Source organism: Chenopodium album, chromosome 10 (genome assembly GCF_948465745.1).
Source record: "Chenopodium album chromosome 10, dcCheAlbu1.1, whole genome shotgun sequence".
Classification (NCBI taxonomy): domain Eukaryota; kingdom Viridiplantae; phylum Streptophyta; class Magnoliopsida; order Caryophyllales; family Amaranthaceae; genus Chenopodium; species Chenopodium album.
In genome coordinates, this window is record NC_137843.1 from 47,529,755 (window position 1) to 47,601,843 (window position 72,089).

Sequence of the window (72,089 nt, forward strand, 5' to 3'; positions counted from 1 at the left end):
TGATTCAGTCTTGGAAATTCCTGTAAAAAAAATAAAAGATTAACTTTAGTTTACATAAATTACCAGATAAGTATAGAGTTCTAGGACTTCAAAAATAAGTATGTAACTTACCTCTTTTATTGTTCCTAATCCTATCCCATTTGCACCATCATAAACCTTCATATACATCAGTAGATAGCTTGCTGAGAAATTATCTTCTTTTTCTTTTTGGAATGGAAGTTCAATTATTCTCAGCTTGTAGGACAGCATATCATTTGCTTGTGGATGCTTTCTTTTTTTAAACAACTTTTGTACTTGTATCACCTGCAATGCAATGAATATTAATATAATATCAGACATTGAAAAATGAATTTAAAGACATTTTTTTAATCTATTGATTCTTTACCGTTTCTAAGATAAAACTCTGTACAAGCTCATATTCTTCATTGGTCTCGTACAAAGTGTTGTCCAGATGATCAATTGTTTCATCTTTGAAGTTTATCACAGCAAGAAAATAATGATCTTCCATCTTCAAAGGTATAAATACCTGCACATAGGTTTGTTTTACACATATTTACTTTAAACCTGTTTTTTATTACTTTAAACATATATTGTTCTACTTTAAATATTAATTCTGTCTTACACATTAAGCTGCATCCAAGTCCAATGATTGTGAACTGTTCCAATCAATCCATAGTTTTTGCAGGCTTGTTACTCCTTTTTTCCCATGAGCATTTAAACACATTGTTAAAGCATCCTGCAAAAAAAAAAAAAAAAAAAAAAAAAATTTCCAAAGATTATTTCTAATATTTTTTTAATGCATAATTTTAAATTATAAAATTAAATCGGAAAAACTTACCATGAACTCAAATCCAAAGAAGAATCTGATCAAGTCATTTTCAGACCTGTCTTTTTGCATTTCAATATTATTGAGGTGGTTTGACCAAGCAGTGATTATATTACTTGAAACTTTCCATTCATTGAGCAAAGCATTACAATCTTGCCTTACTATTTCAATTGAATCTATAAACCAGCCAACTACTTCGCTATAATGTTGAATTAAAATTAAAGTTATACTTATGGCAAACAATTTTATATATAATTCAATATGAGTATTTGTTTTTTAGCAAGTATAAAACATACCTCTTGTTTGGAAAGTTTTCATCATCATTGATTGCTAAGTAGTCAATCACTTGGTTACATGTCAAACTCATGTTATCCATTACTTCCTTGTGTTTCTTCAAGAAATCAGAAACACATATCATATCTTCCACCCCTTTCTCCTTCTCTAGTTTCCTAACTACCCTGAACCTTGAAATTTTTCCCATAAGTTGTTTTCTTTTGGTGTTTATGTATGCCAAAGCAAGAGTAGCACATATTTCTGCACGATACACCTTTCTCCTATTTGCTAAATCAAGGTCAGAATCAAAAGTGTCTCCAGAAAAACACAGCATATGGATCATTGCAAAAACACCACAATCAAGAGTATATCTCGGTGTCTTCCACTTGAAGTTAACTTCATCAAACTCATATTATAGTATTTCATCAGCTTTTTCATGATTAATTCTCTTCAAAAAGTTTGACATTTCCTCCACCTATAACATTTGTAAAGCAATATATAAGTAATACAAATTTATAGTATAAATTACTTTAATAAACATATGATTTACTTTAATCTGAACATCTTTAACTTTATATTTTATATTATTTTTTTACAAGTAATATAATGTATACTTTTAATAGATATTCTTTTACTTTAATAAAAATATTATTTACATTAATCAGAACATCTTTTACTTTATATTTTTATCTTATTTTTTTACAGACATTATAATGTATACTTTAATACATATTCATATACTTTAATAGTAGTCTTATTTACTTTAATAATTTACTTTTTATAAAGAAAAAAAATCTTACCACAATAGATCCAAGAATTCTGTAGAAAGGCTTTTGCCTGTCATCATACTCCCTGTTATCCAAGTATTGAATGGTCTGATTCATAAAGTTAACCACTATCAAACTATAGGGGTTACTCAGACAGATTGGAACAAAAATCTGTCATTAAAATTACAGTTATTAGTCTACAAATTCAAAATCATAATGACCTACAATGTAGTTTAATATACATGAATAATAAGACATACCAACTGAGCTGTCATAATTTTCTCCTTTGCATCACATAGGCACATCCAATCATCCCATGCCTGATTCAATTCTTGTGAGTGTACTGAAGGAGACTTCACATGTGTTGTTTTATCTATTTGCTGGGAAGGATCTTGTGACATGAGAGACAACTCTAGAGGTCTCTGTGCATTAATGAGCACATAAAACATATTACTTAATGAGATCATAGATGTTTAATTATGATTTAGCTTAACATTTTATTTAACTCTTACATTGTGGTCAATGCCAAAGAAAAAGCATGAAGGATCTTCTTTCAATCGAGAATCATTCATAAGGAATGACCAACATTGAACTATATTAGATTTTATCATTTGAGCAGGGGCTGTTGGAGCTAGGGATGTTGTGTCATCTCTTGTTATCATGAGAAGACCTTCAAATTTCACAATCTCTTCACTGTGCAAAATTAAATATTTATAGTAAATAAAATATTATTTAAAGTAAACTAAATATTATCTAAAGTAGATATAATATGTTTGAAATTAAATAATACATTACTTATTGTTTGAATGGGCTATACTTCACAAAGTAGTAATCAACCACTACTTGATAAGCTCTGGCATTTCATGCATTCTTGATTTGTTTCCTTTCATTGTCTTTGAAATAAAATCAATTTCAACATCTTTTTCTCCACAATCTAAATTGATTTTAACTTTTGAAACTATCTCCTGGTGAATGTCTTTAAGTTCAATGGTTGTTTCTGCCTGAAGTTGTTTTTCAGCATCACCTGAAATAAAATAGTAGATATAGTTTCAAAACAATCATCCACTATTGACTATGGATTGATTAAATATTTACCAAAGTTAACAAATTACTTTCAATTGTTTTGTTTGTTGTTTTCTTTGTAAGTGTTGGCTGATTTAGGATACTCTTAGTGACTGAGTGTACTATACTACTAATATCAGCATCAACTTCCTGGTTATCAGCATCCTTTTCTCCTTTCTCTTCATTCTTCTCTTCTTTCTTTTCAGTGTTCTCTTTCTGCTTCTCATCTTCCTTTTTCTCTTGTTCCTTCTCTTGTTCATTCACTTGTTCCTCCTCTTTGTTGTCTTCCTTGTTTTCCTTATTTTCTTCCTCCTCCTTATCAACATCCTCCTCCTTTTGTTCCTTTTCTTCCTCATCCTTCTTTTTCTCCTTTTCTTCCTCCTCTTTTTTCTCCTTTTCTTCCTCCTCCTCCTCTTCCTCCTCCTCCTCTTTTTTGACATCCTCCTCTTTTTTTTCATCATCCAGATCCTCTATTTTCATATCTTCATCATCATCATTCAAATTGACAGTTTTAGGATCAACTGCACTTTCTTGATTAGGTTTAGGATCTGTTTTAGAATTTTTATGTTGCTCCTCCCATGTTGGTAGAATCACACTAGTTACATCTCTTAAATCATCATAAAGCCTGACTATTTCATCCATAGCCCTTTGTACTTTAGGATCTTCCATTAGCTTTTGTGTTTCAGAAACCTGTTGAGAATTTGATGTAGACACATTCATTTGTTGTTGTAGACACCCATTTGTGTCTCCCTGAAATCAAACCCAGTGATGAATACCTTTTGCGTCGAATGATTATCGAACGAAGTGAAAGTGTGAAAGGTTAGGTGTTGCGGTTGGTTTTTATTAAAAATTCTTTCTTTCTGTTTTCGAAAAACAACTCTATTTTATGAAAATAGCTAATCCAGTTTAGTTTGGTCCATGACAAGGGTCCAATAATAGTGTAGTTGGATGGGGCTTGCAAAGAGCTTTCCAACGATATATTATAAGCCCAATTCCGATGAATAATGAGGAAGTTATGGCCAAAACACTAAACTAGGCCCGGTTTGATCTTTACATGCGGCCCAATGATCTAGGGGTTGGCCCAATGTTAATTGTTATTCCTAAAGTTATTAGAATTAAATGTAGTCTTCTAGAATTCTCTAGAAGGTTCTTTTAAATCCTAATAGAATTAGAATTAATAATTAGTTTTTGATAAAGTTTTATTTGGAATAAAATATTATTTTATGAAAAATACGATTTCGGTTTTCATACGGACTTTATAAATCGATTTTGATCCTATGAAGATTTCGTATTTGAAAGCACGTAGGAATCCAGGCTGTCGCCAGACGACAGGCCTGACGCCAAGCGACAAAGTCGGTTTTGCAGCTACAGAGTGGAGTTTTATTCCTTATCAAATTCTACCTATTTCCAGACTGTTTTCTTATAAATAGGGTCTTGAACCTCTGTTTTTAACAATCAACAATGATCTTCTCTTTCTTTCTCTCTCTAAAGCTCGAAGCTTTCTCTCTCTATTCTTTTTCTAAACCTTCCCTCTTACAAAATTCCGCATTCAAGAAATCTAGACACACCTATCCAAGTTCGAAGTTGCCTTCGCCCTGGACGTGAAAGGTTATAATTTCTGAGGGTTTGGTCCCTAATCTCTATTTCAATTATTTAATTTGATTGTTTGATTTTATATTTTCCTTGAAGTTACTAACGCGTGTATTTTGTTATTAGAAAGAGGTACGAGGCATCAAAGTATGTAATCTTATTGCTCTATTCTTGTAGAAAACATTTTTATTATTTATTAATTCCTAGCATCATGCTTAGGATGTTATTATTGCTTTCTAGTATCATGTTTAGGGTGCTTCCTATGCTTTGTAATATCATATCAATATCATGTTAGTACCATGCTAGGGCTAAAGCTTTGATTTTAATTGCTTAGTGACATGCTAGGATTTGTTATTAATCTTGTTAGTATCATGCCTAGGATCTTGCTATTAATATTATGCTTTAACATGATTATGATTGTTATTATGGTTATTATTATGATGATTATTATGTTGCTTGATATATATTATTGTTATTGCTTGATCACGCCTTTTATGCATGTTTAAAGGGAATTTGTACTTGTAATCACTCTTAATAAGATAATTAATAATCTTGTTTAGGCTAATTTGATTATAATTCAAGTGATTGCCAATAATAGTTTTATTTGTGCATTAAATTCAACCAACATAGATAAACAGGTTTAGGGTTAACCTATTGATTGCATGTTAGTCAGAAAGCGCACATGAATTCGAGAAGAATGAAGTAGAGGCCTATTTTATTAGGGCAGGTTCAATCTCTTTTAGGTTGGATTTGTACCTTCATCCCCAAACCCTATTTGGTTCAAGACCTTTTGGAGTTGACGATCTCATGGACCGTTAAGGGGTGTAACCTTCACCTTGTGAACGGTTTACAAGTTCCTAAAACTTGTTGGCGACTCTTTTGCTCTAGCTTCCTTCCCTTTGGACGCCACCATGCTTAAGTGTATGATCACAGTGGGGTTCAAGTTTGGGGTAATGCTTGAAATATTCCCTACACCATCCGTAATCAGGATGTCCTGATTCTCAGTGAATACTAAACCAAGATATCTATGTGGTTGAGATCTCGGTCTCCGAGACCTACGTAGTGTAATGGATTGAGCATTTGCATTGTCGGTTTGACTTTGCACATTTTGATCATTTTGACCTGCGTCAATAAATGCTGTTTGAGAACTTTGACTGTCATTTTGTTTTTGTTGCTTATCCTCACGAACTTCGTCGAGTTCGATTTTCCTCACACTTGTCATTTTGGAAAGGTGCTCCTTCTCCAAAAAGAAACCATCACGAGAAATAAACACTTTGTTCTCCGATTTGTTGTAGAAGTAACCCTTTGGTTTCTTTTGGGTAGCCCACAAAGTAAACCTTGTCAGATTTGGGATGAAGTTTGTTAGAAATCAATTTCTTGACATATGCTTCGCATCCCCATATCTTTAGAAAAGAAAACCTAGGAGGTTTCTTCGTCCATAACTCGTATGGAGTCTTTTCTACAGCTTTTGATGGAGCACGGTTCATTGTTAGTGCCACAGTTAGAAGTACGTGTCTCCAAAAAGAGATAGGAAGATCACTAAGACCCATTGTTGATCATACCATGTCAAACAAGGTTCGATTTCTCCTTTCGGATACTCCGTTCCATTATGGAGTTCCTGGAGGTGTCAATTCTGAAAGTATACCCTTTTCTTTCAGATGGTCATCGAATTCTTGGCTCAAGTATTCACCACCTCGATTCGATTGAAGGGCTTTGATTTTCTTGCCAAGCTGATTCTCAACTTCACTTTGAAATTATTTGAACTTTTCAAAGGTTAAGATTTGTGTGACATGAGGTAGACATAACCATATCTACTATAGTTGTGTGTGAAGGTGATAAAATATCGATGTCCGTTCCTTGTGGCGGAGCTCATTGGTCCACCTACATCGGTATGTATTAGACCCAATAAGTCTCCTGCCCTTTCTCCCAACTTGGAGAATGGCTGTTTAATCATCTTGCCTAATAAACATCCTTCGCAATTCTCAAACGATTCTAAATCGAAAGAGTTAAGGACACCTTCTTGTAGAAGTTTCTTGATGTGTTTGATTTTAATGTGGCCAAGACGACAATGACACAAGTATGTTTGATTTGACTCCATGGTCTTAGCCCTTTTGGCGGTATTATTCACATTATAAACTTGTTTGTCTAAAGAAAGCACATAAAGACCATTTTTCAGAATGTGCAATACCATATAAAACATCATCGAGATAAAACGAACATTCATTTTTCTTTACTCGAAATTCAAAACCCTTGGCGTCCAACGCCGAAATTAAAATAATGTTTTTGGTAATGTTGGGAACATAAAAGCAGTTTTCAAGTTCCAAAACAAGCCTAGAAGGAAAAGACAAACTGAGAGTTCCTATGGATACGGCTGCAATTCTGGCTCCATTGCCGACCCGGAGTTCAACCTCTCCCTTCGCTATCTTCCTAATGTTTTTTAGACCCTAATAATCGGAACAAAGGTGTGAGCCACATCCGGTATCTAATACCCATGATGTTAAGCTAGTGAAGTTTAAGTCTATAACGAATATACCTAATTCAGAAGCAACGGTTCCGTTCTTCTTATCTTCCTTGAACTTGAGGCAATCTCTCTTCCAGTGTCCTTTCTTCTTACAGTAGAAGCATTCGGAATCAAATTTAAAAGACGCTACCTTTTTCTCCTTGTTGTCCTTGGTAGCTTTAGACTTAGGCAGAAAGGTCTTTTTCTTACCCTTCCTCTTAAAGCCTTTCTTCTTCTTGCCTGAGAATTTAAACGGCTTGCCCCTTTTAATCATGAGCATGTCATGCTTCCCCTCATCCTTGAGAGTTTGCTCGGCTTGCTTTAATATACCATGAAGCTCGGTGAGGGTTTTCTCCATGCTGTGCATGTTATAGTTCATCTTGAACTGATCATAACCTTTGTGCAGCGAGTGGAGAATGATGGCAATTGCCATCTCGGTTGAATACCCTGGATCAAGCCTTTCCATGTTCTAAAAAAATTCTATCATTTTGAGTACATGTGGGCTGACTGGCTATCCTTTCTTGAGGTTACTCTCAAGGATCAGCCTGTGGGTTTCAAACCTTTCAGTTCGGGCTTGCTCCTGGAACATGTTCTGCTGCTCTAGAAAAAATCTCAAAAGCTATCTCCTTTTCAAAGAAAGTCTTTTGAAGCTCGGGAGACATTGTGGCCAACTTGATGCATTTGACATTCCGATTGGCACTTTGCCATCTGTTTAGGGCATCTGGGGTCACCTCCTCATTGGGAGTCTTGGGCATGTCCTCATCAAGGACATATTCCTTTTGTTCTTGCATGAGAACTATACACAAGTTCCTTTGCCAATTAAGAAAGTTTGGCCCACTCAACTTCTCCTTGTCGAGAACTGAGCGCAACGAGAATTGGTTGTTTGAGTTATTTAAAGACATGATTCTACAATTGAAAGAATTTGAAATGAAAAACCATTCATAATACTTTAAATAAGATTGAATCATGAATTTTAATCAAACTTATTTAAACATCTTATTCACACATTAAAATTGTCCCTGTTTTGGTGAGAATCAGTCGATTCCAAGATCCAAAGAAACAAAGATTAGTTAAGCATGCTTTGGCTTGTCTTAACACTCAATCTCCTAAGGTAAGCAACGCTTTTCTAATGGCTCCAAGCCACTCTTGGTTGAATAAATCGTCGCATCTAATGCTCTCTCAACAATTTATCCACTTTGCCATGACATGTTAGTACTCCATCACTCATATCATTGAGTACAACCAAAACCAACTTTCATACACGGTATGCCTTACGCATCCTAGGGAGTAATAGTGATGCCTCGCTTTGGCGTAGCCCATCACTACTCTCAATAGGTCAATAAGTGTTGTTTTGGAATGGCAATTTCACTCAATATTTTAGGGACCTAGGGTTTCTGTGTTGGTTGATTTAAGTGAACTTAATTAATCATCACAACATTCAAAATCCTAAACATGCATCTAACATATAATTCATATATAAATACTCATAAATATATATCTAAAACATAAATAAAGATGCATTTGGAAACTAGCATGACCCCTTGAATCTTCAAGTCTTCAAGGGACGACTTTTACAACTTTACGGCTTCGTCTTCCAAGAACCTCCGTCTTCAAGACACGACCATAATTATGCAAATACTAGTATCTATGATTAGGACTAATCTAAATATTAAGGTACAAAAATACTCAACGGTTCGCAGACCGGATTTAGATTTACAAAAATACATCACGGATCGCAGTCCGTATTTTCTATCCTAATCGGGCCCCACTAGTTGCCATTTTATAAAACCTGTGAGAGAATATACATTCCATTCATCCATTCACTATTTCTGAATGGCCCATGCATTTTACAACAAAAAACAAGTAACAATGCATAAAACACGCGTAAACTAGTAACTAATTTAGGACGTTAATCCAATTAACATGCCTAATTAAAACTAGTCAAAGTAGTTTAATTGATTATGTAATTTAGCGCAATTAATAATTGAAGCTCCCACTAAATTTCGCATCCATCTTAATTAATCCAATTAATTAAGCCGGTAAACCCAAATATTTGCCAAAATTAAATTTTGCAAACGCCGCTCAAAATCGAGGCCTAGCCTCCAACATTTATTAAAATAATTAAAACCAAATTAAATTAATAAAAACAATTAAAACGACAAAATTAAACAAAACTTACGTAGTCCAAAATGTCAAAGTGCCTAACACCAAGACTTGGAGTGCTCACTACTCGCACAACCGATTGATGCTCAATGAACGTGGGAGTGGTCCGATGTCGCTAAGCGTTACACCGTCCACATCAGCGAACTTTCACGCACCAAGTCGTGGCCCTTGATGGCCATGTTGTATGAACTCATTGCACCACATTAATTCACAAGCAATGCTTACGCATACTACCCCTATTAAGTACCAAGCAATGCACATAACACTAGCTCGAAGCATGCCCCGGCCACGGCTAGCCACGGCCAGCCACGAGGCTACAAGCATGGTGCGCGCGCACAGCAGCTAGCTGTTGTCGCACCACGCTGCGGCCTTGGTTGCCATGGTGCTACGCAAGCTGCCGCGCTAATCACAACTACACCAATGCCTCGGCCAGCCCACTTGGCAGCCACATATGGGCTGCTATGCAGCCCGGCTAGCCAAGTGAGGCATTTGCCTCGGCTTGCGTGTCTTAGCTTTGGTTTTCCAACCCGATTTTTGCGTGACTTGAAATTAATTCTAAATTAATTTTAGAACTAATTTAATGAGAAAAAATGAAAAATTAAACAAGTCCAACTTTAATTACAGATTCATAAAAGTGCACAAAACCAAAATTTTTGTTCCGCGTGATGTCGGACATCACGAAACCCAACAGCGGTATCGGAGACGCGCTCATTTAATTATTGTAACTAATAATTAATTAAGGGGATTTATATTTCTGGTTTTGCATTCTAATTAGATTAGAAGCTCGTTTTAATTGTTTTAATCTTGTATTTAAGCTAATTTTGGCTCAAGAACCCAGATTTTGACCCAAAACTAGTGAATTTTGGGTAGAATCGACGTTCTAAATCATTCTCTACCCGTGTAGTGATTAAAAATTACCTTCCAGAAGCCAAAATCCACCAGGGAAGTGGTTTTTCGAGGAGTTTTTCGTTTTTAACGAAAAATTTTAAATCTTTAAACCTTGATTAATTATGGCATGTTAATGGTAGATTTTGTGTATGGTTACATTATTAATCTACTGAAATTATAAGCCCTTTTAAGCATGATTATAAAGTTATAATAGGTATTTAATATGGTTGGCTCATTTTTACATAAACTTGGAATTTCACATTCTTGCAAATAAATTGCTTAAAGTGTGAATATTTATGGTGAATTTGTAATTTTTAAGCCCCTAAAATGTTAAATATCTAATCTATAATTGTTTATTTGGTTGGATCTTAACTTTCTAGATTCCATGTTGAACTAATTTTGATTTAATCATTTTTCAAGTTGATTAAAGTCTTAAAGGTTCAAACTTGTGATTGAAATTTGATTACTCTTCATATTGGAAGATGTAATTTTTCAAGTTAACACAAGTTAGTGTTGGAAAATTTTCGTTGGATGATTGTGTTTATTTTTCCAATTTCTTGTAATTTTGTCAAAGGTCATTATTAATTTATGCTTGGTTAAATTAATAATGAGATTAGCTCTTTAATTTTTGTAGCATCAAGTTGAGCTAAATATAATAAAGAATGGTTCTTGAATTAATTTTGGTTTGTGCACTAAAAATTGATTTTATTTAAGTTGGACTTGTTTTATTTTCATATTGCTCAAATGTTGGTTCTAAATATAATTTAGAATTAATTTTAAAATCACACAAAAATTGGGATAAAATCCCGAACTCGTGTGTGAGAGCATAGTGCATTCCTTGGTGCGGCATAGTAAGTTGCTTGATGCAACATGTGCGGGGCATGGGCTACGATGTGTGGCAATGGCCAACACTAAGCTCACACAACTAAGGCCTTTGAGGCCGTGACTTGTGCACGCGCAAGTGCGCTGATGTGGGCGGTGTAACGAGCAAGCGACATCGTGTCCCATTCCCACATGCTTGGGCACCAAGTGGTTGTGCGGGTAGTCACCATGCAAGGCACACCAAGCCTTGGTGCTAGGAAGTTGGTGACGCGAGGAAAACCTAGGTCTTTGATTTCTAAGTATCCCTGATCAAAACCAAACCCAACCCTAATTATAGGGGTAAGTCCAGGTCAAACCCAAGGGAATGCGGTACAAGCTAAAGTCTAAAGTTAAGCTATCCCGAAGTCTAGGTAAGGGTTGGTCTAAGCAAACTAAACAACGTTATTAAATGAATACAAGAACAATATTAAGGATCCACATGCACTCATGACAATAATACTAATAGGGCAAGAATTCAATTAATCGAACAATGTGAGGGAAGGTAACAGATGCAATCAAAATCACTTAAAGAGCTATTTCCTAGGGTCAAGCTAGATGTCTCTACAAATGACTTCAAAGGAAAATCGCAAAACAAGATCAATCGATAACGATAGCTTCCAAATCAATTTTTCGTATCAATGAAAACTATTATGTAATCTAGCTTGATAGTTAAGGTTGATCACTCCTCAAGATATCAAACACATGCACAAATTTCACCAACCAATTTAAACACAATGTTGATCAATCAAAATCTCCCAATTAGCCATGAATTATCACTTTTACATGCTTCACCATATCCCTAACAAGTAATCTACTCACTACACATTGCAAAATTGAATAGAAAAACTAAACTAATCATCAATTTCATCATCAATATTATAATCAAAATATACTCAAGCTATCAAAAATAAAATTAAACAAACAACAAGTACTTCAACCAAATATCAAGAATCAAACATAAAATTGCGTTAAAGAGTAAAGAATTCTTACAAAACTTTGATCAAAATCCAAGAGGAAGAAGATTGAAAGTAGCATTCATCAAAATCACCAAGTTTCTCTAAAATCTAAGAACAAAAGTTTCCCCAATTTGAGCTTCTCTCTCTAAAAATCCAATCTATTACAAATTCTAATCTAATTCTCCATTTTTTTTCTCTAGAAATGAAGAAATTCTATATATAGTAAAACTACCAAAGGAGAAGTTAGTTAGACGTCTAAAAAGAACCCCAAAAGGCGCGCCCTCTCCTCTTAATGCGCGGCCGCAAAGAAATGGGTATGGAATAGGGGGAGAGGACGTGCACGGCCGCACCTCCCACCTGTGTGGCCAAGCATAGGGCCTGCGCGCCTACGCCAGTGTCGTGCGCGCCCGCGCCTGGGAACTAGGGAGAGCTTCCTCGTGCTGTCGTTGATGCTCCCGTGCGCTCCACTTGATACATGTTAGGAGTGGCAGTTTCCAAGGGTTTTTAGAGTGTGTTCAACGCCGATTTTGATGCCCACGCAGCATGAGAGCGCAGCCTTGAAGACTTTGTTTTTGCACTCCTTCAGTTTTGAAGTTCAAGGGGAGAGATCGGCTTGCATCTTGAGCTTTATATACCCCGAGTAAACACCATTGAGTTCCTTGAAAAGGAAAAATAAACTAAGAAGAGAAGCAAACAAATAAAGGAGAAAAGGAAAAATAAACTAAGAAATACAAGAAAATGGGAAAACAACTAAGGAAAACACAAAATAAAGAATTAACAAGTAAAACTAAAGACAAAGAGATAAAAAAGATATAAAAGCAATCAAAATTCATCCTAAAAGAGGCTAAATGAGTGCCATAAATGACACTCATCAAACTCCCCTAAGTTAGACTTTTTCTCTTCGTCGAGAAAAACAAAAGCAAGAATAAATAGGATGAAAAATTTATTCAAACAAAGAAAAAGGAAAGAAGAAGATAAGAATGTACACTGAAACTCACTTTCGTAGGAATCACGGTTGTTTTTAGCTACAACAAGCCCTTTAAACCCCAAAGTCGCCAATGAGGACGAGTGAGGTCTCGTAAGGGTATCTAAAGAGTTTGACCCATAACTCTTGAAGGTAAAAATGAGGCAAATCATTAAAAAGAAAGTAAAATCAAACAGGAAAAATTCAAACAAATAGCTTTTGAAATGGACTTTTACAAATGATCAAATGCAAGTGAATAAACAACTTTCTATATAATAAAGGTATGCACGTTCCAAGATATCTAAGGTTGATTGAAACATAAGATATGCTAAGCACAGAGAACTAATGAGACACAATTCACCTTCATCCCAAACAATCTTATCACGTACTCTCCCAACTAGTTTCAAATCCACCTCTAGTGAGCATCTCAATGATTCCTCGAAGGAACCGGAAAAGAAGAGAATTTTAGGGCTACTCAACATCTTGACTATTGCACACCGCTCCATAGGCTTGACTCACATCTCCCTCCACTAACTTGTGACTCAACCACAAAGGTCAAAAGGTCTTGAAAAGGGTTGTAATGTAAGGGCGAAAAGGGTGAAGGTAGGCTAAAATTTGAAATTTGGTGGTATACCTAAATTGTGAAGCAAAGATTGGCCAAATCTCAACACCAAAACCAAGTAATCACCAAACAAAAACACCAACTCCCCCACCCCCAAGCTTATTCAAAGCCAAAATCACAATCATATATACAAAAAGCCTAAGAACGCTTTCCCCTAAGCCAAAATGAAGCATTGTCCTCAATGCTTAAAATAGGGAGAAAACACTTACATCAAAATATTTTTGAACTTTTTTTTTCACAATTTATTCACTTTTGCCAAAGAGTTTGAATTTGCTTTTCTTTTACTCAATTTTTCATTTTTTTTTTCAAATTTTCACTTTATTGCATTGTCCTCGCCTCTTTTAACTATGGAAGGCTTTTTCAACTTGACATTTGCCTTTATTCATACAAGATATTGACAACACAAACTTGCTTACATTAAAAGAACCAAACAATCAATCTCATCCACCAAATACTCCAACAATAAAGACCAAATGTTTCACAAAAACCAAAGATGGGAATAAGAATGAAACAAAAGGCTCAAAAGCTAAAGATGTGGCTTGAAAAGAAAGGTATATGGCTCAAATGGTTAGTAAGAAGGCAAATGTAAACCCAAAACAAAGAAAAGAAAACTATCCTAGAAAAATAAAAATTACCACCTTGAAAAGATACCTTTGTCCTTCCTAAATGGCTCGGTCGCGATCTCGGGAGATAAGAGTCAAATTCTAGATAAGGCAAGCAATAGTCAAGGATCCATGTCCCACTCAATCAAGAAATGTTGAAAGCAAGAAGAATTAAAACCTCACACGGTTGTAGCAAAAATTCACTATTAGCTTCATATCCACTAAAGAGAGAAACTCCTTCTTACCACAAACCAATGGAATCCGGCTAAAAGGTCCCAAAAGGTCTAAACCGCTACCTTAGCATACTCTATCCTAGAATCAATCAAAGATACTCTCAAAACATGCATACTGATACGATATAGGAAATTATTCATTCAAAAGCAAAAGCTCGGATGGTATTATGTCCAAATGCAAAAGCAAAACAACTAAAAAGATGAAAACAAAGCCTCAAAATCTTTTTGTCTTTTTCATATTTAATTGAAAAATAGAAAACAAAAGGGAAAAAACTAAGAGAAAGAAAAGGAAAGGAAAAGAGAAAGAAATGCGAAAGAATGCATGCAAGACATGTAAAACCCAATCGACATACAAGCAGTCATTCGGCAACATCGCCAATGACCCCAAACACTCTATGGTGTTACAAGGCAAGCATCCTCGAACAATCAACTCTTTCTAGACTAATCCTAAACTAAGAAAACAGGAAAGAAAAAGGGAAGAGAAGAAATAGAAAGATCTCACCGGGTACTCCAAGCAATGCTAATGCGAGAAATAAGGAGAAGCATAAACCGTCACGATGCTCCAAAAGCAAAAGAAAAAGCAAGGATAATACGCTAAATGAGAAATAAAATACTATATACAAAGAGAAATTGTTAGTAACTTCTACGCAAAACACGATATATCTAAGCTGAGTTAGAAATGGTCATAGAATCAGAGAAACAGAATGAAATGGCAGAGAAAAACTCATCCAGCCAGAAAATCAATCAATCAGCAGAAAAACAATGATCAACAACAGACCAATATCATATCATTATCATCAGAAAACATCATCATCAGACATAAATCATCATCATAAATCATCAAAAAAAATGGGACAGAAACTTAAAGACAGAACCGCAGTGAACCATAGAAGCAAAGGGGAGACCAAAGCATCACAACAAATCATAAGAATACTCCCCCAAGCCTAGAGGGAGCTACCCTCCCCCCTCCAAGATAAAACCTAGCAACAAGCAGGCAAAAGAACAACACCAATGCAAATCAAGCATAAAAGGGAGGGTAGCTAATATGGTATCACTCGGCGCTATGGTAAGGGGTAGAATGGGTACTCCCCTCACCGACCACAGAAAAGACTTGGCTAACAACATCATCTACCACCATCGGGCCTTTACTTCTCAACCTACTCTCCCTCTAAGCCTTATCCCTACCAAAATAGTGAGACCAATCATCAAGAGTCGGCTCACCCGGTAACCCTCATCGACCAAAGGTTTCGGGATTAGGGAAAGGGTTAGGGTTAGCCGGGTCATAGGTAAAATCACAACCTCCGGGCCTCTTATAATCATAGGAGGCCGGAGTGGTCCCTCTAATTGCATTGGGGGGCACATGGGGCCACTCCTAATAAGGGTAACACAAAGAAGGCCCTTGGTCTGGATTGTATGGGACCCATTGGGATACAGGTCCTTGTTGGACCGGGAGGTTGGGGTAATTCAAATATGGCTCAATCTCTCCTCTCCTCACATGCAAGTCATAGATTTGTCTAGCATGATAGTCATATCCAAGCACAAAGTCATTTCCCAAAGGGGAAGCATTCAACACATTGGCAATGGAATTAGTTTTTGCATGCAAACTAGACAAATCATATTGAGAAGTAGAAGAAGAAGAAGAGATCATAGGAGTACCTCCCTAAGACACCGGGGGCAAATCATGAGAGAGAGCAAGATAGTTGATGCAAAGGTTGGGCGGAGGAGTCCTCTTGAGAGAAGGATCGATAGGCCATTTTTTGGGCCGCCAAGGGAGAGGGATGCCCAAGCACCGAGCAGTGGCCTTCGGATGAGGGGTCGGGCACTAATCGGTAGTCCTTGAAACTTTCCAAATGAACAAATCCTCTTTAGAAGTCCTCTCCAAGAACTTTTTATTAATCAAAGCATAAGTGTTGAGGAGATAGGACGGAGACTTCTCTCGGCGGTCCCGGATGGGCTCAAGAGACAAGATCATCTTCTCATACTTCTTGTTGAGAAAAAGAGAAATGATGGTGATCAAACCTCCCAATTGGATGCTTCCGGAAAGAAAGACAACATCACAAATATCTTTCACAACTAGGACCGAAATAATGCTGCAAAAACTGGAAAATTCAATGAAAAGAAAGCTGCTGAGGCATGTAGGAACTAGCGCTGAGAAAACGAGGCCCGTTGCGGTGCGATGACTCTGTCCCTGTGCAATTTTGTGTGGCAACAGAGTCAGCGTCTGGCGACAGACTCTGATGTCATGCGCTACGTTCTTCCAATACTGAGCCAGAAATCTACCTTCTTGTTTCGCGCAGTTCTAGTACTGTTTGCTCGATTCTACTTCCTGATTGAGTTTTTCTCACTTTTCTGAACCCATATGTGTTCTACATATGGCCATAACCCTCTAGGAATTCAAGCTCCATCTACCCAATCAAACGCTCATGGAAACTTAGGGTACATCCGAGTTTGTGAATTCACCAAACCGTGGATGCAAGTTTAACTTGAGGGTCCCATCCACATGCGCCAACCCTTCCTAAGGTATGGCTTCCGCGCGGTGCATCCAGACTCATAACTATGGACCCTCTTTTGCTAACCCTTATCATTTAAATTTAGAGAACTAGAGCCATGGTTAGGTTGCAAACTCATTGCATCATATTGTGCTTACTTGACTATTTGTGCATTCTTGCTTGCGCATACTTATATGTGATTAAACTAACCGTTTGGTTTGACTTGTGATTATAAATATTCTTAAATAAACTAACCAATGACTAAAGGACTTTTATTAATTAATTGATTAATTAATTTGAACCAATAAATATGTCTAAAGTCGAGTCATAGTTCCTTTGAGTCAACTCGGATTTTTATTCCCATATACTACACAAGCGTCAACTTATTTTGGTCATAACCGGAGTTCTAGAAAAAGTTACGAGTTGTACAACTTTATGGATCTGTAGCCCCGAGTTTTATCTTTCATTTGGCGTTGGTTTCGTCCAATTCGAAGTCACAGATCAAAAGTTATGACTAAAATACTACAGCATGTCCAGTTTAGTGCACATACGTGAAGTCTTAACTTAGTCTTTGTTTGAGTCTAGTCACATAGTCTAGTCCCATGGTCATGACACGAGTCTTGAACATATCACTTACACTCACAGGTATTCTCACACTTTGTACATACTCTTTTCACACCATGACCATGTTTTAAGTTCATGCATGAGTCGTCCTTTCCGTCATTTGAGTTGGGGGTCCAATCTATTCCTAATTTTTCCATATCTTTGCATCTTTCCACTCTCTACATGCTTTCTCCATGCATACCACTCCCACATTCTTCCATGATATTTTTCCCATCTATTGCATGTTGAATTGAGTTTGAGTCAATAATTAATAATAAACATCCATGACTTCCCTTTCCAAAACACTTGGTCAAGGAGAGTAGGGCGACTAATCAAAGACAACACTTTCGTCCAAGTTTTACTATTTGATAAACCGATTCGACAAAGAAGGAAAACTAAGAGAATGGCATTCCAGAAGAAGTCAATGAACTTAGGCAAAACCTTGCTAGCTTAACTAAGATGATGAAGACCATTGCTCTTCAAGTCAATGACCCTGCAAAACAACGACAGATGGAGCGAATGGAAGAAAGCTTGAGTAAACTCTCCAATGAGCACAAGGTTAAGGGGATTAGCTCAAAAGGGGTCTCGGTTGAAAAGGAACTTATTCCACAGAAATTCAATGCCAATGACATCCTTAAATTCAAGCCAACAGATAACTCTTACTTCTATTTGAGAACTTTCGAAACTATAATAAATATTAAGGGAATTGATAGGAAAGCTTTCCACTTGTTGTTTTCACTATCTTTAGAAACCGTTTGTCAACAATGGTTCTTTTCCCTTGAAAATAAAGAGACTTTTCTTGGGATGCCATAATAAACGCTTTCATTGATAGATACAAGTGCAACATTCAAGTTGAGACTGACCATAGAGAACTCGAGATGTTGAGACAAAAAGAAAACGAAGGATTTACTTCTTTCTTCAACAAGTGGAGGGAAATTTCCGCTAATATGGTTAAGGTCCCTATTGAAATGGAGTCTGTAAGGATGTCCATCAAGAACCTCCAAGAGAATTATTCAAAGCACTTAAAATATCAACACAACTTGAATACTTTCAAGGCTGTCTATGACATAGGCAGTGACATTGAAGATGACCTTGCGAATCAAAAATCTACTAATAGTTGTAACAACAGTGGCTGGAAAGGAAAGAAGAACGACAATCCTTCTTCTTCCAAAAACACCCACTCTAGTAACAATGTTAGTACCCTTGACCTCAATGAAGTCTTAGCCGTGGATAATCAAGGACCTAAAAAGCAACTAAGGAAATAGTTCACTCATATTGGAATGAGTTATGATACTGCCTTTGATCGACTCCATGCCAAGGGACTCATTACTCCCATTGGACCTATTCAAGATCCCGCACCTAAAAAGAGGTTGCTTAGTTGGAACCCAAATGCACACTGCAAGTACCATTAGGGTAGAGGTCATACTACTGAGTGCTGTTGGAAGTTAAAAGAGCCCGTCAAATATTTGATCGATAATAACAAGCTTCCCATACCTCCAGCTGGCAAGAAGACCGAGTGATGATAAAGCAAAAGACACAAGGCGAGCTTCAACGACAAGATTTCGTGACCTCTTCTTCTTTTTTTTTCCTTTCCCTAAAAAGTCTACCATAGGCCCCTTTTATTTTCCTTAGATTCTATTTTGTAGGTTTTTTTCTTTTTTCCTTTTTAAATAAAATGAGCATTTCTTTTTCTTGCATATGATCATTGCATTGCATCAAAAAAAAAAAAATTGCCGAGCTAAGCACAAGGTATACTAATGATTTGAGGCATCCCTTATAGCCATATCATATCACTTTCCCCTTTCGAATATACAATCCTTTCTTCATGAAACACTTTGAGCCTCGTCTAACGATAAAACTTTCTTTTTCAAACCCACATCTACCTAATCTTGGGATGGGATGGTGTGCAACTTAAACAATATGAAAGCTTGAGAGATTTTACAAAAATTTCAAAACTTCAAAATAGCAAAATCATTAAACGTGTGCAAAAGGGAAAGTGTTCCAATGTCTTTGATATGAACACGTCTCAGATTGCGTATCTTATCGAGTGTTCGGTACCGTGACTGAGAAACATGAATGCTAAGTGAGTGATAGATCGCATGATCGGGATATCCCACACTTATCAAAAAAGATTCAAATAAAAAAAATGATGAAGCAAAAAGAAAGAGAGCAAAAAAAAAAAAAAAAAAAAAAGCAAAGGAAAGAGAGTTCAAAAGTGGGAAACCTCAAGCATACAAATACTAAGATTCAAAAGCAAGGTTGCACACCTTGGGGGCTTATCTAGAGTCTTGAGCCTTTATCCCTTTTCTTCTTCAACCTTTAGCCTAACCACGTTACAACCCTTCAAAGACCTCTTTGAGGTATACACTCACTTGTGCGAGGTTCGGCTAGAGCTACGTTCGGCCTGATTCCTAACGGATACGTAGGCAACCTCACATTGAGGTGCGACCGTAATAAAAATGCATTCACATTCACATTCATACATAATCATATCAAGGGATTTCTAATGTTCATCCCTATCCATTTAGAGCTAGACTTGGGGGCTTGATCCTTACATCATTAGCCTACCTAGCCTAAGAGTCACCATTATTTGACTCTTTTCAATATATTTCCACACCTTTAGCCTTTGCGGCCTAACCTTAGTGTCACTTTCACACACATCACAAATACATGACCAAATAAACCTTCCTTTAGGAACCCTTTGTCATGAAATTTTAACACAATGTTGAAGCATGCCTTGTCATATCAAAATCACTCATCAATTGTAATCATCATTGTATCACAAAGTATGAAGTACTTAGCCTCCACGCCTAAGTTACCCAAATACTTTCATCATCGAGTCAACAATTGAGATAGCCTAGGATGAATTAATCCTTACACTATGAGATACAACATCAACGCATACATTGACTAAGCTCATTCAACATGCACCATTAAACACTCAAAACACTTGCTTTGGTTCTTTTTCGCGTCTTTCTTTTTCGGGAGAAAGTCGGTACCCTCCATAAAAAATGACGGAAAGTTTTAATCTTCGTTTTTTTGCATTTTCTAGTTGCACAATCACATTACAATGCACACACGAGTCATGCACATTGAGTCATGTTGCATCAAAACACATTGAGTCAACCTCAAGTCAGTCAATCAAATTGAGTCAAAGCAATCACAATGAGTCAAGTACACCAAAACTTGGGCCAACCCTAAAACATGAGCAAAGTCCTATAGTCCAAAATATAGATGAAGGTACAGGAGTCAGCCTGATTGCAATCATATTTGATTGTTGATCGGTCTGCTGACGATCATACTGATTGATTGGGTTCCTTGATATGCCAGTTAGCCCCTATAAGCAATTTGACATGATAAGTAGTCGGCTCTGTTACAATCAGTGATCGGCCTGACGACGATCATCTCACTTATAAGCGCCTAAACACTAGCTCATTACAAGAACCAAGGCATTGGTCTAAAAGCAAGCACATCACCTATGCAGCAATTTTCCAAGATGGTCACAAAGCGGTAGAAGAGTGCTACAAGCAAAGCAATCTTTGACGGCGTTCCCTAAGATTTGGAAGACTATCACAGCGGAAATCGAAGACAGTTACAAGCAGAATGGTCTTCAGACGATGTCCCCTAGCTCGTGGAGGTCGTCACAACAAAAATGCAGCAGCAGAAGCGGTTACCTCAGAGGCGTGTACTCGACGGTGCAAGATACGCGTTTCAAAATCTTTTATCTGTTTAAATAACGCTCGTTTGCAGGTATCGGCGTTACAAGAATGATTTAGGATTGTAGAACGTTTTGAATCATTCTCCATCCCTATCGCTACTTTGACTTTTGTTTTCGAAACTTGCGTTTCTCCAAACTCAGTCAAAGTGGGGGCTTCTGTAGACAACTAATTGTGTCTCCCCAAAAACAAAACCCAGTGATGAATATCTTTCACTTCAATGATTATCGAGAAAGGTGAAATGTGAAAGAGTCTCCTGATTCCTCTGTTTTTAATAAAAATACTTCTTTCTGTTTTCAAAAATCATTCATTTCGTACCCTATTTATGAAAAACGTGCAGCCCAATTTAGTTTGGTCCATAATAAGGTTCTAACAATGATTTCGTTGGATGGGGCTTGAAAATACCTTTCCAATGATATATTATAAGCCCGATTTCGATGAATAATGAGGAAGTTATGGTAAAAATACTAAACTGGGCTCAAACCGGATTTTACCTACGACCAATGATCATGTGGAGGGTCCAAAGGTTTAATCCCATTCCTAAAATAATTAGGATTTATTATAAGCTTCTATTAGTTTCTAAAAGATCTTAATTATCCTTTTTAAAAAAGATAAGATTAAAGAATTTGAAATTGGATAAAACTTTCCTTTTTTAAGTCCTAATTCTATTTGAAATGAAAGACATTCAAAGACATTCAGTTATTATATTTGTGCCTCATAATTTTTATCCAAATCTTATATGGTTGGATATATCTTGAAATTATCTTTCCAATGATATATTATAATATTAATTCCGAGCTATAACAAAAAGGATATGAAAGAAATACGAAACTCTATCAAAAACTGATACCCTTCCACTATTTCGGTCATATATTTTTTTTCTACAAAATATTTAAATCTGATTCCAATTGGGTTGAAAAGTAGACTTGAAGATCTTTACAACGACATATTATATGACTTTTTTGGATTTCTGGATCAAAATATATGATAAAAACAAAATACACAAAAAACTGTCTCAGCGCGCCACGATAGTCCTGTCACGCCACGACAACTCTGTCGCGCCGCGCTGGACCCTTTCGCTCTGCGACAGAACCAATTTTATTCCGATTTGAATTCTAACTCTTTTCTATTGTTTCCGAACTATTTTCTCAATTAATAGGGTCGTATTTCCCCGTTTTTATTCACCAACAATCATCAACAATCATCTAACTCTATTATCCTCTCTCTCAAGCTAATAGCTTATTCTTTCTCCCTCTTTCTAAGCCTTCCCCTTTTCAAATAAAAATACCGCATTCACGAGTTCTAGACACGCCTAACCAAGTTCGAAGTTGCCTTCGCCCTAGACGTGAAAGGTTGATAATTTCTGAGGGTTTGGTCCCAAATCCCGATTTCAATCATTTAAATTAATTGTTTGATTTAATATTTTCCTTGAAATTACTAACGTGTGTATTTTGTTATGAAAAAGAGATACGAGGAAACCAAGTAAGTTGTTTTAATTGCTTTATTTTTATAGAAAGCATGCTTAGATTATATTAATTCTCAATATCATGTTTAGGGTATTAACTAATATTTTTAATATCATGTATGTTTCTAGTATCATGTTTAGGTTGCTTCCTATCATGTTAATATCATGTTAGGGATAACGCTTTGATCTTTAATGTTTAGTGACATGCTAGGATTTGTTACTAATCTTGTTAGTATCATGCTTAGGATCTTGCTATTATTATGCTTTCATGAGATTGAGAATATGATTATAATGATGATGGTTTGTTGTATCAATATATTATTATGTTGCTTGATATTTATTGTTATTGCTTGATCACGCCCTCTCTTGCAGGTTGAAAGGGGATTTGTATTTGTAATCACGCTTAATAAGATAATTAATAATTTTATTTAGGCTAATGTGATTTTAATTTAAGTAATCCCCAATAATAGTTTTGTTTGTGCATTAATATTCAACCAACATAGATTAAAAAGGTTTAGGATTAATATATTGATTGTATGTTAGTCAGAAAGCGCACATGAATATGAGAAGAATATAGTAGATGCCTATTATTACGGCATGTTCAATCTCTTTTAGGTTTGATTTGCACCTTCATCCTCGAATATCCAGTCATGGTTCTAGACCACTATGGAGTTAGCGATCTCATGGATGGTGAAGGGGTGTAACCTTCACCCTGTGAACGGTTTACAAGTTCCTAAAACTTATTGGTGACTTTTTTGCCCTAGCTTCCTTCCCTTTGGACGCCACCATGCTTAAGTGTATGATCATAGTGGGGCTCAAGGGTGGGATGCTTGAAATATTCCCTACACTAACATGAAGGTCGGTCGAGTGCTAGTTGATACTGGCAGCTGGTCTGACATAATCAGCCTAGGATGTCTAAAAAATTTGAAGTTTCAAGAAGATTCCCTCCAAGATATCTCTCATCCGCTTATTGGATTTTGTGGGAGTATCATTCACCCGGTAGGAAGGATTGATTTACCCGTCCGATTTGGGAAAAAGGAGGAAGGAAGGGACATGGTCGTCCGCTTCTTGGTAGTCAAAGAATTTACAGGCTACAATGTCATTATCGGTCGTTCGACTTTAATAGCAGCTAAAGCAGTAATCATACCTCAGTTAATGCTGATGAAGTTTGAGAGGACAGATGGAAAAATTGGTACCATTCATGGTAACCAAAAAATGGCTAAGGAATGTAATCAGCTGGCCGTGAAGCCAACATCTAGGGGACGACAATGGTCGTCCGAGCCAAATTCCGAAGAAGGGTTACTCCAAACACAGCAGGTCGGCCAGAAGCGCATCAAGAAAAAGCAGGCATAACAGCTAATGGTCATCGGCCGGCCAGAAGAGTTAAGGGCGCAGCTGGATGACTATCATACGGACATAGTGCTTGATCCAAACAAACCCGATCAAACGGTCAAGGTGGGTACTATGGCCGTGGGCTTGCTAGGAGACGACCTGCTAAAGCTGTTAAGAGTATTCAAGGATGTTTTTGCATTTGAGGTTCATGAGATGCCGGGCATAGATCAAACTCTAACCGTCCCCATGTTAGCGGTAAATTTAATGATGAAGCCTGTCCGGCAGAAAAAGAGAAATCATGGAGATGAAAGGAATCAGACGGCCGCAGCAGATGTTAAGAAGCTGCTGGACGCCGATTTCATTCGGCAATGTTACTACTCTGATTGGGTAGCAAATGTAGTGCTGGTAAAAAAGCCGAATGGAACATGGAGAATGTGCGTGGATTATACTGACCTTAACAAGGCGTGTCCTAAGAATAGTTTTCCCTTCCTAAAATAGACCGACTAGTCGATTCAACGGCCGGACACGCCCTAATGAGCTTTATGGACGCATAGTCTGGATTCCACCAGATCCCCTTGTGAGAAGAAGACCAAGGGAAAACCGCGTTTATGACCGATCAAGGTTTGTACTGCTACAAAGTAACGTCATTTGGCGTTATGAATGCCCCTGCTACATTTCAGATACTTGTTAACACTGTTTTTAGAGATCAAATTGGCCGGAACATGGATGCGTACATTGATGACATGATTGTCAAATCAAAGCTGCTGGCCGACCATTTGAATGATCTTCGAGAAACGTTCACCATACTCAGGCGGCATAAGATGATGTTAAATCCAAAGAAATGTGTCTTTGATGTTGAGTTTGGCAAGTTTCTCATATTTTTTATTGATCAACGCAGCATTGAGGCCAACCCTGAAAAAATCCAAGCGGTCCTAGATTTGAAGTCGCCGAGGACAATCAAAGAAGTACACGACCGGTTGCTTAGCGGCGCTCGGCCGATTTCTGTCAAGGTCAGGGGATAAGTGCCGATATTTTTTCTAAACAATCAAGAAAAAACCTATGTTTGAGTGGACCGAAGAGGCCAAGGAAGCCTTTGTTTAATTAAAGAACCATTTACATACACTTCCTCGGTTTGTCAGCCCGCTCAAAGATGAGAAGCTTTACATGTACCTCGCCATTTCAGATCATTCTTTAAGTGTCGTCCTCCTTATAGAGAGGGACGGCCATCAGATCCCTTGTATTTCATAATCCATGTCTTGGACAATGTCGAACTGAGGTATCCGCCCATTGAAAAATTCGCGCTGACATTGTTCATGGCATGAAAAAAGCTAAGGCCATACTTTTTTGCTCATTCAATAGTGGTCTACACGAACCAACAGTTGAAGAATCCGTTCACAACATTGGAGGCCAGTGGCCTAATGCTTAAGTGGGCCTTGGAACTAAGAGGTTTTGATATAACATTTGAGCCTAGGAAAGCAATCAAGGGGCAGGCATTTGCTGATTTTTTAGCTGAAATGACACGGCCGGATTTACAGTCAGTAGGGGATCAGATTTGGAAGGTTTTTGTGGATGGAAATGCTACAACAACCGGATGTGTGCTTGTATCATTTGTCAGTCTCCTGAGGGAGACAAGTTTGAATATGCAACAAGATTTCAGTTTCAAGCCTCTAACAATGAGACCAAGTATGAAGCCCTTCTGGCCAGCCTTAGAATGTGTAAGGCGGCCGGGGTAACAAAAATTGATGCTAGTACGGACTCCCAACTGATAGACAACCAAGTTAATGGTGATTATGAGGCCAGGGAGCCAGCCATGATGAAAACATCTTCAGATGGTGAAAGGTGAGGTCGACGGTCTAGAAAATTTCACTCTGTAACAAGTTCCTCGTTCAGAAAATCATCAAGCAGACACACTCTCCAAGTTAGCATCCTCGGCATCATGTGATACTCCCAGATCAGTATTTTGGGAAGTAAAAGAAAAGAGGAGTATTGATGCTGAGCCTGTACAGATCGTAAACAAAAGCTCCACTTGGATGGACAGGGTGTTCTCCTATTTGATAGATGGAACACTCCCGGACGATCCTAAGGAGAGCTGGTTGATGAAAAGGAGAGCGGCCTGGTTTGAAATGAAGAATGGGGAGCTATTTTAAAAAGCATTTGTTAAGCCGGACTTGAAATGCATCACCTTAGAGAGAGGGCATGATATGTTGGACGACCTCTACCAAGGGCAATGTGGATCCCACATAGGCGGACGGGCCTTAGCAGAAAAGGCTACCCCTCTGGGATATTACTGGCCGAGCATTAGTTTAGACGCCATGAGAATGGTGAAAAAATGTGACAAGTGCAAGAGGTTTGCCACCCTTATTCACCGACCTGCAAATAGCTTATCGGCCATAAGTAGTCAACCCCCCTTTGCAAAATGGGGCATGGACATCTTGGGGTCGTATACTCCTGCGTCCGGGCAGAGGCGGTTTGTGTTAGTAGTAGTAGACTACTTCACCAAATGGGTCGAAGCTGAGGCCGTCCGAGGAATCAAGTGGACAGATGTGTCCACCTTTATATGGAAAAATATAATCACTTGCTATGGTGTTCCACAGTCAATGGTGTTCGACAATGGACCCCAATTTGAAACACCCCAACTCAAAATTGGCTAAGTGACCAGGACATCACTAATTGTTTTGCCTCGGTCGGACGTTCGCAAGCTAACGGCCAAGTTGAGCCTTACAATAAGCTGATCTCCAATGGTATCAAGCGTAAGCTTGAGAAAGCAAGCGGCCTTTGGGCGGATGAGTTGGTAAATGTGTTGTGGTCCATTCGAACCACAACTAAGAGTTCAACAAGAGAAACCCCATTCTTTCTAGTTTATGGCGCTAAAGCCGTACTCCCAATTGAGATGTACGAACCTACCCTTCGGGTAATTCTATATGATGAGTCGGCCAATTGGGAGGCTATGAAGATGGCCCTGGACTTTCTTCCAAAGGCCAGGGGCAATGCGGCACTTAGACATGAAATTTACCGTCCCAAAATGACGAGGGAATAAAACTGCAAGGTCTCTAAGCGACCGTTAAAGATGGGGGATCTTGTTCTGAGAAAAATGGAAGCAGTTAGCCGAGCTAATGAAGATGGAAAGTTAACCCCTAATTGGGAAGGGCCATACCGAATCAAAGAAGAAGTAAGGGATGGTACACACCGCCTTGAAGCCTTAAATGGCCGTTCTATTCCTCGTACTTGGAATACGGACAATCTAAGAAAGTATTATGTTTAACTCTAGTACTTAGCCAAAAAAGTTGTATATACAACTAGGTCTAGATGACTGAGCCTTGTAATTAAAGTCGTACGACCCCAACAATGTAATTTTGATAAATTAATAAAAAGGTCAAGCATTGTTATCTTATTTTGTTTGTTTATGTCTATTTATTATTTAGCAGAAATGCCGAGTGAAAATAATACCGATGCTTGCGACATAACAGCTCGGCCGCAAAAGAGACTAAACAAAGAGACTAAATAAAAATGATAAGGAAGTTACCTGCGACTTAGTAGCTCGGCTGCAAAGGTGTAACCAAGCGACCGTGCAGTAGTCTATAAAAGGGCATCCTTAAGTTAATTAATTCAGCCAGAGACTAAAAGGAAGCGTCCGACCTCAACCAGGTCGGACAATTAAGCACCAGGTAACCTAAATATTTATTCCCAAAAAGAGGCAAGGGCATACCTAGGCATACTAGCCTAGGCAAAACTTAGAAATTTTCAAGTTGAGATATTACTTAAAATTTCCTGAGTATGTTCGAGCGATAGTTTCAACAGACGACTCATACTAAGCCAGCTAAGTGGCCGTATACCTAGTGTTGATTCGGTCGTATACTATGATTTGATGAACTTACTAGTCGTTATACCCTTCTAGGTATAAAAATTACTAAGTTAATCAAACCACCTGGAATATGGACTAGGCAAACACCGAATAAAGGGGCATACCCCTAGTATTTGTACGAAAGCAATAAAAAGCATAATAAAGCGTACAAAATTTGCTATGTATGGAAATTCATAAAAACCGCTTAGAAGGCGGCAAAATTAAATAAATAAAAACTGCTCAGAAGGCAGCAAAATATCTTACAAAATCGCTCCTCGTTCAGCTTCTCGGAGGTCTCAAAACCCTCCTTCCATTGTTGGGCGTTCAAGAACGCCTCATCATTTTCTTGCTGAAGGGCCTTCCGGGCCAGCGTCTCCCTTTCAAGGGCCTTGCCCAGCTTGACGAGGTCCTCGGTCTGCCGCTGATAAGTGTCATTTATGGCACTCATATGGTAGCATTTTAGAACTTTTTTCTTATATTTTATAGCTTTTATCTTCAAATAATGCTTTAGTTTTGATCTTTTATGATTTAGTTCCTTTATTACCTTTGCAATTTCTTGCATTTTAAGGGTATTTTCGTCTTTTCCTTTTTACTTGCTCTACTTTCTTTATAGGACTTGCTCAGCCTCGAGGTTCGTTTTGGAAGGCTTTTCCAGTCTTTTGGATGCTTGGGACGAGCTTTCGCATCATTTGGTTGGCATATGTGCAAGTTAAGAGTCAAGTTACTACTTTTGGCTTTCGCGCTCTCGTACATCACCTTCATCGCTGGTCTTGATCATGAATGCACTAAAATGAAGTTTTCAAGGCTGCCGTCATTGTGGGCATCACATGAGAGCGTCGTCTATAGGGATTCCTGAGGGCGCTAGGATCGAAGCTTCACACAAAGGGGCCACGAGCAAGCATCGAGAGGAGCAGCGCCACAAGCTTGCAGCAAGGGTGCACGCATGCAGACCCCCCTGTGCGTGCGCGCAGGCCCCTCTGTGCGCGCACGAGCCTGTTGTGCGTGCGCACCATGGCCCTCTGTCGCTTTGTTTTTCTATTGGTATATATACCTTTGACCTTTCCATTTTTAGGGGATGACGTTTTTTATAGTGCTTGATATATTTTTCTAGAATTAGTAGAGAGAGAAAGTAGAGAGAAACACTTGAATACTTGATTTGTACTTCAAATTAATTCATTAAGCTTGGATTTCTTCCTTAATCAATGAAAATTAGTGAAAATTGCTTCCCTTGAATTTACTTTTGCTTTATTCTACCTTTAATTCTTGAATGATTGATATGATTGTTGATCTTTGGTTTGAAAATTTGTTTAATTTGATTTTCCTTTTTGATTATGCTTGAAATGATGATATTTATGATTCATTTTGTTTTGTTTTTCAATTTCGTTATGTCTAGTGAGTAGATTAGTAGCTAGGGAGAAGGGGAAGCATGCTTGATTGATGATCTTTGCTAGTTGATGATTCTTGATTGATTAAATTGATACAATTAAATTAGTTGACATAGTTGTTCATGTGATTAATTTGATTAGGAGTGATCAACCTTGATGATTAATCTAGATTGCATAGTCATTTTCAATAACATGAACCCTTGATTTGAGAATTTCTTTAATTGGTTGAATTTGATTGTGATTTTCCTTGTTAGTCATTCATAGTGAACCCTAGCTTTACTTATAGGAGATAGCTCTTGAATTTTATTGATTGCAACTATTGTTTGTCCCTTGAAATGTTTGAATTAATTAAGCTTGCATGTGGAACCTTAATCCCTAGTGTTTATCATATTGATTTTCTTCATTGTTTAGTTAATTGAAACTTTAGTTACACCTCAATTTACCTCTCATTCTTCGAATTAGCTTGACGATAGGCTATAGCATTCTCCCCCTCATTCCTCGTGGTTCGACTCGAACTTGTCCTATACTAGGAGTAAGTTTGATTTTCTTAATTGTTTGATTGGTGGTGCTTTAGATTTCAACGACCTAGATTACCACACATCAAAATGGTGTCGTTGCCGGGGAGTGACGTTGGTTCTTTGCTATAGTTGTTGAGTCTACTTCATTTTATTTGAAAAAATACAAAAAGTTTTTCTCTTTTTGGCTACATTTGTAGCCGTGATACTAATTGTTTCTTTTTAGATTGTATGCATAGAGCACGTGGTCGTTCTCTAGTGCCATTTGATCTAGAAATTGAGAGGACAATTACAAGGATAAGAGTTGTTAGACGTTCTTTGAGTTCTAGCCCTCTAAGTGAAGAATAACTACAACAAGAAGAACAACCAAGCATGGGAGAAAATCCGAGAGTGGCATAGAATGAATTGGGGATTCCGGGCGCATATAGGTTTGAAAGTAGGATTGCTCCACCTACAACACCGGCGAATGACTTTGAAATAAGACCGGCGATGATCACTTTGATAGAGAGGTGACAATTTAGTGGGGCCAAGCATAAGAGTTCGCTAAACCATCTCAAAGAGTTTGAAAAATATTGCTACACTATCAAAGTGAATGGAATTTCTCAAGAGTTCATCCGCCTCAAGCTTTTCCCCTCTTCTCTCATAGGGCGTGCTTTAGAATGGTTAGACAAGGAAGTCAAACCAAATTCACTAAGGACATGTGATGAAGTGACCAAGGAATTTATATCCCGTTTCTATCCACAAAACAAAACGGCGGAGGCTAGAGCTTTGATTCAAGGTTTCAAGCAAAAACCTTGTGAAAGCCTCTATGAAGTATGGGAGAGGTACAAAGAGTATCAAAGAGAGTGTCCTCACAACGGAATTCCTACCTACCAAATCATTCAAATCTTCTATGGTGTCCTAAGTCCTCAAGGGAAATCGTGTCTTGATGGAGGAGCCGAAGGTCCCATTATGAATAGAACGGAGGAGGAAGTGGTATACATCATTGAAGACGTAGTGAGGTATTATAGAGATTGGCAAGATGGTGAAAGGGAACCAACTAGAAAGAGTAGCTCTTCGGTGTACTCGGTTGATCATCTTAATGCCATCAACAACTTTTCCTTACAAATGACAAACTTAGAGAAAGAGTTGTGTTCTATCAAAGCTAAATTGGAGAGTTCAATCTTCCAAGCTTCAAGTCTTTCCTCCCAACTTAAGGGGAGAGTTACATCTTCTAACTCTAACCCCCCTCCCTCTTCTAGTAACATGCCTAGTTGATGCTCGTTTTGTGATGTATGTGGTTCATATGAGCATGATTCTTCTACGTGCCCTCATTCGTTTGTAGATGGATGTGATGATCATGACGGTAATGTGAACGAGCATGTGAACTTTGTGTCCAATAATAATGAGTTAAGGTTTGATAATCAAAGAGGTCAAGGGAATAGGAATTATCACAACCAAGGAAATTTTGACAACTATAACCAAGGAGGAGGTTATAGGAACCAAGGGAACCAAGGTTTCCGAGGTAACTATAACAACCAAGGTTATAGTGGCCAAAATCAAGGCCAAGGTTGTGGTAATCATAACCAAGGTTATGGTAACCATAATCAAGGGCATGGTCAAAATCAAAATAGAGGTAATTGGAACAATTAAAATAGGGGAAATTTTCAAAACAATGCTCAAAAGGGTTCCCCACCCGGTTTTGTTCCAATGACCCAAGTTCATAGTGATAATTCCTATGCTCAACCTTCTTCTTCCTCTTCTTCTAGGACTAATTTAGAGGAAGTTATTGAAAAGAAAATCAAGTTGTTGAACACCTACATGGCGGTTAGTGATAAGAAATTCAATGAAGTGATGACTCATAACAAGATGTTAGAGACTCAAATCACTCAACTAGCCAATACCTTGAAAGAGAATGCTAGCCCTTCTTCTTTACCCTCTCAAGGTCTTGACCCCAAGAAACCAGTTTATTCTATTACCACTAGAAGTGGCAAGGTGCTAGAAAAGAGAGTTTCTAATAGGAGTCAAGAGAATGAGAAGGTGAGTGATTCATTCGATGATGATGAGCATGATATGTCAAGCAAGAAAAGTGAGCAAGGAGAAAGAAAGAATGCAAGATGAGGCTATCAAACCTAAGCTTCCCTACCCCCAAATATTTATGAGGCATAATTTAAATGCACAATTTGGGAAGTTTCTCAAGATGCTTAAGGAACTCCATCTTTCTATTCCTTTGACCGAAGCTTTGCAACAAATGCCAAATTATTCTAAGTTCCTTAAGGACATTTTGAGTGGCACGAGAGAGTGCAACTTTGTTGATTCGGTGAGTGTTGGGGAATGTTGTAGTGCTCATATCCATAATAACCTACCCCCAAAGATGAAAGATCCTGGAAATTTCTCCATCCCTTGCAAAATCAATGGCAAATTGTTCCAAAATGCTCTTTGTGATTTAGGTGCTTGTGTTAGAATCATGCCATACTCTATTTTCAAGAAGCTTAAACTAGGAGAGTTACTTCCTACCAACATGAGCCTACAATTAGCCGACCGTTCCATTAAGATTCCCAAAGGAAGGATTGAGGATGTCCCCCTCAAGATAGGAGAGTTTACTATTCCCGTTGATTTCACTATGCTTGTGATTGCGGAAGATGACAATATACCTATCATCTTAGGGAGACCATTCTTAGCTACGTCGAGTGCCTTGATGGATGTGAAGGGTGGTCTCATTACTTTTGTGTTGGTAATGATAAGGCTAGTTTTAAGCTCAAGTCAATGTATGAGTCTTTATCTTACGTGAAGGGTATCATGTGTATTAATTCATCTCCTTAAAATGACAATTCTTGCATGCTTGTGTCTTCTACTAACGACATTTTTGTAGCTTGTGATGATGTTCCTATGAGTGTTGAAAGAAAATTGGTTAGTAAAGATGTCAAGAAGTCTTCAAAGGTAGAGGGTGAGGATGGGAAGAGAGATCGGTTTGAGTTTTCATTGAATGATGATGAGCATGGTTCAACAAGTGTTGATAGTGTGAATTTGCTCACTTAAAGGAAGAAGAAGTCAAAGAAGAAAAAGAAAGTTCCGAAGAAAAAGAAAAAGAAATTGAAGCACAACACTCTTAGTTCGGTTTCTTTGATTCAAGATGATACATCTCATGATGTGATTTTGCCCAAGCTTAGCAATGACTTTACTCTCTCTACCACTTTGGACAAAGTGGTTTTCTTTGATCCTCCATGATTTGGAGGAGACGTCGAGCTACGATGTTAAACAAGCGTTTCCCGGGAGGTAACCTGGTTTTCTAACCCTTTCTCTTATTTTTCTTCCTTTTATTTCTTTTGTATTTTGGGATTATTTCCTTATTCTTCTTTGTTTTCTTAATTTTAGGTACATTGTTATTCATTGGATTTTGATTTCCAACAATTTTGGTGTCATTTGAAGGTTTAGGGAGTTTGGAGTTGAATTAGAAGTGGAGATGTGATTGGTGATTAGGGATGCTCTCATGGCTGCACTCTCGTGGATTTTAATCATGAACGAGTACCTTTTAAAATATTTTGTGATTTTTGATCTGTCTTGCTCCTAGGAATCATTCGAGCTTGACGCTTGAGAGCGTCGATGCGCGCACCCCTCCGCATACACTCTTCACACAACCCCATCCCCTCCTGTGCGCGCTCACGCACAGCAGGGGCAGCCCCCCTCTCCTTTTGCCTCACTTTCTCGCACAACTCACTCAGTCAACCCTCCTCACTCCCTTTCTTTCTCACTTCCCGATTTTCTCACTTTATTTCTCCTCCCTTTTTCTTTCTTTTCATTTCTCTTTTCATTTTACTTCAACTTTTGAACATCAAATTCCCTAGCTTCATCAACATTACACAATTTACAAGTTGCATTTTCTTTTATTTCTTTTGTTTATTTCTTCATGAAGTTACTAACATTCTTTTATGTATATTTTTCTCTTTTTTCTTCTTTTTGTCTCACTTTCTAGGTCCTTGGTTGGAGCATTCGACGCATGGAATTTGGTGAGAATTACTTGTTGTCATGCTTGTTCTTTCACATTGGGATCGCTTGGTGAGACCTTTCTATTTTTCTTTCTTTTCCTTTTCTTTTGTGTGCATAGTTTAGGCTTAGATTAGGAAGAGTTTAACGGTTCGAGGATGCTTGGCATTCACACCTTAGTGTGTTTGGGGTCATTGGCGCTGTAGCCGAATGACCATTTGTTTGTCAATTGGGATATTATATGTTTGGCTTGCTTCTTTGTGTTTTTATTTTCCTTTTTAATTTTCCTTCTTTTATTTCTTTTTCTTTTCCTTTTCTTTCTCTTCTATTTTCTTTTCCTTTTCTATTGTTTTTCTTTTCTTCTTCTTTTTTTTCCCTTTTTCTTTATAATTGCTTCTTGACAAATGCTATTTTTGAAAAAAAAAATAATAATAAATAAATAAACAAAATAAAAATAAAAAAAAGGTTTTTCTTTTGAGGCAAAGTTCTAGTTTCTTCTTGTTTTTGCCTTTGCTTTGGAATTAGTACCTTACTAACTTGCATTTTTAGATATTACCCTTCCTAAATGACAATAATTCGCACGGTTTGAGAGTATCCTCGGTTGATCCTAGGATAGCATATGCTAAGGTAGCCCGATTAAGAACTTTTAAGGACGTTTGAACCCTTATTCCACGGGAAAGTGGTAAGATGGAGTTGCTCCCTATGGGTGGATTTGAATCCCTTTAGTTGGTATTTGCAATTTTTACCATCCCTTGTGAGGTTGACTTTGTTCTGGCCTTCATCATTCTTGTTGTGTGGCTTTTTGGATCCTCCACTATGCATGTCTTAATCCTTGTGTTGTCTTTTAGCTTCTAAGACCGTGACCGAGCATCTTTAGGGAAGGATATCGGCATCTATTCTCATTTTTCTTTGTTTTCTTTTTATTTAGTTACATATTTGATTTTCTATTTTGCATAAACCTTCTTGCTAACCATGTTAAGCTTCCTTCTCCCGCTCTTGTTTATACCACATTACAAGCCTTATGAACTATGTTTACCGACCCTCTTAGTTAGAGAAGCATTTTCTTGTGAGGTTTATGTTTAGGTCTGATTGTATATGAACATGAGCACTTTGAATGTTGGTTTTCTTTGAGACTTTGAAAGTTGGGATAAATTGTCTTTAAAAGAAAGTTTCAAAAGCAAGTTGTGTTCTAAGGAATTCAAATGATGTTTCATGACCAAAAAAAAAAATGAGGATGATTAAAATGAAAGCCTTCCATAGTTAAAAAAAAAGGCAAGGACACGTAATAAGTGCAATTATGTGCATTAATCAATGAAAAATGAAAACAATAAAAAAAAGAGAAAATAAAAAAGAAAAACCTCAAAATGTTTCTAGTTGGTTTCGTTTTCTTCCCTATTCTACGCATTGAGGACAATGCTTTGTTCAAGCTTGGGGGGGAACGTTACTTCATTCTTGTATACATTGTGTAGTAGTGTTGAATAAGCTTGGGGGAGATGGCATTAATCGGTATTTTTGTTTGTTATTTGGTGACTTCTTGAGTGTGTTTTTTGAGAGTTGACCGCTCTTTCGCTTCACTTAGGATTTGCCACCAAATTTTCAAATTTTTCCCCGCCTTTACCCTTAACCATGTCATTACAACCTTAATAAAGACCCATGGACTTTAGAGATGTTAGGTCGTTTACTCGGTGGAGGAAGATAGTTTTCAACCCTATGGAGAGAAAGTGTATAGTCGAGATGTCGGGATAACTCTATAACTCCTCAAAATGAATCTTTTTCCGGTTCCTTCGAGGAATCATGAGGCGCTAGCTAAGGGGCGATTTGAAGCCTATGGAGAGAATAATGACCGTCTTGGAGGGGACTAGGGGGGAGGATGAAGTCTCTAGTTCTCTGTGCTTAGATTGCATTATGTTTCTATCAACCTTGGATATCTTGGAAAGTGCTTACCCTTGTTTGTTTAGAAAGCTTGGTATCTACTTGTATTTTGTCGATTTGCAAGGGTCCATTGTGAAAGCATTTTTCTTCCTTTTGGTTTTAACGTTCTCTTTTCTCCTTTTTGTGCTTTGCCTCGTTTTACTTTGAGAGTTATGGGATAATCTCTTTTGGAAACCCTTATGAGACCTCACTCATCCTCATTGGCGACTTTGGGGTTTAAAGGGATTGTTGTAGCTAAAAACAACCGTGATTCCTACGATAGTGATTTAGTGTATATTCTCAATCTCCTTATCTTTTCTCTTTTGTTTGAATAAGCTATCTTGTGAGGGTCATTTGCTTTCTTATTCCTTTTTCTAACTTTTGCTTTGCTCGAGGACGAGCAAAAGTTTAGCTTAGGGGAATTTGATGAGTGTCATTTATAGCACTCATATGGTAGAATTTTAGGACGTTTTCCCTATATTTTATAGCTTTTATCTTCAAATAATGCTTTAGTTTTGATCTTTTAGGATTTAGTTCCTTCATTCCCTTTACTTTGCAATTTCTTGCATTTTAAGGGTATTTTCGTCTTTTCCTTTTTACTTGCTCTACTTTTTTTCTTTACAGGACTTGCTCGGCCTCGGGATTCGTTTTGGAAGGCTTTCAAAGTCTTTTGGATGCTTGGGACGAGCTTTCGCATCATTTGGTTGGCATATGTACAAGTTAAGAGTCAAGTTCCTACTTTGGCTTTAGCACTCTTGTACATCACCATCATCACTGGTCTTGATCATGAACGCGCAAAAATGAAGTTTTCAAGGCTGCCTTCCTCGCGGGCATCACATGAGAGTGTCGACTGTAAGGATGCATGAGAGCGTTAGGATCGAAGCTTCACGCAAAGGGGCCACGAGCTAGCATCGAGAGGAGCCACGCCACGAGCTTGCAGTAAGGGTGCACGCGCGTAGACCCCCCTGTGCGTGCGCGCAGGCCCCTCTGTGCGCGCGCACGGGACTATTGCTCGTGCGCACCATGGCCCTCCGTCCCTTTGTTTTTTTTTTTTTGCTATATATACCTTTGAACTTTCCTTTTTTTAGGGATGACGTTTTTTCTAGTACTTGATATATTTTTTCAGAATTAGTAGAGAGAGAAAGTAGAAAGAGAAACACTTGAATACTTGATTTGTACTTCAAATTACTTCATTAAGCTTGGATTTCTTCCTTAATCAATGAGAATTGGTGAGAACTTCTTCCCTTGAATTTACTTTTGCTTGATTCTACCTTTAATTCTTAAATGATTGATTTGATTATTGATCTTTGGTTTGAAAATTTGTTTAATTTGATTTTCCTTTTGATTAAGCTTGAAATGATGATATTTGTGATTCATTTTGTTTTTTTTTTCCAATTTCATTATGTCTAGTGAGTAGATTAGTAGCTAGGGAGAAGGGGAAGCATGCTTGATTAATGATCTTTGCTAGTTGATGATTCTTGATTAATTGAATTGATGCAATTAAATTGGTTAACATAGTTGTGCATGTGATTAATTTGATTAGGAGTGATCAACCTTGATGATTAATCTAGATTGCATAGTCATTTTCAATGACATGAACCCTTGATTTGAGAATTGCTTTAATTGGTTGAATTTGATTGTGATTTTCCTTGTTAGTCATTCATAGTGAACCCAAGCTTGACTTATAGGAGATAGCTCTTGAATTTTATTGATTGCAACTATTGTTTGTCCCCTACAACGTTTGAATCAATTGAGTTCTTCATCGATTGTCATGATCATTGAGCTTGCATGTGGAACCTTAATCCCTAATGTTTATCATATTGATTTTCTTCATTGTTTAGTTGATTGAAAATTTAGTTATACCTCAATTTACCTCTCATTCTTCGAAGTAGCTTGACTATAGGCTATAGCGTTCTCCCCCTCATCCCTCGTGGTTTGACTCGGACTTGTCCTATACAAGGAGTAAGTTTGATTTTCTTAATTGTTTGATTGGTGGTGCTTTAGATTTCAACGACCTAGATTACCACACATCAGCCACGCCGCCTTGTCAGTAAGCGCCTACATGGCTGTCTCAAAATTTATGCACAGAAAGGCAAGGTTCCCAGTATTGGCGTCCTCAACCTTCCGTAGTTGTTCCCAGCCCGTTCTCAGCTTCTCGTTCTCTTTGTCCTTCCAATACAGGAAGGCATTGAGCCTGACAAAAAGCTGCATGCGGACATAAATAGTTAGTAAAAGCAAAATAGTGAAAAATATTCTAAGTATGGAATTCAAGACGGTAGAAACTACAAGTGGTTACCACGGCGCTGCAGTTAATCATAGGGCCAAGGAAGCCCTTATTTATTCCCCTCGGCTTATCACTCTACGCTTGGGGGATGGCCCGGACCATGGCTTCTCTCATGGCCTTTCGGTCAGCGCCAGTAAGTGACTGGTCGGGCAGCTTGATGTTCATTTCCTCCGCAATATCTACACACGGCCATGAATGGTGTTAAATTGAGCAAAATGGGCTTGTAAAAAACAAGTATGATTACAATACAACAAAACTCTGACTAACCGTCTGAGAAGCTTGGAGGAGAAGGAAATTTGAATGGAGGAGCAGCAGTGGCTCGTGACCTCCCTCGTTGACGCGGCTGGGTTGCTCCCCAATCGACTGAGTGGCAGCCACCTGCCAATTAGATTTGTTCACTCTCTCGACATGCGGAGTCGAGAGGGGCTGATCGGTTTTGCCGGGGACGACTTACCCCCATCGTCCGCTTTCACGGACTCATCATGGACCGACTCAGCTGTCATATCCATGAACTTGGAGACCACGCTTTATGACAACCGGGGTGACTCTCCTTTGGACTGCTTAGGAGCAGTCCGCGACTTTGTCTTGACCGCCGGGTCGGACGTGGTTTTGGATGCACCTATCTTCCTGGTCTTGGACGCCTGGCCGTCCTTGGAAGCAGAGGCCGACTGTTTCCGTTTTTCTCTGGTAGTAGGAGTGGCCAACTAAAAAAAACAAGTAAAAAGTTAGGATGAAATAAGAAATAAAAAAATGATACAGCGTCCGTGCAAAAACAAGAAGGAGTCTCTTCTCAACATACCAACACAGACGAATAACGTCTAAGTGAAGAAGGGAAGGAACCCTCCCCTCAATCTACCGGCACGACAAAAAAAAGTTATTTGCTTGAGTTGATCGACCGTACCTCCTTGGTTTGCTCGTACAACTGCTGCCGAACCTTGTACCAAGCCAAGCCTAGCTCGCACATGTCAACCTTTCCCCTTTGCTCCTTGTCCAACATGGCGAATGCTTCTTCTACACAAGGAAAGAACAGAAAGAGTTAGAAAAATTTTCAATAGAAAAGCTAGCCTACGAATGATAAAAGTTTCAAAGCCCCACCTTGGGGAATGTTTCGGTATAGGCCGCATGCCAACATAAATACCGGGCCCCGAAGCCAGCCGGCTAAAGGAATCCAATTCTCTGGCATGACCACCATTTTGCCGCCCCTTTGTACCTTCTTAACACCAAAGTAGTCAAGTTGGTGCGCTTGGCGAGGGTGGACGGGTGGCTTGTATGGCTTGTACCATCGGCTTAGCATTAATTCGATTCATCCGCATACTAAATTCAACGTCCTTTGTCTTGATGTGGTAGAATCGGTTCTTCTAGTCTCGCCATTTCGACACACGATCCAACACCACCAAATAATCTCTAGTGGTGCTAAGGATGAACCAGCCTTTCATGTGCTTCTCCAAGCGAGTCGTGGAGTACATCTCACAAAATACCGGAAAGTCAATCTTGAAGCCCTTCTAGATGCATGCCACCAGGTAGCAAAAAGATATTCAACCAGCTGTTCGGCATTAGTTGGAAGAGAGCAATGTTATATTCGTCCAGGATGGTGCGGACAAAATGATAAAGGGGGAAGCGAAGTCCAAGATCCAAAGTAGTACGATAGACGCTGAAGGACCTTCGGCGCAACAACTCTTCTTCCCAGGAGGCCACATAAAGAGAGTGCTTGGGCGCTACCAGCTCTAAACCTTTTCCTAGTTGGAGGTAGCCCAAGGTCGTGCTACCAAAAATACAGGCGTACGGGTCCTTGAAATTGTCAATATTGGAGACGGTCTCCTCCGCCGCCGCCTCATTCTCTACCTTCTCTTTATTAGGGTAAGGGGCGGCTCTAAATTCAAAGGACAAGACATTGTCCAATTCAACAACCTTGGCCGAGCTCCTGCTCTTGGAGCCCTGGCCGCCTGCAGAAATTACGACGCCCTCAAGTGCCAAGGGACCTTTGCCCTTATCTTTGCTTGCGCCCACCTGATTTCCCAAAGGAAGAGCACTACGAGGGGGCAAGTCGGACGGTTCGGCAATCACAATGCCAGTTCTAGGTCTGTCCGACCTGCTATGTTGGAGATGGGGTTGTTCAGAAATTGGGACAGACCGTCCAGCGTCCGCCCGAGAAAAGGAAGGAGGCCTCACCTAAGATAGCAACTCGGTCGGATCCATGACTTAGTTGGCAAATTGGGGGAACCTGAGTTCTAGAGTTTGCCCGGACGTTCCCCTAGTAGAAGAGACGCCCTGTGCTATTTAACGCTCTTCAAAAGAAGTGGTCACTTCGACCACAGAACATTCAGTGCCACTAGTTGTGTCCGTATCGGTGCTTGACTCAGTCTCTACGTTCATGTTGTTTGGGTCATAAGGGACCCTTGGGTTTACCGAACTGCCGTTCGGATTTCTAGCGGCGTGTCTGTCGTAAGTTTGCATCGTCCGGCCATTTGCGACTGTAGGGACAGAGAAGAGTAGGTGGATGAGAGTCATTACACACTAGAAACGGACCCACTCCATGAAGGAGACATCTCGTCTCCGTCCATCCTTAACTCCTTAGTCCAAGGCTAACGGCCGACCTCATGAGGATAAACGGACGAAGCCGAGTGTTGAGCCAGGTTTAAAAAAAAAGAAAGACTAAGTCAAATAAAAAGAGAAGTAAAAAGAGTAGGCGGCTTACCTCGGTACGTGTAGAAATCTTTGGAAATTCTTGGAAGTCTTGAAGGTTAATCGGAAAACTCAATCACACGGCGGAGCTCTTGAAGATTAAGGGAAAAATCACTTTCTCTCTCTAAAATGCTCTAACTTCTCTCTAGAATTCTCAAAGTTCCAAATTAAGAAAATGAAGTCAAACATCCTATATTTATAGGCAAATTTATGGGGGCCAAATGGTAAATCCATCTTTCCCGCTTAAAAATTCGAACGGTTACTTTTTGGAAAAGTTATCCTAGAATTCAAACGGTTAAAACACCCTCTTCCGTCACTTTAAATGGAAGAGAAGACGAACGGGCTGACGGCACGACAAAATAGATGGCCAGGTGAGCCGAATCTAAACATTTGTCCCGAAATCCCAAGCAACAGGTGTCCTTCCTAAATAGATAGTTGGTCTGCTGCGTCCGACTAACCTGAGGACCCAAGAAGTGCCCAAATAAAGGCATTACAAGCGAACAAGACCCAGCGTCCGGCCCAAGAGAGAAATCCCCCGATAAGACAGACGGTATTGTCCGCATACTAAAGCAATACTCAAAATTTTACAAATACTTGGGCACGTTCGGACGAGCAGAAAATCAGAGGAGGCGGCCCATAGAGTACGAGCCACCCCTTCTGAGGGGCAAATGTTTAGGGTAAAAATACACCCCAACACGTGGTCCAAACCCATGGCGACACGTGGCCCAATCAAAGGGCGAGACATGTCCCTATGGAAAGATGGCGCATGTTAGCTCAAAGAGAGCACCTGAATTAGAGAGTAAAAAGCTGCAAAGCGGCGCTTCCCAAGGACACGTGTCCCTACTTGATTATGTCGTCATTCAGAAAACGTCATTCTAGGGTACAAAACCCTAAAAAGCCCAGATCCCCACCCCTATAAATACCCCAATCATTTTTGACGGGAGGGGTGGGTTAAGACATATCATTTAATAGAGCACAAAACAGCTCCAACTTCTCTCTACCTCTTTATCTAGCTTTTCCGATTTCAGGTTACTAACTTAACCGTCAGAGGCGAATATTCCGTTGCCAGAATATTCAATGGAATATTCGTGTTTTGCAGGTGTCTAAGTCTACTTGTCAGGAGAACATGACAAGTGTCCCAGGGAAAAATCACAAAATCACTCAAAACAAACGTCGTGAAAGCATTAGATGCGACGCTTTATTGAACCAAGAATATCTTAGACCTATTAGCAATTAGATTGCTTACCTTAAAATATTAAGTGTTAAGACAAGCCAAAACATGCTTAATCACTTTCTGATTTTTGAGATCTTGGAATCGTTTTATTCTCGCCTAAAAGGGACAATTTTAATGCATGGATAAGACGCTTAATAAGTTTGAAAGTTTCCATGTATGCTTTTAAATTTTAAACTTATTAAGTTATTATCTTGATAAATGGTTATACTTTGCACTTATATTTGTAGAATTCTAAATCAAATTGTATTATTTTCAATGATTGAATTTGTAAAAGGAAATATTTTTAGAATGGTTGTTAAAGAAAGAAAAAACATTTCTAAAATATAACTTCTCATAAATGACTTTTATAACTAAGTCCAAAAGGGCGGTTGGATATCATGTATTCAAAATACTAGATAGTTTTGATAAACATGAAATATTGAGTTGAAGACTCAAATTGTCAATAGTTGACAACCAACATACATATCTTTTCGCTTCATACACTAATGAGTACAACTCATTGATGTAGTAATTCAAGTACGAATTAAAGGAGAAATGGAACTTTGTTTTAAGGCACATTAGATGTTTAATTATGCCTAACAAAGTATTAAAGTCAAAACACTTAAATAAATGGTTCTTAAAGGTTATGAGATGATGTATAACAAGAAATATAGGAAATAAGGAACAAAGAAAGTAATGAGATACCAATTCTACAATAGAGATCATGTTATCGTAGTTAAACTAAGAAACTCATTATCTTTACAAAGTATCAGATACTGCTTGAGGTTTCCACTTCAAAAGTGACACAAACCATTGAAGTTAAGCTAAGTTATTGACTTACAAGCTTAGAGTGAAGCAAGTAGTGCTACATTAGTTGTAAGGTCATTTGTTTGTTTTATTTCACGTTTGTTTGATATGATTTTGATTCATGATTAGTGCAATTGTTCTTCAAATTTTGTTGATTCTTGATTTTATTAGTTGCTTGTTGATTAGATGATGATTCATGAGTAGTTGTTTTTCTTGGGATCAGGTGCACTTGTATGATAGATTGATTGTGATTAATTTGGGAATAATGTTGATTGATTGTTGAGATTAGAGTGATTTATTTAAGTTTGCATGTCTATAGTTTGATTAGGCCTTGAGAATTATGCTAGATTGCATTGTGATTTCTAATGAAACGATCCATTGATTTAGGAATTACAATTGTCGATTGGTTTGGATTGTGATTCTCCTAGTTTATTATTCGTAGAGACCACTAGCTTAAGCATTAGGAGATAGCTCTTTGATTCTAATTCATAGCTCTTATCATTAGTCTTTACAACCATTGATTGGCAAGTTCTTCCCAAGTTATTGTAATTGTCATAATTACTTGTTGATCCCCATTCCATAGTGTTTTATTTGTTTGATTCTTTGTTTTGGTAGTTGATTAGTATTGGTTACTCTATTCTTCACCCTTCGACTTCGACCTAGCTTAGGCGCACAATTGAAATCACTTGAACATAACCGTTCCTAGTGGTTCAACCCTTAACTTACTTCTATACTTGTATTTAGGTTTGTTAAATGATTTTAAATTTTGTTACGATTAAGGAGGATTAGTCAATGACCTAGTTTTTCTCCTGTCAAAATGGCGCCATTGCCGGGGAACGGTGTTGTAAGGAGGGTATGCCCATCGTAGGGGATCCTTCTCCTGTATGCCCATGGCCCTTTAAAAGCCTAGGACTTTACACTTGTTAGGGTGTATTAGGATTAGAATTCCTGACTGTTTGGGGGACCTTGAATTAGCGTTGATCCTATCATTATGGTTTTTTCTAAGAAACTAGTAAAGAGTCGCCAATGAGTTTTTGAAAAACTCATAAACCTTGTTCATGCATTTCTCCCAAGTAGAGTTCAAGAGATATTTAGCACGAATCATAATTTTACCCATGCCCAAATTGGTCTACTTGTACCAGAAATGAGTTCAGGAGCGAGGGTACTAAAATAACCTTCCCTTTAGGGGGGAATCGCTATTCTAGCCCTATTACGGCCTCTACTAGCTCTTCCTTTTTCACGATTTCATCACCAAACAATATATACAACGTGATACCTAAAACTAAGTTAGTTGATATTATTTACAAGCATTAATCACGTAGGAATTACATTGCAAAACTCATTATTCTTTGTTTAATCAATATTCGTGAAAGGAACAATAAATAAACAAGACTCACCTTGCCTTAGGTGATCAAAAAACAATTAATTATTCAATTCCTACTCTTTTTTTAACGAAAGAATACTATGTGAAATTAATAAATTAAAATTTTATTTTAGGTGATCAACTAACACTAATTAATTGATTAAAGGTTATTTAAATAAGAAAAGAAAAGGTGATTGATCTAAGTGCTCGGGAATTTACCACTTTTCCTTGCAAGATCTTCATTTAGAATGCTTATGGACTCCTTCTTGTTCGGGAACCTCCACCCTAGTAATAAGTAATAATAAAGGGGGTGAGTGTTTAATACAAAAGGGTTGATAGTACACAAGTTCACAAAGTTTTTGCCAGTATTTTAGGTTAATATATGTGTGTTTATGCCTCATATTAAGCCCTTACTTATAGGGAATGGGTACGTTTAGGGTTTTGAGTGTTTTGCCGCAGCAGGTGTCGCGTGAATCTTCATGAGTTGTGCGCGCCTGCCAGCGTAAGTGATTTATATGCACTACTATAGGCAGCGCAACTAAATGTCTTGCGCGCGATATTATGGTAAGATTCAATTTTGTATTTTTATGAAATTCTGAATCTTCTACGAGCGCATCACTAGAGGCTGCGCTGGGTGACATGTGAAACCTTATGAGTTGCGCGCACCAGACCAACGCGACTAATTGAGATGTGCACGGATTTTTCTGTGGCAGTTTTGATTTTAACCTAGGCGCCTCTAAGTCCGTCAAAATTAGGTTTTAACTTCGGGTTTAAGCCTAATTACTAATCAAGCTTAGTTGATTTGGAATTTAATTCATTTTGTTTTTGGGTTAGGCTAGTTTTTTTGTATTCTTGTGGCTTAATCAGTTGTCCATAAGCATTCTACACGTTGATCCAACACAAATATGGTTTTATTTATCGTCATAGCACTTCCACTCGGAACAGGAGGCCAAAAGTAGATGTCTACAGTTATCCCCCACTTTGATCGAGTCTAGAATAGACGAGGATCAAAGTAGCCAAGGGAATAAATCCGAGACTCATTCTGCGAAGTTCCCTAAGAATAGAAAATCTTTCAGTAGTGTTAAGGATGTCGAAATTATACTTGATTCGCTAAGTGTTTGAGACAAGTAGCTATTAAGGCTAAAAATAGTATTTTCTAGTATTAACGCGGTAAAGAATCTAGATTGATCCTTTGCAAATGTAGAACACTTTTACAAGTAAAGGTTGTCCAAAGTGATGTCATGTCATGAGAAGATATCGGTTTAAAAAAGAGTAAAGAAGATGATATCCTCTCAATTATGGCATCGTTGATCTAAAGTTTCTCGATATGTCATTGAAACTTTAGTCCATAATTTTAACAAGTTAAAAGATGATAAAAAGAGAGGTGTTTCGGCGTTCGGAGCCTAACACGTGAATAGAAATACATGTCTCGGGACTGGGGTCCACGAGATAGAAATACATGTCTCGGGACTAGAGGCACTTATCCAAATCCAGTGAGAGAGAAGAAAATCGGCAACTCGCTCAGTAGTTTTGTCCACAAGATGAAAACACGTGTCTCCGGACTGGGGGCACGTGTCTAAATAGGTGTGACTCTACTTTGTTCACTCTGTATACAGGAGGTGGAAGGACACCCTAACTGTCTAAAAAGGCGTCCGCATCGTTCTGAGTTACACTGGGTATCACGCATAACAGATTCAGTTGCGCTTGACACTTTAGTCAGTAAAAGAAAATCGCGAAGCGCGATTTTTCATTTCACTTTCTCTTCTTCTTCCTTCGCCATTTTCACCCCTTTCTCTCTCTACAAAGCTCAAAATTCTCTGCTTTTTGAGGCTAAAGGAAGTAGATCTCGTCCCCTATTCATATTTTCCACAGTCTTATGTAAGTTTTTGCTTGCTTTACTTCGTTTTTTGGCTGAATTTAGGGAAAATCGAACCATAAAACCCCAAATTTTGAATTTGGGGTTTTTTTTGTTCAGTCCATCATTTTTGAAATTTTTTGTTCCATGTTGTTATGCTATGTTTAAGGAGTGTTTTGCAACAAATTGTACAAAAAATGGTCGAGTATTGAACCTTGTATGAGCGTTTCTTCATTTGAGTGCGTGTTTGGCATTTTTCTTCGAGTTGTAGTTCGAATTTGTTGTTTTTGCTTTCTCATTTGGTTATAATTACTGGTTGTGAAGTGAATTATAGTATTAGACCTACAATTACTTTCATGAATCATATTTGGAAAATTTTGAATCCGAAAAAATGGCGTGAAGTATACACTGTATCTTGTTTTTGCCGTGTTCGAACCTCAAGATTGTTTGGTAGACGATGTTTATGTCATTATTATTCGTTCAAAAATAGTTGATTCTTTGAGATTTTTTAATATATTCTCTAGAATACTTTAGTTCAAACTGGTATAGGATGGCTTTGTGGGTGTTAAAAGCCCCCCTTTACTTAGTTTAACTGCAAGTATCGTAGCCCCCAAGCGTGGCTGGCATTTGATTTTTGTGTTTTGCCCTCTCAGCAGTCGTTATGCTACCGAAATTGGTTTAGAACACATATATTAGTTCCTTAGGATAGTAAACTAATAAAGAATTTTAACGATTATAGTATGGACTCCCCTTCGTTTGCCGATGCTGAGGAGGATCTAGGAGGACTAGTTCCTGATGAGGCAGTTCGCCCTCAAAAGGGGGTGACGTGCCCTCGTGAGGAGGTTCGAGAGGGACGCGTCAAGGCTGATTGACGTCATGATGAGGATGTGGTCTGGGAGGCTCCTCCCAACTGGGACCCTTAGGTCCTTAGATAGGATCTAGACCATCATGTTTCGATCCGCAGCTGACGCGACATAGTGAGTTCTTTTGCGCCTCCGTTTTTCTTGTAATTTCTCTCCTTTTATTTTGAAAGGTCATAACCATATTTTCTCATATATTTTCTTTAGAACGAGCCTAGCATGCGTCTGTACAGCTCAGGTGACTTGATGGGTTATTTCGAGAGTTTACCCGACGTGGTAAAGGAGGTAGTGGAGCTTTCGGGGATTAGCCCCCAGCTGGCGGCTCTTCGGGATTTATCGAGTCAGCCTGCGTCGTTAGCTTTCCTTCGCGGGTTATTAGAGTTTTGGTGGGATTCCACCAACACTTTCCATTTCCCGTGAGGGGAGATGACGGTTACCCCATACGCTCTCTATGATCACGGGTTTTCCTTTCGGAGGTGATCCCGTGGTTATGGAGACCGTGAAGGTGTCAGAGGAGAGACTGCGTGACCTTGTGGGGGACCGTCTTGCGGTGACTTTCCATATGTACGTGCAGTCTTGTTCGTACTCGATTCTTGCCGACGAGCTGTCGGCTGACGAGGTTAATCGGTAGTGTACTCCTCAGCAGCTGGGTCGAATATACATTGCCCAGGTTTTTTCCGTCACTATTCTGAGTGATCAGGGAGAGCGTTTCGCTATCGAGTTACTTATTTGCCTCAATGATTTGGGGAAAGTGGGTAACTTGAGTTCGGAGGAGGTGTCGTATGCCCGTATACTTACTGCTATGGGCAAGGTGACCCGGGTGATGGATTCCGCGACAGAAACTGAGGTGCCTCGGATCTCCATTTCGTGGCATGGTCGTATCCTCGAGATACGTATTTACCTTAATCTTTTATTTTTTATCACCATTTTGGCTCTTTTGATCATTGTATGTTTTTTTTAGGCTTGGGGGTACTCGCACCTGCCTTTCCTAGCCCCCAAGATACTCGAGGAGGCTCGTTTCCTTATCGGCCATCGCTTGGTCACGATAAAGAAGAAGTGAGCTACTACATCTTGTGACTTTTCGCCAAAGAGTTCTTTCGACGACTCGTGCGTCGGTGACTATGATTTTGACATCACACATTTTTATATGTATTTTTTCGAGTGACTTTCTCATGTGGTGGTGTTTTTTTGTAGATCGATCTCCGTCCTTGAAGTTTGATCGTCAAGGTCCCTGAGGCCGTCGGGGTAGGTGTACTTCGCTGCTGTTTCCGGGCCCTTTATCAGGGACTTTCTGTGCTCCAGAAGTCAACAGGACAGATACTTGGTTTTTAGGCGAGCGTGTGCTCTGGCAGTTTTCATCTGAGGAGCCTTTTGTTCCTGCAGACCCTCCGATCCGGATGTTGCGTCTGGATTTGCTATCTACCGATGATCGAGCTCAAGCGATCCTTGGTTATCTAGCAGAGCAGCTGGTGCTACCGGATGTATCTTACCCGGCGTTTGTTGCATCCAGGCTGACTCCTTTTCCAGCTTTCGTTCTAGTTAGCATTATTCTTCTTTTCTTTTTCCTTTCTTTATCTATTGTTCGGAACTTTGACTCCTTTAATTGTATATTTTTAGCGAGTTGAGCTGGATGGTTGAGTGCCTCATACGGCGGAGATGACGTATACCGACGGTTTTGGGTAATTCGTGAGACGCTTCCGGCGGCGGAGGATGAGGACATACCGTTTGTACCAGAGACAGTTGAGTCGGTATGGTTATTCTGTACATGTATATCTTTTCTTTTTCATACATCATATACATTTTTTATAATAGTCCTTTGTTATTATTATTCTTTGGAACATGTTCCGTGGGAGACCGTGAACGGCATGGTGAGGACTATGCGTGCTTTCCGAGCTGCTTATCGGAGATCGCTCGTGGCTTTGTCATGCCGTGATCATCGGATGGTTGCGGTAAATCTTGTTTATTTTCTTATCAAAGTTATTACACATACGTGTACTAATCTTTGTTTTGGGTTTTGCAGGATGTACATGCCTTCTAGGAGCCCCCAAGCATCTTCACTCCTATTATTACATTTTTTTGTCTTATGGAAATATATATGTACATTGTTATACATTTTTTTTTATTGTTGTACATATGACACTTTTTTTTTTGTATATATCATTTCTTTTTTTTTCATTTCTATAAAAGTTTTTTAAAAAAAGAAAAAATTTGTGAGGGAGGGAAAGGGTTCTCAACTTACCCCCCTCGAAAAAATAACGAAACTATAAACAAACAAAGGGAAAAAGTAGAAAAAGGAACTCAAAAAGAAAAAATAAGAAATAATAATAAAAAAGAAGTTAGGAAAATAAAAAAATAATATAAAAATAAAAAATAAATAAAAAAAATAAATATGAAAGAAAGGAAACAACAATAACAAAGGCAAGCGTATGGGCTAGTCATAAGATTTCGTTGACATTCCATTATTTGATAATTCGAAAAATGGAAATAACCCAATAATCATGTCGCGATAGAACAGGGCGCGCGCAACTGTATGGGTTGCGCGATACTGTCGCCCACATGTAATTTGGTTACGAGCGGCTAGCGCGCACAACTCATGAGATGTGCGCGCCACCTGCGGGTGAACTTTCCTTTAGGTGAAAATTGCCGAAAAATGATCCCGTTTGGGTCTATTTAAGCGCGGTTTCGTGTAAACTTTTTATCATCTCACATTCATTCGTTAATAGCGTTATTCACAAAGAAAAATTATTGCTCTCTTTTTTCTTGTTCTTTTTCTCTTTTCTCTTTTTGTTTTTGAATAATGGTGAAAAGTTTTGAGTAACGTTTGAAACAATGGGTCACTTCCCTTTCGAATGAGGACAAATTAGCTTTTAAGATATACCATCTTGACCCTCTATTAAGTTATATGCAACTCAATATAATATTTGATTTTCTCCATGATGCGGTCAATCAATAAGACTTGAACCATCATCTTTTTCTTTTTAAGGGGATGAAATCGTCCCATTACCTGGTGAGTGTGATGCTCTACTAGGCTTCCCTGCAAATACTCTCCCTGTGACATATACCCCTACTTGTGAGATTTGAAACCTACGTTTCAACAATTCTTTGGCTTGAATGACAATTATATGGCCAAAATTGGGACAGAAGAAGGCGTGAATTTAATTCAATTTATTGAACACTTTGTCGCTCCTCGTGACAACTTGACTAAAAAATGTTTTAAAATTCGTGCTTTGTGTTTTTGGCTTGTTGTCAATTGTTTACTTAGGACAGGCAAAGAACATGGGGATTATTCAATGGTGTTCATTGTGGAGCAAATAGAGAGATGTCATTCACCCGCTCCCTTAGTTCTAGCGGAAATTGTTCTTTGCTTGAACCGTCTTAGAGGATATCCAAATGAGAACGGTTTCATGGGGAGTCCACTCCTATTACACGTACGTTTTTTTTACGTCAAAATAAGATTGCGCTGGTCTGAACAGCGCAATCTTCCAGGATGGGCACGAGTGGAGCGCGCGACTGTTTGTCTTGCGCGCGCTACCTGCTATCGTAATGCCGTAAGCTAATTTTTCTCTCTTTTTTTTTAGATTTGGCTCATGGGGCACTTGCGAATAGTTTATCAGCCACAAAATATTGAGGCTAACGGAGTGAGAACGTTCCCTGGTCTTCGTATTCTTTATAAACATAAGAATGAAGAAGAATGGACGTCCTTTTTCTGTCACAGGGTTCCCAACATACGCTTTGTGATTCCTTGGTAAAACATAAGTAGTATGATCGGGAATATTTTCAATTGTCCCTATATTAGGCTTTTAGGCCTATCTAGTACTACTTATATTTATCCTTGCAGGGTAATGAGACAGTATGGGATGAAATAAATTATTCCCCCACAGGATTGTGATGCTCCCAAGGATGTGAATTTTAGGGCCAAACAAATCCCACATTGGATGGAATATTGGTCTAGTCTTCCTAAGTGGGTGGTGCAAAATCCTACGGCAAGCATAGTGATATCTTCCTTTTACAAAGCTTGGATGAATGCAGTGGACAAGGGAGAGTTAAACAAGGCTCGTCAACAAAGTTAAGCCGCCTCGGCTTGCAATCCACCCAAGCCTTCGATGCAATCGGCCACTACTACTCAACATAGTTGTCAAAACAAAGGAGTGAGAAGAAAATTAGACTTCTCCTCATCACCTAAGGCTCATTCAAAAGAACCCAAATGGAAGGTTACTCCTAAACCCTCGCAATAAGGAATAAACATTAAGGAACCTTCATCAAATCCCTGTAAGAAGAATTCGTCTGTTTGGCTCAAAAGGAAGGGAGAAGGGGAAATCTCTAAGGTCGCCGAAAGTATTGCAATGGAAACTACTCATCCTTCAACTGTGGCAATTGAGGATATAGTAAAACCTTAGGGTGTTACACAATATTAGTGGTTTTAATTTTTCGAATAAAATGTAATCACTACTAGTATTTTTTTTTTTTGAATTACTTATTATCTAATTCTATGGTGTCTTTTTAATTTTGTTTGGAATAAAAAATGAGCTCTTTTTTTATTTATATGACCGAATCAAAAAGATTGCTTACGTAATCGTATTGCGAAATCAGGTCTTTGTGTAGTTCTTTGCGAAAAGTTTAATAATTTTTTTTTGTATTATTTTTATTTAATCCTTCTTGTTGAAATTAAATGAAAAATTAATCAAACTTTATTTAAATAATTTAAATCAAAGTTTTATTTTGTTGTTTTCCGAGTATACGTAATGTATGGAAACGCCTTTATTTTATCGCTAGTAAAAATCAAAATTTTATTCAAGCGTAAAATTCTAGGTTCGTAGTTCGTCATCAGGTGGCGCGCGCAATGTCCAAGGTTGCGCGTGCCTGTCGTGCGTAACGTATTGTGTTGCGTATTACATCCGCGCGCAACTAGTTTAGTTGCGCGACACCTGTGCTACGAGTGTTTTAAAAAAATGTTTTCTTTTTTAATAATTATTACCCCCAAGTGTGAAGAGTTTTTCATGGTGTTCGAAAAAATCTGAACACTTTGAATGACATATATTTTTTTGTGTGATTACCCCGCAAGTGTTATGAGCTTTACCGTGTGATTCAGTAAAGTTCATAACACTTAGAATCTTTATTTGAATGCTAAGAGACATGATTGTGAATTATGAATGAACGGGTTTATCCAGACTTTTATACGTAATATTTTTTAAGTCGATCAATGTTTATTAGTTGACGGATTTCATCTCCACCAATATCCATTAATCGAACGGCTCCTCCTGATAGAATTTCAATTACACGGTATGGTCCTATCTAATTAGGTTTGAATTTCCCTCTTGGATAAGTTGGTGGACCTTTAACTTCTTTTAATACAAAGTCTCCTTCTTTAATGTTACGGGGTCGTAAATGTTTGTCAAAGTGTCTCGTGATGCGTCGTTGGTAGACTTGTAAATGATGCAAAGCTTTTAATCGTTGTTCGTCGAGAAATAAGAGCTCTTCATACCTTGCTCGTACCCATTCAGCTTCCGGCAGCTTACTCTCGAGTACGATGCATAGGGATGGTATTTCCAGTTCAACTGGATGAACTGCGTCCGTGCTAAAAACTAAGGAGTATGGAGTTACTCCTATTGATGTTCGTATGGATGTTCTATAACCCCATAGAGCGAAGTGTAGTTTGTTCGGCCAGTCTTTGTAATCTTCTGCCATTTTCTTAATGATGACTGTTATATTTTTATTTGTCGATTCTACTGCTCCATTCATTTGGGGTCTATATGGGGACGAATGATGATGTTTTACTTTATAACGAGCTAAGAGGGTCTCAAATTCTGCTTTGAATTGAGATCCCTAATCACTAATTGTAGGGAATATTTTAAGCATCCCACACTTGAGCCCCACTGTGATCATACACTTAAGCATGGTGGCGTCCAAAGGGAAGGAAGCTAGAGCGAAAGAGTCGCCAAAAAGTTTTAGGAACTTGTAAACTGTTCACATGGTGAAGGTTATACCCCTTCACAATCCATGAGATCGCTAACTCCATAGTTGTCCCGAACCATGACTGGTTATTCAAGGATGAAGGTACAAATTCAACCTAACAGAGATTGAACCTGCTCTAAAAATAGGCCTTTACTTTATTCTTCTCATATTCATGTGCGATTTCTGACTAACATACAAACAATATATTAACCCCAAACATGTTTAATCTATGTTGGTTGATTATTAATGCACAAATAAATCTATTAATGGCAATCACTTGAATTAAAATCATATTAGCCTAAACAAATTATCAATTATCTTATTAAGCGTGATTTCAAGTACAAATTCCCTTTGAACCTGCAAGAGAGGGCGTGCTCAAGCAATAACAATGATATATCAAGCGACATAATAATATTGATACAACAAATCATCATAATAATATTATTCTTATCAAAGCATAATATTAGCAAGATCCTAGGCATGATACTAACAAGATTAACAACAAATCCTAGCATGTCACTAAGCATTAAAGATCAAAGCTTTATCCCTAACATGATACTAACGTGATAGAAGAAAATAGAAAACAACCTAATCATGATACTGGAAAGCAATAAATAACATCCTAACATGATACTAGGAATTAATAAAATCTAAGCATGCTTTCTAAAACAAAAATATTAAATCAAACAATAAATTTAAATAATTGAAATAGGGATTTGGGACCAAACCCTCATAACTATCAACCTTTCACGTCTAAGGCGAAGGCAACTTCGAGCTTGGCTATGTATGTATAAGTCTCATGATGGACATATGGTGTATTTTAAAAATGGCGTAGAAAGGCTTAGAAAGAGAGAGAAAGAATAAGCTTCTAGCCTTGAGAGAGAAAGAATAGAAAGACGATTCTAAATCAAACAAAAATGTAATTATTAATCCTAATCACTTTATAGCTTAAAATAACCTTCTAGATTATTCCAGAAAATTAATGTAATTCCTAATGAATTTATGACTGATAATTAATGGACCCTCCCCCTTGATCATTGGGTCGCCCATAAAACTCATTTAAGATCCAATTTAGTATTTTGGCCATAACTTCCTCATTTTTCATCAACATTGGGCCTATAATATATCGTTGGAAAGCTCTTTTCAAACCCCATTCAACTACACTATTATTGGACCTATATTATGGACCAAACTAAATTGGATTGGACATTTTCCATAAATAAGGTACAAAAAGAAGGATTTTCAAAAGCAGAAAGAACTATTTTCATTAAAAACAGAGAAATCACGAGACTCTTCCACATTTCACCTCGTTCGATAATCAATGACGCGAAAGATACTCATCACTGGGCTTGATTTTTGGGGAGACACAATTAGGTGTCTACACTAATTAGTTCACGTGGAACTCCATATCTACAAAATATGTTTCGTTCGAGAAACTTTGCGACATAAGAAGCAGCCTTGATCAACTTGGTAAAGTAATCGATGGCTACTAGTACGTACTCATGCCCTCCTACTCCTGTTGGAGAGACTTTTCCAATTATGTCAATTCCCCAAGTCGAAAAGGGCCAAGGGGAAGTGAGGTTATATAGTTCGGATAGTGGGAGGTGTTGTAAATTAGTGAACATTTGGCACTCTGGACATTTTTTGACATATTGTATGCAATCACGTTCCATTGTGGACCAAAAGTACCCTTTGTCGTGAGATTATCTTAGCAAGCATTTTTCCATTCATGTGAGGTCCACAAACGTCTTTGTGAGTATTCTCCATAAGGCGTGTGGATTTAGGTTGATCCATATACAATAAGCTTTGACCATTAGATCCCTTCTTGCATAATTGACCATTCACTAATCCATATTGGGCTGCAAGCGTTCTCAAAGCTAGTTGGTCTTTTGATGAAGTATTCTATTGATGTGAATTGAATAGTTTTAGATCAGAGCCTCAAAGGTCCTTGTACGTAATAGAAACTTGTTAGAAACCAAAGTATATCAATATTAAAATTGAATTAATCAATTAAATGTTTACACAACCTTTTGAGACATAGATTTGAATGTACACACAACCAGGTATGTAGTAAAACACATTCATACAAACACATATATAATCAATTGAAAGTTACAATCAATTTCTTACATGATCATGTACAAGAATTTACAAAGCTAATATCTTTGAGCATGCACTCAAGAAATTGAAACGAGGAACAACAATATCGTCATTCCTAAGTTATCTAGGATTTGAGTTGAGCTCGTTTGAAGGCCATGATAGTGAGAACAAACAGGCAAATGAAAGTGAAATATGACAAGGCAATAGAAATGGCAATATAATTGCAGAAAATTGTGGCATTATCGCATATCTTTGACCATCCTGTTTGGTCTTGCCCATATTTCCCTACATATCCAATTGCTGTGGCTGCTGCACATCCGGAGATCATTAACATCGTAGCTATCTGAAAAAAAAATTATTAAAATAAAATAAAAAATTATAAAAATAAGAGATAATTTAACCTTCAAGCTTTTCAATGCGTAAATTTGGAGGCAAAATCTTAAATAATTCAACAAAAGTATCAAATCAACATGGTATTTTCGTAATTATATCAATAACTATGGGTCTAATATTTTATAAAAAGTTGTTGATTATTTACAGTGTTGTCATTTGATAAACAAAATGTGACAAACTTGTATTTTTTTACGCCTAATTACTCAGTGTATTTTTTGTAATGTATATTGAGAATAATCAAACAATATTTTAAAACATTACATCTGATAGCTTAGATTTGAAATCAAACTTAATATGAAAATAGTGAAAAAGACAAAACAATTGCATCTATAACTAGTATACTTTTGGATTTAAGTTTTCAATAATAAACTTTGACCACATTTAAACCAACATATATTAAAATTTAAATTATGTTTAAGTATTAATATTTGTTTCTTTTAATTAATAAAAAAAGTATTGATAGATGTGGTTTAATGTAACTTTTTATAATATTTATATATAGTAATTACTATGGTACGAATTTGTAGTTTAAGATAGAGATGCATGGTTAAGTCATGTTTTGGAGACCATATATATAATTCATCATTGCAACTATAAGAGAACTAATCGAGAAAGTATAGATACAAAGAATGTACCTTCTTTTTGAAAGAGGTCAAGTATAATTATAAATAATACCTTCAGTTTGTATTATATGCAACTTTAGTGTAATATTTGTGAGATATAAAAAAAATTTTAACTTGTATATATTAGGAACAGGGGGTAGTATATAGAGTGATAAAGGTATGGCATGCATTTTTAAAGATAATATTCTATGATTGACCCATTATAAACAATCATGTACATAAAAGGAAAATTGCTTAAGAATAGCTGTAGTATTAGCTACTTACCAAATCTTGGAGAAATAAAGAAAAGTAGGCCTTCCAATTGGTTTTTAGTGCAAAGAATACACATATAGTGAATATTGAAAGCACTAAATATGCGCATATGGCGATATTTGTACCAAAAAAGAACCTGCATGTTTATTGCAAGAATATGGTCAACTAACTACTAATAATAATAATTATCGCACATAAAGAACATTATTAATTATTAATGGACTTTAATTAGTTTTCAATTTAAACAAAATAAGAATTGAATAAAAAAATTACTTGAACGCTGAAGAGTAGCTATATTTGGCTTGTATTATGATACCAAAAACTTCGGTAGATTGGCCACTATTAACCATAACACATATAGAAGCTATAGCAGACATTACTGCTAAGCTCCTAAGTAAAATTTGCGTTACACATAAGATTTTGCAAGACGTGTTCGCTGGGGGGTGGGATTCAATAGCGTGTAAACCATCTTTCAAACCCATTTCCGAAATCGCTTAATTTCTTGATGAGGCTAAGCCTTTGTTGATGGGTATACGAAAATATTAATGTAACTCTCCTTAAGGCTAGAAAAATAAATAGAGAGAAAGAAAGAAATGAGTTACTACAATTGTACAAGTACGTGAAATGTAAGTAGTATGTCTAAACTTACATAGGAAAAGGCAATTATAATTAAATTAAGGGTTTATCATGTGCTTGCTTGGCTAGGTTATTTTGGACAAATAAAATGTTTGCTTAAACTTACGACTTTGGTTTCTACATTTATAATTATTTTTTTATCTTATATTCGTATTTAATATAATCCACATCTAATTAAAAATAAGTCTGTGTATGATTTAGTGGGAGCCTTCCCCTTCAAGATCAATCAATTACTATTTTTATAAGGGAAGTTTAATTTTAGGAATTGCTAAATGAATACATAATTTTAGGAAAAGTAAAAGTTTTTTTTTAATCGTCATCTTTAGGAATTTATCCCTACCTATACCCTCTAAATCTTTATTACTTATTTTCCTTCATTAATGGTAATTGTTTTTTTTTTAAATCTTAAGGATATTGTGCAGTCATTATACCCTTAAAATATTTGTTTTCATATTTTTCCTTATTAATGTTGCCAATTAGTAAAGTTATGACATAATGCCAAACCAAAAGAGCTATCCGAGCATAACTAATTATGGTGCACGCATCGTGTCCGTTAGCCACCCTAGTTTGTGTAAATGTGAGGTTTGTGTATTGAAATTTCATCCGTCACAATAAGATTTTGGTGTTACATGTCTCACTAAATACCTCTAATGGATGGATAGTCCATTAATTGTTTAATGGTTGGATGAAAACCTAATAGAATTTTTTTTTTTATTATTTTAAACGGTAAGATACTAAGGGTTCCCCCACCTTATCACAAGAATGGAGGGGAAGAGAATCAAACCCCCCAACCACTTGGGAGGTATGTCCTCGAAAACCTCCAACCACTTGGGAGGTATGTCCTCGAAAACCTTATAATATATGGAGTACATTGTATTAACTTTCTTAACAAAATATACTTCCTCCATCCTAAATTAGATGACTCGTATTGACTTTTGACACTTTTCATTAACTTTGCTTTGATTAACCTTTGTGATTTATATGTATAAAAAATTATAGTCATTTGAGATCTTAATAGAATAATTTCAATGTGTATTTAATTAAAATTCAATTTTTAGTATTATTTTTTACAGTATTATAATTAAAGATATTTTTCGATTGAACTTTTACATTGACAAACGTGATAAAAAGAAACGTGTCATCTAATTTGGAACAGAGAAAGTATTTCATTAATCTATTAAATAACTACAATATGTTGGTTTTTTTTGTTTTATTATGCACTAATTTTATGTCAACTTTGCATGTTTTGAGAAACAAAAGAAATAATGTATATATTATGCATGCTTGGACATGATCATCCTCTAATATATTACATAACATAAAAATATAAAATTATTCTAATAGAGAATTAAAGAATGGACGTTTAAAAAAGAGCTGAGATACTCTGAATCATGTAGCCTCTTTAATACTTTTCAAAAAAAAAAATATATCCTCTTTAAAACCAATTCAAGTAGCAGTAAAAAATATGTTATTGGATTGATTCGATCATATAAATTTTCTAAGTACTTATAATCTTTTTTAACATTATTAGTTGAGAACTAAAGATAGTTCATTGATATTTTCAATTAGCTAATTTTACTTTAAGAAAGGCTAAATAATATTACACATTGATTAAGTGTTAACCCAAACCACTACAAATTTTAATGCATAACCGGTAGTACGTACCTTTATTAGTACAATTAAAGATATTTCTTTAATTTATTCGTGTGCTTGTACCTGCGAAAAAAAATAACATTGTATTGGTTGTACCTTTAAAATACAATGATTGTATAGTGAAAAATCTCATTAAACTTGAATCATAACCTTAATCTTCACTCAATAATTAACAAAATCAAAACAAATTGGATTAAATAAATGTAAAATATATATACCTAGGAAAAGTTAATACCAAATCTCAAAACAAAGTTGAAGTTCCTATCAAATTAAATACAAAATTATAGAAAAGGAGAAACATGCTCATTATAAAGAAGGAAGGGGAAGACAGAAAATTGAGAAAATAATATCGAAGGGAAAAATAAGAAAAATTCAACCAATGAAAATGGAGTTATCATTACCTTTAACTTAGCATTGTCTTAAAAGTTTCTTGAGGATCGCCAATAATAATAATAATAATACTAGTAAACTATATAGCAATATCTTTATATAATAATAATAATAATAATAATAATAATAAATAATAATAATAATAATAATAATAATAATAATAATAATAATAATAATAATAATGAATATGAAAAAAAAAGAAAACAATGAAAAGAGAGGGCGTTGACCCTTAAATTAACTTTGTGGAAATAGAAGAGAATAGTGAGTTATAAAGATTCATGTTGATTTTAGTTTGCGTGAATTGTGGAGAGTCAACTAAATTTTGTTGTTTTATGACATATTAAATATAATTGGTTTGATTAGACGATTATCCATAACTAATAAATGATAATTATTAGGGAGTTAAAAGATAATAATAATCTACAAAGACATGGTAATTCCCAATTGTTAAATAATATATGCCAACGGTCATTCAATAATATCCAGCAATAACGCTTAGTCTTTTTATGGCAAATCCTATATTGTAGTTATACTTTCACACCTTGTAAATGACCATATGACTTGTTAACATACTATCTCCGTGTCATATTAATTTTAATTGGTAAAGTGATATACTTGGTAACTTCTCCAACATTTGTAAAATTGTAAATAGCTTGTGATTTAATGATAGTGTTTTCTCTTTTATATGTTTATTATCCTAATTGAGATTGAAATTTAAATTAAAGGCTAGAATATAATAATAAAATAAGGGACGAAGGTATCCAACATCTGCCATGTTGCTTTATTCTTGGCTGGCATATAAAAAAGGCACATGTTCAAACTCTATCAATTAGCACAAGACTAAAAATATAGTTTCGCTTAGGTGTCTACAATTTTGAATTTTTTTTTTTTTTTATATATGCTTCAAGTAGTATTATGCTAATTAAAGATATCGGATTTGTACATATGACCTTTTGTAAGAGTTAGTTTCCAATTGATTCTATAGCAACTTGTGCATTGTTATTATAAGATATTTTGCAACAAAAATTAGCTTTATAAGTATGTTGTATTGCTCTCATGTTTGAATCATTCACGAAATAAACAAAACCTCATCTCCCTAGCTTATTGAAGCTTTCTTCTATTTCTTCTTCCTTATTTTCTGTATTTTAACAGTCATTGAGCTATTGAGCAAAGCTCCTTACAACATTGGTATCAGAGCAAATATGTTGCCTTACTCTACCAAATTCACTATTGTTGTCAAAGTAGTGAAACTCAATTCATACACATAAGGTGTATTGAAAGGCTCAAGTGAGTTCTTAACAAAACCTGGAAATTTTGATATTAATTGGGTTCGATCTCTAATTAGACCCTTAATCTTTGAACTCTGTAATTCTAGTTCATGAAAATTGAAGAAGTTTATCCCTCTTACATTGAATAACCTATATGGATCAATTTTTAAACAACAACGTAATAATAAATAGTATTTATCTCTCCAATCTCACTCCATCACTCGTCAAACCTCCCTCCATCCCCCAGTCGCACCTCACTTTAGCGAGGATGGGACAAGTCTTCTATTTAACCAGCTAGTTGGCCACCCCACTAACATCCATAAATACAAATATTCCTTTCCATATGTGCATTTGGTATCCGTTTTTACATAACTTTATTTTTGATACTGTCATCATTTCACATCTTAATAATTAATTTTTTTTCAAAAATCAAAAATCAAACTACCTATGCAAAGTGGCGGAGCCAGGAATATATAAAAGGGGGGACGACAACTAAACATCGCATCATTTGACAAAAATATATATATAAAAAAATTAAACACAACGATAGGCTTATAGTTAAAATTTTACAAATAAAAAATGATGAAAAAAGTACATAAAGTTTAATATTAAATTACAATTGCATCATTTGAGTTTTCATATTTTAGAAACTATTAATGATTTCTTCATCGGAAATTTGTAAGAACACTTCCTTCTCAATAAAAGTGACCAAACAATAGTTCATAACTTGGTCACCCATGCTATTTCGCAACTTACTATTGACATATGTCATTGCGGATAATACTCTTTCAACACTTGCCGTAGCAATGGGAAGAATCAACATCAACTTAATAAGTAAATATGCAAGAGGATATGTTTTATCCTTCTTGGTATTAATAAGCATCATGGAAAAAGAGTTAAGATCACACAAATTTTGAAATCTTTCATCATTGTGCATATTTTCCATGAATATATCAAGTTGACCTTCAAGTGTCATCAAATCAAAACTTGAAAATTCTTCGGGATAAAAAGAGGCAAGTTTAAGTACCTTTAATTTTCTTAGTCAAATGATGAGAAGTTATCTTTAGGACTTAATCAATCCATACAAGTAAGTAACTCCATGCTTCTCTCTTTGAATCGATTATCAAGTTCTTGAAGATGCAAATCAATCACCCCCAAAAATATTTCAACTCGAAAATGATGTAGTTTTGTTGCTTTTTTGACAAAGCGTTGTGATCTTCCTTAAGGAACATAAAGAGCATCCATAGTGGGAACATCAATGTCATGTTTTGTGCAAAATAAAGTGACCTTGTTTAAGAGAGTCTCCCACCCTTGTTACCTCATTTTTTGCAACACACTTTTTGTGAAAGTAACTAGTTTCATGACATTTATAATATCTTGCTCCTTTCTTTGCAAAGATTGCAAAGCAATACACAAATCATTAGTGTAACTAAGCATAGTCAACCTCAAGTAAGCAACAAAAATCAAATTAAATGACTCTAATTTTCCTAAAACAATTTGAGCTTTAAACTTATCTTCCGATGCACCATGTTTACCAATGTGAACAAGAATCTGGACAATTGTAGAAAACAAGCAGATGACATTTACAAGACACTTGTAATGAGATCCCCAACGAGTATCTCTGGGCCCCTTCAAACTAAAATCTTGATTCAAACCCGATCCACTCAACATTTTCCCCACTTCAAATGCTTGAGCAACTTCTTAAGCTTAATTATTACGAATCATTTCTCTTCTCTTGTAAAAAACTCTAACAACATTCAACAAGTTTGCAAGTATTTCAAAAAGCCAACCACAACTATCATTCCTTTTAGTAACATCAACTAGTGTTAGTTGAAGTTGATGAGCATGACAATGTATGTAGTAGGCTTTTGGAATATTATTCATAATCAAAGTCTTAAGACCATTTATTTCACCATTCATATTATTAGCCCCATCATACCCTTTCCCTCTTATCATAGTTGGACTCAATGAATGTTCCACAATAGTGACAAAATTGCATCTTTAAAAGATAAAATGGTAGTATCACCAACGTGAACAATGCCTAAAAATCTCTCCATTACCTTTCCAATATCTTTATCAACAAAGCGCAAAACAAGAGCTGGTTGCTCTTTTTCGGACACATCACTTGACGCATCCGCCAATATAGCAAAGTAATCATCACCAAGATCTTAAATTCTGCACTTAGTCGGTTCTTTTGCACAACAATTAATAATGTCTTTTTGAATCGGGGGAGAAGTCATTTGATAATTTCCGGGTGCATTTTCAAGAGTATGATCACCTACTTCCTCAACCTTTTCTCCTAACCATTTCAATAGCTCAATGAAATTACCCCTATTATGAGACTCATCACTTTCATCATGCCCACGAAATTCCAAACCTTGCCGGAAAAGAAATCTTAAATTAAAGTATTTTTTGACAATTACCACCTACAATTGTTGTCATTTTAGAAATTACCACCTATAGTTTTTTTTTTTTTTTTTTAATTTTACCACCAACTGTTTTTTAAAATATCAAAACTTCCCACCTACTTGGCTCTCAACTCAAATGTGATGTTATGTGGGGCCCACTAATTACCTTCCTACCCTTTTTCCCTCACTTTCTTCCTTTCTCACTCGGTTTCTCATTCCCCTATATTATACTCCTCCCAAAATCGAGGAAAAACTTCAAATTAAATTATATATTCATGGTAATTATTTCACGAATTGAAGGGTTTCCCCAATTTTGAGAGGAATACAATACATGGGAATGAAAAATCGAGTGAGAAAGAAAGGGAGGAAAAAGGTAGATAGTGGGCCCCACATAACGTCACATTTGAGTTAAGAGCCAAGTAGATGGGAAGTTTTGATGTTTTGAAAAATAGTTGGTGGTAAAATTTTTTAAAAAAAAAAGAAAAAAAAAACTGTAGGTGGTAATTGCTAAAACAACAACAATTGTAGGTGGTAATTGTCAAATTTTCCTAAATTAAACAAGTTAAAGATGCATTCAAATGAATATATATTCATTTTTAATCACCTCACTTTCCTTTTCAAACATAATTACAATTGATTTATTTTTCCCATCTTTTAAGTTCACATACTTCTCATAAGCAAGGTTATGAGCACTCTTAATTCCCCCAACATGCTTCTCAAATCGTTCAAGTTTATTCTATTTCCTAAACCCTCCATCAACAAATGCATCACCCCCTATATTATTTTCTAATTCACCTTTGAACAATTAACTTACAAAACAAAATGCGGCATCTTTTCCTAGGCTATACTTAAGCCAATCCCATTTGCTGAACCAATTCACATGACACTAAAACGACGCAAACCTCCTAATTATCGTAAAAGTTTACGTAGAACTACTGCTTCACTAATGGTCATCTTTTGTAATAATAAGAAAGTAAAATTTTCAATTTCCACTACAACTGTTCGTATTTCATTCTATCAACTATAGATACTCTTTTTTTAAAAAAAAAAAATTAAAAATCATGTGAATCAGCACCATTACATAGTAGCTTATAAGTAAAAGCACATGTTTTAGTACTTGTTTAATTGCATTATCATAAACATTATGATGTTGATTACTTTACTTACCAAGATAAATTTATTTCAATTATAGCTACTTAAAACAGTTTACCAAATTTCCTAATGAGCTAAAAGCGAAAGATAAGAGGGAAATTAAAGAAAGTGTTTACTGTAAAAGTGGAGAAAGATTTGAGAAAACGGCTTAGCTTTTGTATTGATAATAACCACATATATATATACAATACAAAACAAGACTCAACTTGCTTAAAACTCCTAACAAGATAAACTTGATAAATACACAATATTAACATATATAAACCAAACTAACTCTAATACACTCCCTCAAGTTGAATCATGCAAATCACGAATGCCCCACTTGCGTAACAGAAAACCAAACTGTTGTGGTCCAAGAATCTTGGTAAGAATATCTGCCAACTAATGATTAGTTGAAACAAATGAAGTAGAAATATTACCCTTTAACAACTCATCACGAATAAAATGACAATCTACCTTAATATGCTTCATATGTTCATGAAACACCAGATTCTTAGCTATAAGCAGGGCCGGCTGACTATCACATAACAATTGCATAAGTTTTGAATGATTGACACTAAGAACAAACAACAACTGCTTCAACCATTCAACTCACAAGTAGTGAATGCCATAGACTAGTATTTGGCTTCAACTAAGGATTTTAATACGATAGTTGTTTCATAGACATCCAAGAAACAGGAGAACAACCTAAGAACACAAAATAACCCGACAAAAAACTATGCCCAAACATGCACTAAATAACTCAACTCTGGTTGAGTGAGTGGCAAATATACCAATCATCCAACCAATCGACAATACTGTTCCGGATGAGCGAACGACTCACCCGAAGCATGTGCAAGTCAATGGTTCTGCTCCATCGGAGTGTCAATGGGTTTGCAACCCAACATACCTTCCTTAGTTAAAATATCTAAAGCGTACTTTCATTGAGAAAGAAAGATACCCTCCGAACTACATGCAACCTCAATGCCTAAGAAATACTTAAGCGCACCCAAATCCATCATATAGAAGCATTTGCACAAATAGGCCTTAAACCGAACAATAGCATCATGAGAGGAGCCTGCAATAATCAAATCATCGATATAGACAACTACATGTAAAGAGACACTGCCTGCACATAGCTAAACAAAGAGTAATCAGTGAAGGATTTATGACTTCATCAAGTGCAATTACTAGATATATAAATGGATCAAATTATGGAAATAATGAAGTTCGTTCATTTGGGTCGTCATTATATCATAACTAGAGGTACTAATGATCTTTGGGCTAGTAAAATAGGCCAAAGCCCAATTAGACGGATCTTATAAGTTCACACAAAGGGTCTAGATCGAATATTAGAGGACGAGGCCCATGATGGGCCTCATCACTTTAGGTGGCCGACCATAGGAGTAGATTTGGAGGGTTTTGTGCTTCGTAACCTAATCTAATTATAATAGGATTATATATAAGGTTGAACACAATGATTCATGATCATTTGGATCAAACCCTAATTAGCAAACACAAAACCAACCCATCTCAAACTATCTCTCTCTCTCTCTCTTTCTCTCTCTCTCTAACGACTCTTTGCTCCTCCTCACTGGCGCCTGTGGTGTCTCGTGGTGGTGGTGGTTTGTGCGGTGGTTGGTTGTTCGATAAAGGTGGTGATCATGGTTTTCCCCTTCACTCGACAAATCTAGTATTGGTGGACAGCTCGTTCGAATCCCGTGGACTAAGTAGAAGAGCAATGCTTGGGACTCTATTCTCTCGCTGATTTTTCGATCAAATAGGTTTGTGGAATTCACGCTTCAAAGGTATGATTATATATCTTGTGTGTTATGCATGAGATCTTGGTTTAGGTGTTTATGAATATGATTCATGAAATTCCGCATTTAGTAACTATAAACTCCTACAGTGGTATCAGATCAGTTAGCCTCTTGCATGAACACGCTTGATTATAATAATACGATTATTTGAAATCCATCTTCATAATTTTATAATTAATTAAGAGGGAGAAATTTATTTTAGTTATGGTTCAATTATTATATTAAATGTGATTTAACTCTTGGAATTGATTAAATATGATTAAATTATGCTCAAAATAGCTATGAAGATGACCAAAAATTTGCCCTATAACATTCGAAATTTTCGAATCCTAAAGTAATTTTGGATTTTTCGAAAATTCAAAGCCCTGAAATATGATTTTGTGCTTGATTTTTGATTTAATTCGATTTGATTCATGTTTCATAATTTTTGATTGGATTGATTCATGCATAAAAATGTTTTGTGTATGATCATCAATTTAATTTCAAAAGTTAGAATTAAATTGGGATTAATTTTATGATGAACCCTAATTTTTAAATTGAATAGGGATTTAATTTTAATTTTAGACTGACTTAATTTAGTTTTAATAAAAGTTATTTTAATTAAATTAAAGACCAAAAAAAAATTCAAGTCAGTCCAAGAGGGAGGGAGGGAAGGTAGGTGGTCCGGGGGCGGCTGGACAACAGCGTGCAACTGTTGCACGGATGCTGCCGCAGTCACGATGTGTTGTAGCTGCTGCCTTGCGCGGCAGTGGCTGTTGTAAAGCAGCCAGCTACCACGGATAGCCAAGGCTGGCCACGCAATGTGGCCTGCAGCCATAGTAGTTTTGGGATAAAATTAGTTTGATTTGAGATAAAATCTTTTATTTAAGGATAAAATCAAATATTTCAAAAGTTGATTAATTTGTTATTATCCATATTTAAGGTTATTAAATTTGGATTATCCATAATTAAAGTGTTTAATTTTGGATAAGGAATTGTTAGGATATTCTGTGCATATTCTAAAAGGATAATAATTAACTTAAATAATTTGATTATCCCATAAGTAGATTAGGATATAATTGATTCTAAAATTATTTGATTAGCTAATTATTAGGATAGAATCTCCTAAAGTTATTAGGATAATCATAGAAGATTAAATAAGATTTATCTTTCTAGATCAAAATATGATTTGATTCTATCTCATGCCTAAATTAAAATGTATGATATTTTATAAATGAACATGAATAATATATGATATTGTCCAATTATGATTTAAAATATGAGATATTTTAGGAAATGTGTTGACATAATTATGAACATTCGATGTTGTAGTTTAGACGAGCATATTGAGTGTTTTATTCTATGGGAGTTTTAAACAATATGTGATATTATGTTTCTATATATAGACTAGTATGGTCCATAGATTTAAAATACGATCTGTGCATCGTGATGTATTTTTATAATCTAAATACGATTTGCGTATCGTTGAGTATTTTTGTAGCTTTTATTTAAAGTAAATTGATTAGTTATTTAAATAATTTAGTCCAAAGAAGCCCATGAAGTGAAGGCCCAAAGGAGCAAGATGGATGGAGATCCATGAAGGTTCAAGTGGGAGCATTTCATCTATTTTTCTTAGGACTGAGGGGCCATACTATGTCGTGTTTTATTATATGTATTAGTATATTATAAATTTTAGATTTTATTTATGTTGAATGATGATGCAATAGTGTTCACTAAATAATCACAACATAATAAATCTAGATCCCGATAATATTCAGATTGCTTTTCCAATTAGACACCCAATAATCTTTCCATCGTGAGTATGGGTCAGCCTCAGTAGAGTGTTACTTGTTATCTTGGGTAATTTGGGGTAGATCACGTCCTACATATCTAGTTGGTTATGCTCAACAAGGTTACCTAAAGAGTTTAGAACCTTGAAGAAAAGGGTAATAATTAAACATGTGATGGTCAATTATTCAACTAAGAGTTACAAGAATGTAATCAGTAAAGAGTTTAATCACCTTGAAAATGTAATGCTTGATGGTAGGGCCTCAGCCGGTCAACTATTACACAAATAAAGGGTCTTGAAATCACTTAAAATTTAATTGAGACCAACTAATATTGAATAAAGTGCTTTAAAGTTACCTATATAATTCGTTATGGTACTTTAAATTTTTAATTAAACATAATTATTAAACTTTGCCGTAATCACAATGACAACAACATTTAAAATCTTCAACCATTCCTTGAGAAGGATAGGTTGATAGGGGATAACTTTTCCAACTGGGAAAGAATGTTTAGACATGTTCTTAAATAAGAAGGTAGAGGGGATGTCATTGACACCCCATTGCTAGGACCTTTACCAGAAAATTCTATTGCGGCAGAGATCCTAAGCATAAGGAAACTCTTGACTGGGTTGTGCCTATCACTTGTTTGATGATTGCTACTATGAAGCCTAGTCTTCAAAAGCGTTTTGAGGATCAGGATGCATACAGCATAATGCATGAACTCAAAGCCTTGTTTAAGAAACAGGCACGAGTTGAAAAGCACGAGATCCATCGAGAGATTTTGGATTGTAAGATGGAGAAGGGTACCACAGTACATGATCATGTTTTCAAAATTATCGGCCTTATTCAAAATATGGAGAAACTAGGGCACCCTTACAGTAATGAGATGGCAACAGACAACATTCTCCACTCACTTCTAGAAACATTTAACTAGTTGATCATGAACTTTAATATGTCTGATGTTACAAAGACTATGAATGAGTATGTTATGCTGGTTGGTGCTGAAAAGCAAATCCGTAAGGAAGTTAAGAAAGAAGTTCTTATGGTCCAAAAGGGAAAGGGGTTCAAGAAGAAGGGGAAAAAGGCTAGTCCCAAGAGAAAGGGCAAGAAAGTTGCCAAGGCTCCTGAAAAGCCTAAGGCCACTCCAAAGTCCAAGGTTGCAGATGAAAGTGAATGCTTTTACTTCAAGAAGAAGAGGCATTGGAAGCGCAATTGCCATAAATATCTTGACTTCCTCAAGAAGAATAGAGCATTAACCTCAGGTATTATGTTATAAACATTTTAAATTTCACTCAGGTATGTGATACCAAGTTGTAGTGCCTAAACATTATTCATGTTGTGCAGAAACTGAAAAGAAGTAAGGCTAGCATGGAAATGGAGCTTGAGGGTGCACTAGAAGTGTTCGAGTGGCCAGGGAAAGATTCATAGATTTAAATTCTGATTATTTTATGTGATTTTAGACAATTTCCGGTTTTGATGAGACAATATTTCCGTCTTTTATTGAGATACTGAATGTTTTTACTTAGCTTGTACAAGTGTTGATCCATGACCTAGGTTATAAATTGTTTTCATTTTGCTAAATATGAGTTAATTTTATTTTATGACATTGATATAAGTAGATCACAAAAGCAAGATTAGATGATTTAAAATAAATTTACTTATAACAAAGTAGGGTTGGGTCACATAAACTAATAGCGCATCCAAAGATTACAAATTAGATGGACACTTATTCTTATTTGATTACGAATCACTTGAAAATTAAAAGTCATGCTTGATAAGGAAAGATGACCAAGTTGCCTTTTAGTTGAAAGGGTAAAGGAGATAAAATAACCTTTTAGAACTCCTACATATAATGTGTGTGGACCAATAAGTTTAAGAACTAGCAAGAGATTTAACTATTTCATTGCTTTTACTAACAATTTAAGTAAATATGTCCATAATTTCTTAATGAAATAAAGCTTGGAATTATTAAAATGTACTAAATTCCAGAATGAAATGTAAAATCAGTTTGAGATAAGCAATTTAACACCACAATATGATTATTGTGAAAAATTTTTAGCTCATAATTAATGATCATCTAAAGGGGATTGTTGAATTAATTCACAACCCAAGAACACTACAATTAAAATGTGTGTTAGAAAGAAGGAATCAAACTTTTCTATCCATGGTTCGATCCTAGATTAAAATTAAATGATTTACAAATATCATTTTGAGGATATGCATTAGAACAACAATGGCGAATATACTAAACAAAAACTTAACCAAAGCAATTGAAAAGACATCATAAGAGTTTTGGATTGGAAATGTTCCAAAAGTTGTCTTTTCTATATAGGATTAAGGGTTATAAAATCTATGTAAAATGTATACAATGATGACATAATAGGCCCTAAATCAGATAAATGTTCTTCGTAGGTTTTCCCATAGAAACTAAGAGGTATTATTCCTACAATGGCGTAGATAACAAAGTGTTTGTTGCTCGCGATAGTGTCTTTATAGAAAGAAATCTCTTCCTACAAAGCCAAGTGGGAGTAAAGTTAGATCTCGAACAGATTCGAGACGAAAAACAAATGGAAGTGGATAACACTACATTAGAGACGAGGGCGCATGAAATCAGCTAATTTGATAAATCATGTGTCGAAGCAAGCTAATTCAACTAGCGAGACTATTATCGTCCCACATGAATGAAAGGCTTCAAAGAGTTGAAGAGAATAATTCTATTATTGCTCATACATATTGTAAGTTACTTAAGATAAAAACAAACAGTTTATTGGATTTTGAGAAAAGGTGGATTCTAAAATATTCTTATTAGAACCCAAGCAAGCTTTGGTAAGCACTAACTCAAGAAGTGGCTTAAGGCCATGAAATCTAGTATGGACTCCATGTCTGTAAAGATGTGATAGTCCGTGATAGTCTTACAAATGGGGTCAAACCTATTAGATGTGTATGCCTACTCGGATTCTTCTAGTGATTGTTGAAATTTTTCGATTACGAAGTTACCAGCTGGATATCAAAACCGCCTTCTTGAAATGTTCCTGATGGAGGATATGTATATGATACAACCTAAGGGTTTTGAAGATTCAAAAAATCCTAGAAAGTTTTGCAAACTTCAGAATTCCATTTGGATCAAACCCTTAGCAAACACGAAACCAGGGAGTTAGAACATTCGTTTCAACAAGGCAATCAAATAGATTGTTTTTCTCAAAGAACGAAAAGGTACTTGTGTAGACAAGAATTTTTGTGGGAGCAATTGGTCTTTTTAGTCTTGTATGTAGATGACATACAGCTCATAAGGAATGACACACTAGTGCTTGATTAGATCAAGTAATAGTTAAGGAGTTGTTTCTATATGAAAGACATGGGAGATGTTGAATACATATTGGGAATCAAGATCCACGCAATGAATCTTGAAGAATGATTGGACAAAATTAAGATACTTATGTTGATAAGATTCTTGACAAGTTCAAGATGCATGACTCTAAGAGAGGATATCTTCCCATGCTTCATGGTATTACGCTTAGTAAAACTCAGTGCCTTTAAAAGCTAGTAGAGTTGACTCGTATGGATAATGTACCTTATGCTTTTGCAAAATGGTCCATTATATATGCCATGATATGTACAAAGCAAGATGTTACACATGACTTGTGCATGTGTAGCAGGTTTATAGCAAATTCAGGTTAAGCATATTAAATGCTTCTAAGAACAAATGAGTACTTGAGAAAGACTAATGGAATGGTTTTAGACTTTAATCTGGATACTAACTATGTCTAAATGGAGATACAATGAACTTGAAGAGTTCAAAGTAGGGCACTATTGCATACTCAATGTCAGAATATGAGTTTTTAGCTGCAGTATAAGTAGTTAAAGAGGAAGTTTGGATCAAATTGTCTTGTGACTAAAAGGATGCCTTTGCTAAAACAAAGGAGCCAGAGTCACATCATAAATTCAAATAAATAGATATGAGATATCACCACGTTTCAGAGATCATTGACCAGCGGGATGTCATGATCTGCAAAGTTTTATTATGAGTGAGAATATCGCTTTTTTACTTATTAAACCCCTTCCACAGACTAAGGAATGAGAGTCATACTAAAGTCTTGGATTGTAGCAAGTTATATAATTTAAGTTGTGTATGTTTTGAGAAAATATTACATGAGTAATGCATCAATTTGCACAATTATGTTTAAACAGAAATTATTATTATCTCTTATTTAATTATGATTTTGGAAATTAAATAAAATGTCCAAAATAATTATGAATTGGTGGGCTCATCAGGTTGATGACCTGGTGAATGAAACCCCACAGGTGAACAAAATTCATATATTATTTAAGTTCCTAGTTTGAAATCATTAAAGTGGACATAAATGATTTCAATAAATGGAATAGCACATTAGATTGATTAGATATAGCAGTTTCATGGGCTATAGGGGCAAAGGGGTGCTCGGTCAATCACTTGGATATGCATAAATGATGCATGATAGAACTATTGACCTACTTTGAAGTTCGAGTATAGAACTTCCGGATATATTAGTGGATTCCTTTGACATGACTAGAACATTAATTCTATTCAATGATTGATTTAACTGTGGTACATTCAAACATCTTCCCGTAATTGAAGATTATACAGGGTGTTTCCTGGTTATTTCAAAAGTTGAGTCTGAGCTTTAGTTGCTATAAGATTGGATTGAGTCTACCTAATTAATTAAGGAATGTGTCACGGGCTCTTAAAGAGGGAGAATTCAGAAAATACGTGGCCGCATTCAAATGTATTACTCAGTAATCATTTGGTTTTGTAATTCTAACTCAGATTTAACAAAACGATTTGTAATTAATATGATCTCGACATGGGATGCAATCATATTACCAAATGGACACAAATTAACTTAAGGAATTTGAATATTGCACACTTGTCTCAGATAAGTTGGAGATTGAAGGATTTATGCCCTCGTCAAGTGCAATTACTACATGTATAAATGGATCAAATTATGGATATAATTAAGTTCGTTCATTTGGGTCGTCGTTATATCATATCTAGAGGTACTAGTGATCTTTAGGCTAGTAAAATAGGCCAAAGCCTTATGGGGCGGATCCTATAAGTTCACACAAAGG

The 72,089-nt window shown here is 36.6% G+C and overlaps 2 protein-coding genes and 1 non-coding gene across 3 annotated transcripts; 1 reads left to right on the forward strand and 2 right to left on the reverse strand.

Annotated features, from left to right (window-relative positions):
- Nucleotides 1–23,432: 23,432 nt before the first annotated feature.
- Nucleotides 23,433–23,933, forward strand: LOC145565288 (uncharacterized). Its single transcript, XM_081625339.1, has one exon. The coding sequence runs from the start codon at nt 23,433–23,435 to the stop codon at nt 23,931–23,933; it is 501 nt and encodes a 166-aa protein (XP_081481465.1).
- A 6,477-nt stretch (nt 23,934–30,410) lies between these two features.
- On the reverse strand, nt 30,411–30,516 carry LOC145565822 (small nucleolar RNA R71). The gene has a single exon (XR_014095193.1). It is a non-coding gene; the product is annotated as a small nucleolar RNA R71 (small nucleolar RNA).
- Nucleotides 30,517–54,767: 24,251 nt separating this feature from the next.
- On the reverse strand, nt 54,768–56,393 carry LOC145565289 (CASP-like protein 1F1). The gene is made up of 3 exons (XM_081625340.1): nt 56,185–56,393; nt 55,924–56,047; nt 54,768–54,986 (listed from the first exon to the last, which is right to left on the reverse strand). The coding sequence occupies exons 1-3, from the start codon at nt 56,391–56,393 to the stop codon at nt 54,768–54,770; spliced, it is 552 nt and encodes a 183-aa protein (XP_081481466.1).
- Between the last annotated feature and the right edge of the window lie 15,696 nt (nt 56,394–72,089).

Bases quoted from the DNA above. Each gene is read 5' to 3' on its own strand.
- LOC145565288 (XM_081625339.1), top strand. From the start codon at position 23,433: ATGAAGGTCGGTCGAGTGCTAGTTGATACTGGCAGCTGGTCTGACATA.
- LOC145565289 (XM_081625340.1), bottom strand. From the start codon at position 56,393: ATGGGTTTGAAAGATGGTTTACACGCTATTGAATCCCACCCCCCAGCG. The intron at 56,048-56,184 runs GTAATTTTTTTA...ATAAACATGCAG, and splicing joins AGCTACTCTTCAGCGTTCAA to GTTCTTTTTTGGTACAAATA. The intron at 54,987-55,923 runs GTAAGTAGCTAA...TTTTTTTTTCAG, and splicing joins CTTTATTTCTCCAAGATTTG to ATAGCTACGATGTTAATGAT.